Source organism: Amphibalanus amphitrite, unplaced genomic scaffold (genome assembly GCF_019059575.1).
Source record: "Amphibalanus amphitrite isolate SeventyFive unplaced genomic scaffold, NRLGWU_Aamphi_draft 000847F_arrow, whole genome shotgun sequence".
NCBI classification, from domain to species: domain Eukaryota; kingdom Metazoa; phylum Arthropoda; class Thecostraca; order Balanomorpha; family Balanidae; genus Amphibalanus; species Amphibalanus amphitrite.
In genome coordinates, this window is record NW_024882341.1 from 259,947 (window position 1) to 327,784 (window position 67,838).

Genomic DNA, 67,838 nt, shown 5'->3' on the forward strand with positions numbered 1-67,838 from the left:
AGTTCACTCGACGCGTCTCGACGAGAGGAACATGATGCTGGCAAAATTAGTGTCGTGGCACGCTTGAGTCAAAAGTTATTACCGAAAAACCGTTTTCGTTAAAACTGTCATTTTTATAGTTTATGCCCACGGGAGGCTAAATAGTTGACCTGAGATCCAATCTGAGGACAATGACAAGAAAGTTCTGTAAAAGGGCTATCGAATGCGCTTTTCTTCGGCGTTGTAGCTCTATTGGTTCCCGAGTTAGTCGTTGGTTGTTTCGAAAATTGTTAAATCAGACAAAATTTTAACTTTGATGACCTGAGATCTCTGGAAACCTGACCTTTGATCTAACCTTAAATATTATCAAATATTTCCGTCATTATTTTGACGCTCTTTCGATTGCCGCTTACCGCGTGTCGCTACGTGGCCCATAAGCCATGTTAGACGGGGGGAGGCGTGAAAACGCCCTTCCCCCCAGTACGACACATAAGACTCAGGCCACCAGCACGGCGCGGGTTAACCAATCTAGCCAACATTAGAATTTGGGGGTGAATTCGCCAAACTTACCATTGAAAGGATTCCAAAGCTTCTGCCAATCTCGGTGGGCACAGACCGAGTCACTGCAGTAGGGCGACCGGTGTCCCCTCGCTGAGTCGCAGGGCCCGAACTGTGCCGCACGAGCCCACCTGGCCGTAGGAAGCTGTGACAGCCTACCGGAGCCGTGAGTGGACTGACCTGCAGGCCCGGGCGGGCCCCTGAAGGCGTTCCGGCCAGGTCCGTCGGCGGCCGGCGGCCGTGTGGCTGGCGGAGCACCGGCCCAGCTCGGTCGGCGGTGAACCGGTGCGGCCGGGCCACGGATCGGTCAGCATCGCTGCGCAGTCGGTCACGGCACTGCACAGCCGACAGCCAATCGCTGTAATGCGAGTCGGCCATCAAACTGAAACCTTTTTCAGCTCTGCTCACTGAGCTGCAGTAGCCGAGCGAGCTCGCTTATAGTCGTCACTTTGCTTATTAGTGAAAGAGGACATTAGTCAAAACTGAAAACACAATAATCTTATTTTTCTCTTACACCCCAGGGCCCGGCAGTGATTTGAAGTGTTTTCTGTCGTCACACCAACAAGCGCCTACCCTAGGTACTGCTGCCAAAAGGAACGTGGTCGATTACAATCCATTACATTACAGTTTGGGTAGACTGTGCCGCATTACACACTACTGCCGCATAGGCTGTGCCGCAAGGCCTGGCTGTTGCCCACACATCACAGCAGGTTCGCAAGGCCGCAGTCCGCACTGCGTTACCGGAAAACATCGTACTCGAGTCTAATCACGAAGATGATTCCGTACCCTTGTGACTCTTTTCTTACATTGTTCGCACATTTATTTATCCATGTAAGCCGTGTGCCAAATACCTACGGAGCTTTTCGACAACAGAGGGCAGAGCAAAACATTCAAAACGTTCTTCGTTGTTGAAATTGAGCTTTTTTTTATAAATAAGCAGGATGGGAAAAGGGGATTGGGATTGGAAAAGTGATTGGGATTGGGATAGACGTAATCTTACCCAAGGGCCAAGGGGATTAGGATAGGCCGAAGCGTAATGAAGCATCCGCAAAAAGGCCGTCGATACATGTAGTAACGTACCCGTGATCTTACACTTATACAAAGTAGCGAGAGCGGTGGCAGGTAGGTATTGTAGAGTCTGACATGTAAACGTGGTAAAATTGACGACAAGTCAACTTATAACATATTTGTTATGTATACATGATAAAAAAACTGAATCGTGCAGATCACTCGCACTGCCGCCTAGCCAGCAAAGCAACTTTCTGGGCGCGTGAGATTACTTTTGAACACTTTTTCTTCTGAATAAATCTGCTGTCTTGGAAGAAGCCTTCTTGCCGCGGAAAGCCGTGTGATCCGTCGCTGTAGGTCATCAGACCTGCAATGAGCGAAACGAAGGAGAGATCGTTTTAGTTCTGCCTTGTCGTGCGCACAACTTGATTACTTTTCTGCTGCATGATGATAGTTAAAGATGAGGAAAAATAATCAGTCCAAGTAGGAAATGGAAATAATCAGTATGACAAAGACCATTTGGTTTTCTGAGAAGTCTTCAAAGTTCATGAACTTGTCACAGTCCAATCACAGTCTTTACCATCATAGCATAAAGTTTGCGCGTTCATCTGCATTACTATTACATTACGAGCAGCACTACTAGGCCCCAGCCGCAGTCGCCGTGGGTGCTATAGGTATCTATCTATGTCGCAGTGTGTACTGTTATCTGTACCCGTGAGAAGGCACCGGCTCACCGTGGCCCCAGAGGCGTCCTCCGCGCAGCTCGCCCTCGTACCGCATGCCATCCGACCGCCAGAAGATGCCGTGACCGTGGAACCAGCCCTGTGCGAACTCGCCCTCGTACCTGCAGTGTGATCGAGCACACGGTAAAGAACAAGGCTCCAGTCCGTGAGAGCGTCATGCACTGATGATGACCTATCCAGCCGCCTGTCATCTCAGCGGAACGTTATCCTGTGCATAGAAACAATAAAGGGAAGCTGGGCTTGTTCCAACACCCGGTAAATTCACAACCAGCGGGGAAGCGGAAACTGGATCTCGGCGTGCCGTTTGCCAATAGTTCTCTGAGTTGTCGCGATTGAACCTAGCTCACAGTGCACGGAAGCTCATTATATAAGTGAGAGTGTAGGTAAGTACATAATGAGCGCATGACATATATGTCATGCGCTCCACGACATGCGCTGGGGCGTTCCACGACAAATCGACAAGTGCCCTGCACCCTCATTTTTTATTTTTTGCTTAAAATTGGTCTAATGGGTTGTGATGGGCGGGGAAGCCAGCTGTGGCAAGGATTTTTTTCTTCGAACAACGGTTTCCGAGATATAGCCTCGGGCAATTCCTGGATGTCGCGCTGCAGCCCTATGTTTGGCGGCCTATAACTCAAAAACTATTGGTTTTCTACGATAAAAACTTTATATGGTTCAACTCACAATCAACCAACAAACATTTTGGCTATCTCGGATTTTCAATTTTTGAAAATTTTGATCGCGTGACCTTTTGACCTATTTTTCGAAGAGTGACCTTGATATTTTCCCCACTGAAAGTTGCAACTTTGTCTGATGACGAATAAAGCCTTATCAATTGTCATTTATATGCGAAAATAAAAAAGTGGATATCGCCCTGCGTTGACCTTAGGTCAGGTTATTTTTATGACCTGTCCGTTATTACGAGCGGGAGCGACAGCGAGATCTCGAGAATAAAGCAAGATAGCGACAAGCGGTAAACGGTGCAGGGTACAAATGGATAAGGTCTATGATTTTTACTAAGGTCATTTTCAGGTCAGGTCAAAGATGACGTCACAGGAGCAAAAAGGAAGTCAAAATTGCGGCACCACATATATATGAAGTTTTTCTCGAATAACTTTCAAGGTATTCCAGCTAGGAACAAACTAATAGCACCATCGTGATCCTCTCGTCGATCCGCATCGAAACATATGTATGTTGACCTCGAAAGGTCGAAAGGTCAAAAGTTGACCTAAGGTCACGTGACCTAAGGTCAACTTTTGACCTTTCGACCTTTCGAGGTCAACATACATATGTTTCGATGCGGATCGACGAGAGGATCACGATGGTGCTATTAGTTTGTTCCTAGCTGGGATACCTTGAAAGTTATTCGAGAAAAACTTCATATACGTAGTGCCGCAATTTTGACTTCCTTTTTGCTCCTGTGACGTCATCTTTGACCTGACCTGAAAATGACCTCTATAAAAATTATAGACCTTATCCGTGTGTACCCTGCACCGTTTACCGCTTGTCGCTATCTTGCTTTATTCTCGAGATCTCGCTGTCGCTCCCGCTCGTCACGTGACCTAAGGTCAACTTTTGACCTTTCGACCTTCCGAGGTCAACATACATATATTTCGATGCGGATCGACGAGAGGATCACGATGGTGCTATTAGTTTCTTCCTAGATGGGATACCTTGAAAGTTATTCTAGAAAAACTTCATATATATGTAGTGCCGCAATTTTGGCTTCCTTTTTGCTCCTGTGACGTCATGTTTGACCTGACCTGAAAATGACCTTAGTAAAAATTATAGACCTTATCCATTTGTACCCTGCACCGTTTACCGCTTGTAGCTATCTTGCTTTATTCTCGAGATCTCGCTGTCGCTCCCGCTCGTAATAATGGACAGGTCATAAAAATGACCTGACCTGAGGTCAACGCAGGGCGATATCCACTTTTTTTATTTTCGCATATGAATGACAATTGATAAGGCTTTAATCGTCATCAGACAAAATTGCAACTTTCAGTGGGGAAAATATCAAGGTCACTCTTCGAAAAATAGGTCAAAAGGTCACGTGATCAAAATTTTCAAAAATTGAAAATCCGAGATAGCCAAAATGTTTGTTGGCTGATTGTGAGTCGAACCATATAAAGTTTTTATCGTAGAAAACCAAGAGTTTCTGAGTTATAGGCCGCCAAACATAGGGCTGCAGCGCGACCTCCAGGAATTGCCCGAGGCTATATCTCGGAAACCGTTGTTCGAAGAAAAAAATCCTTGCCACAGCTGGCTTCCCCGCCCATCACAACCCCTTACACCAGTTTTCAACGAAAAATAAAATATGAGGGTGCAAATTTAATTTTTTATTTGTCGATTTGTCGTGGAACGCCCCATATGCATTATGCATACCTACATTTTAATTTTTACATAGGTACCCTATACATTATATTAATTATATCAAATTAAGTCCTGGTTATTATTCATGGTCACAAAAGAAATGTTATACCTAATAATGAATGATTTTAAAAGGTACGATTTATGAGCAATGGGTGCAATGCAATCACTATTGTGAGGGAGGCTCAACATTTTACAATGCCGTGCCGAATATGCGGACCAACAATGTGGAGCTGTCGCTCACGGCTTTACTGGTCAGGTCACGGCACAGCGAACATCAACTACTGCGTCAGAAAACAATTCAACAACAATAAGGAACCTGGCAAATGAGCACTCCTGGATGCAGGCCGCCCAGGCCGTCCGTGCGCGAACGGATCCCATTGCGTAGCCTGTCGTGTGGCAATACGAATGCGACGGCCGCCTACTCGCCATCAAATCGCGATTTCATTTCAGAATCGTCATTTTACGAGGCGTTCCAGGCTTTATAGTCGATGGTGTTGGTTCGAGTCGCGTCGTCTGAGCAGTGCTGTGTGCATGTTCCGGCGTACGGTGCGATCGATCAGTGCCAGCAGCGAGCGCCGTCGGACCAGTGCACGGGGGACGGATGGGGACGGCGGCCAGCGCTGGTCGGGGACGGACGGGGACGGCGGTCAGCGCGGGACGGACGGGGACGGCGGTCAGCGCGGGACGGACGGGGACGGCGGCCAGCGCTGGTCGGGGACGGCGGCCAGCGATGGTCGGGGACGGCGGCCAGCGCTGGTCTGGGACGGCGGCAGGGCTTCCATAGGGACAGTCGCCGGCGCTGGTAGGGAAAAGGGACCAGTGCCCTTGACATTAGCCAGCTTCGGTCACTGGTCAGCGGCCGGGGAAAGAGGCAGCCAGACCACTATTGGAACAATGGTCTGGTTCAGGAACGGCGGAGGCCAGCACGGTGACAGCGTTGACCCGGGGACGGAGGCTGCTGTCGGCAGTGGACCGCCGGCCGCTGACCCCTTCCCCCCCCCCCCATCGTCGCGTGCCCCCTTCTGACGATGGCGTCAGGGGCGGGTCGCGGCGGTCGGCACCGGATGATGCACGGCCCCCGACAGAGCGGCCGTCACGTGCCGCAGCCGACTGGCTGGAGCAGTGACGGACGGCCATCCATGGAACGGCTGCCGGCTGAACTCATATCGGCCGGCTCAGCTGGGGATTGACGCGCACCTCAGACGTGCCCTGACAATTTGAGTGCTCATTTGAATGAGTTGATTGTTTTGAATTCGTGCCCGATCATCCAATCACCTCTTGTTTGGTGGCTAGCATGTGGTGTGGACGTGCGGTGTGTGCATGATGTAGTTAAGCCACAAACAATCGACTCGGATATCATAACGCTACAATACACATCTTGTTATTAACTAAAATAGTTTAACGAACTCAATAAGGCTAGCCACAGCTAAACTCCTCACTTTGCGCCGTCGGAGAAGACGATGACGCCGAGCCCGTTGAAGAAGCCGTTGGCGAAGCCGCCCTGATAGACGGCGCCGTCCGCCAACGTCATCTGGCCGTGACCGTGCCGCTGGCCGGCCTCGTTCCAGTCGCCCACGTAGCTGCAGCCGTCCGGGTACGAGAACGAGCCGAACTTGCCTGTCGCCGCCGCCGCAGCTGGCGTGACCGAAACGAACGGGCCGAGAGGAGACTCAGCGGGGACAGCGGACGGACAGACGGGCGGACTGACGGATGGACCGATGGACCAATCGGGTTATCGGGTAGACGTATGCAGCGGTCGTGTGGAAACGGGTGGATGGATTTACTCGTAATGGTCGGAATACAGATCCTTTCCTTCCATTCGTATACGAACGAATGGAAGGAAAGGATCTACAGATGCCTAGACGGGAAGTCGTTAAACGTATAAAAGGCTTGACGGAAAGTCGAGCGGACTGATGACTTGATGAGTATTGAATAGAGTATATCGACGGATGGACAAATGACAGGTGGACGGATGGTTGGATGGAGGGAGGGATTGACGGAAAAATAGACGTATCGGCGCTAACACAGATGAGCTAGACAAGACGGAGGGACGTAAGTACAGGCAGATGTCACTGGCATGAGCTGGGAGACTTGGGATAGCTATTTCGTTTTGCAGCAACGTAAAGTCGAGCATGACAGATAGGCGTTGTAGGCGCCAGTAGCGTGAGGAAGAAAACAGTACATAATTACGTAAGAACTGAAATGATTGGCAGTAAATAAAGCTAAGCAGTGAAAACAGAAATATCTCGGTTTCGTTTCGTTCGACGGCAGGTGGCGGCGGCCGTTTACTCACCCATGGTCGGCTCGCTATCTCCGTGAGCGCGGGTACCGTTCCAACTGACGGTGGGTCAGAGCCGCGCCCCGCCCCCGACCCCCGCCTCCCGCCCGCTCCCAGCCGGCTTCCCCCCGGCCGTTCAGGGGCTTCGCGGCCGCCGCGCCGATCTGAGAGTGATGACGGCGATATATCGGGGCCATATGCCGGCCAGCGCCGCATCCTAACAGCGCCGTAATGGCCCGCGGATCGGCGGCCTCTCCGTCTGAGGCAGCCCGGGTCGGCGAGCGCTGCACCCGGGGGCAGCCCGGGTCGGCGAGCGCTCCACCCGGGGGCAGACCGGCGGGTCGGCTATCTTCCCCAGACGGGAGCGGCTCAGGCGAGAGCGAGGCCTTGACAGAGCTCCTATCGGGGGCGCGTGGGAGCGCGCACATGCTGCCCAAAGACCCTCACACCTCACACGACTGTCCCTCAGACAGTTCACAGCTGCATTCGGCGTCAAGATGCAGGTACGTCTCCTCCCGTCACATACGCACAACTTTTGCCAGCGCTCATCTGCAAAACAAGTTGTTATCGAGCCGGACTCAGGCCATCCCGTCCGTTGAAGCGCCAATTACTTTATGTGGCCCTAAATAATTCAATAGCTTTGTTAGCATTCAAATGCAATTGCTAACATTCAAATGCTCTTGAACTGTGGTTTATTAACAACGCTCAAATTTCACCGACTCATTTAAATTTCGCGTTCACAGTTAGGTATAGAGAGGATGACATAATCTCCATCATATAGGTATTCTTCACTCCAAGCTGCAATTTACCTATATCTCAGACAGCATTCGTTCCATTAAGCTCGTTCCATTCCACAATTTCTAAGCATAATGTTCCTTCCAACTTCATTTGGAATGCGATTCATATCGCACAAAGCAGGGCAACGTAAAAGTTTCCACCAGGCGAGTTTCTCATCGATTTCTACTGGTGTGCTCAGACTGAACAGTGCTCAACCCGAAACGTAGCTCAGCAAGTACCTACCTACGTAGGAGCGCATGACATAATGCAGATCCAGCCCGTCTCGCAGGTAACACTTGGTAATGTGGGCATTATCAACCAGCAACGGCACAACGCCACTGAGCACTGACAATGCCAACAGAGATCCCAGACACCGTTAATTTCGGCTGGTTGTCCGAGGGGCCCGGTTCAGGTAAGCACCAGCTGCTGGCTATATACGGTATCCATATGTATTATACCGTCCTGAGCCGTCCGCTGACCGTGCCGGCCGTGCGCCAGGTCTCCGCCGCTCGCTGGGTGCTGGCGCTGGCCGTGCTGGGGGCCGCGCGGGCGGCCGTGCCCGACCAGCAGCGCCTGGTGCGTCTGCTGCAGCGCGCCCTGGAGCAGCAGCTGGCCGCCGAGCCGCTCCAGTCCACCGCCAACGCCAACGACTACTTCGACCGCACCCTGGCCAACGCCCGCCACCTGGTGCTCGACAACGGCCTGGACCCGCTGCCGCTGCCCGATGAGAAGCTCGCCGTTCTCGGCACGGGCGTGGTGCTGCACGACGGCCACCTGGACGGGCTCTCGAACGTGCACCGCACCGGCGACGCCATCATGTCCTACGACGGCGAGTGGCTCGGCATCTCCGGACACATCGGCTTCAACGGCTTCGGCGCCGGCTACTCGTGCAAGATCGAGGTGATCGGCATCGGCCCCGACGTCACCGCCACGGCCACCATCACCGAGACGAGCGTCTTCTTCAGCGCCAAGATCTCCTCGCAGACGCTGGCCATCGAGCTGGTCGACTTCAAAATCGAGCAGGTCGGCAAGATTGACGTGGACATCACAGGACTGGGCATCTTCGACTGGTTGCTGGAGCCGCTCACCGAGGCCATCGTCAACCTGCTGGACGGCATCGTAGTCGACATCATCAACCTCATCTTGGAGCCGATGCTGCGCAGCTTTATCGAATCCATCGACCTCATGGCCATCATCAAGGACCTGATCTAAGTCAGCCAAAATGAAACTATCCATGTTTATCGGGAAACATTGTCCTGCTAGCAATAAAAACGAAACCAGTTTCGATGCACCTTGGAAAATAAATTGTTGTCGAATGTTCGTTTGAGCGCGAAGCGCACTTTACATAATGAATGCTGTTGGAACAGTACAAGACACCTACTACCGGGTACTGACAATATCATTAAAGGCACACAATGTAGGCCTTGACATGCCCAATGCACAGTCCGACTCATTCGGTGACACTCCCAGCCGTTTGACCTACAGAGGTCAGCAAAGGTCACAGACCAAAATTTGCACAGCAGTTTGTGGATCCAGCACATTGGAGGTAGACGAGCGCTAAAAACGGCACCAAACGACTCCCAGACATCTAATCTTACTTTTCCACTAGCAATTTTCATTGATGGCATGCTTTGATTTGTAATTCGGTCGATCCTTGTACTCGACAATCGCTGTGCGGTGTGTGCCTATTTTCGGCATAACCCGCAAATGACCTTAGGTCATCGCATGACCTTAGGAGGTCAAATTGCTGGTGGGAAAGTGAGATTAGATGCCTGCGAGTTGCTTGTTGCCGTTTTTAGCGCTCTAGCTTCACTGGGTGAGCCACTAACTACTGTTTAAATTTGGGACACGTGACCTTTGTTGGCCTCTGTAGGTCAAACGGCTGGGAGTGCCACCGACTGACTCAGACTGTGGATTGTGCATGTCACGGCCTACATCGTGTGTGCAAGTTTCAGCTCGATCTAAGGTGTTGGGGTTTAGGGGCGCCTCAACTCGGAAGGTTATATGGCGCCGATCTGAGGTGTCCCGAATCTGGGCTGAATCCGGGCTGGATTTGGCTGAATATGGGCTGTCTTGAACATCATGAGGACATCATCTTCACACTTGCTGCGAGATTGACTTTGATGTTACAACAGGCATCGCTGGTGTTTTCATCAGCTACACCACATAAGCAGTGGTTCATAAGATTGCAGTATTTAGAGTTATGGGGCTAAATGTTCGGCCCTTTGAGGTTGAGAAGTTTCCCAAAGGTGGCATTTGACTCTGACAAGTGTTGTTGGCATGCGAACCGATGGCCACATGGCTACTCTCTCCAACCATGGCCTCACTGTCGCGCTGGACAGCCTCACATAGCCACACGAGGGCAGCTGAAGGCCTCCATTGAAGATGTGGTAGGTCATGATGCTGCCGTTGCTGAACGGGCAATCGTCGTACCGTCTCCTACAAGCCAATGCGTCCATTTTCCTAAAGCAACTCTTTAATTTCACTCTAGCGGTCCTACCAACGTTCACAGAGCATTGATCAGCAGGCAAACATGAACTTTGAACACCGGCGCGGTTGATCATGACGCACGTCACTGCTTTTCGAGTTAGTATAATAGGTTCCAATTAACCAATCCTTCATATGTTTTACAAGCGAGAGGGCTTAACCGAACCGAATTCCGTGTCACAATAAGGTAAAAAAAAAAACGCGGGCGAATCAGTTATCCCCACCAAAAAAAAAAAAAAAATTGAATGGCTGATTGATTTGGCAAGCATGTATAACACACTGACAAGTAGCATAACTGCCTAACACTGTAACGTAGGTATGCACATAGGTCAATTGTCAAAGCTGCCAGTTCACAGTTGATACATTGAGGTCAGTGATGCCAAAACTGGATTACAACAGAAATTGACGAATCAATCCCGATAGTTTAACTTAGCTTTCAAACAGGCATTTTTCATGCTGGTAGATAATAAAGGAATGGTTCATATATTCAAATTCATACACGAAAACAACGCTGAAGAGAAAACTATCACAGAACATGACTAGACAACGAAGTAAATAAATAAGCATGGGGCTTTAAATACACCTAATAAGCGATCACCGTGAAAGGAGACCCTTAAGGAATGCGTAAGTTTCCTGTATCACTCCCAAAGTACGCATGTTTCGTCTATCCTGACAAGTCGGTGACATACCACGGTCACGGCACGAGTGCCACGGCCGTGATACGGCCATGACAAGGTTATGGCACTGCAGAAGTCCCGACAGGCAGCCACTTCGCCAGCGATAACGCCCGCCCAGATCGGTCGCCGTACCACGAATACTGACTGCGCCACCTGTCATAGCTCAATCAGCGTGCCACGGTCAGCGATCTTGGCTCACTAAACGACCAGCCGCTGGTTCACGGGTTGTCAGCGGGCCTGATCTGTCAGCTCGACCGGGCCACTGGCCCGTCCTGCAGGACAGGCACGACGGCTCCCGTCACGTCAATCACACACCGGGTAAGGCGGCCGGTCACGTGATCTAGTCGCCGGATTTGGCGGCCGGTGGTCACAGTCAGGTAGCCGACCACGTTCTCCCCTCACCAGGTCAGGCAACCGGTCACGTGATCTGGTCGCCAATGCAGGTGTTAGGTCATGTGGTCTGGTTGACGAGTCACGGGGCCGGTGTTGTCATTTAGTCGCCGGTGCAGGACACCAGTCACGTGGTCCGCTGCCCGGATCAGGCGGCCGGTCACGTGGCCTGGTCGCCGGCCCGCAGCTGGTCCAGCGCCTGTCTGTAGAGCCGCTCCAGTTCTGCGGGCAGCTCGCCGGAGTCCGTATCGCCGGGCGGCGCCGTCTGCGACTCCGAGCGGACCGGACTGCCCACCACCTGGACGGCCGGCTGTGCCGCGGGCCGCCGCGGGCTGCCCTGGCCCGGAGCGGGCGGTGCGCGCGGGCTGCCCGGCTCACTGTCCGCCTGGGACCGCGCCGGGCTGGCGGGCGCGCAGTCCGCCGCCCCGCCGTCCCGCTCCGGACCAGCCGGCGCCGGCCGCCGCAGACAGCGCACGTAGCGGTCCAGCTCCTGGATGGAGAGGATCTCCTCGTCCTCATCGTCCTCGTACTGCGGCCGCCGCTGGGGCCGGCCCGGGGAGCGTGCCGGGGTCGCCGGGCCCGCGGACCGGCCGCCGCTCTGGCCCGGACTCTGGTGCGGCGGCTGGCGGGTCGGCCGGTCGCCGCTCTGGCCCGGACTAGACTGGTGCGGCGGCTGATGGGTCGGCCGGTCCGGCGGACTGTGCCGCTCTGCGCCGTTGGTGGCCGGAGGAGCAGCGGCCGCTCCAGCCCGAGCCGGGGATGGCGGAGCGCTGCCGTCGGCCCGGGGATTGGCGGCGCTGTCCGCGCCGTTGGGAGCGACCTCCGGGTCATCATCGGCCAGCAGCTGTTCACTCTCTCGGTCTATGTGTGTAGCAGAGTATCCTGAAACCGACACCAGTCAACAGCGTCCCCACGAGGAAAACGGACACACATTACACTCCAGCAGCCTCGCCGGGGCGGGGTGAACCGTCGGGCCGTCCCGCTGCGCACTCACCTGCCATGAGATCCGCTGACGGTTGGATGGAGAGCCCGTGTCGGGCTGCCTGCTGCCTCAGCGCCGCACACTGCTCGGCCAGCAGCCTGTCCAACAGCCAAGACGTCAGATAGATAGCTACAGTCCAGCGAGGCATGAAGTGTCCTTAAATGTAGGACACACCACAGACCTCTGTAAGCCTAGACACATTGTACAGAGGTCTGTGGACACACCTAATCTAACACGTATCGCATCGCATAAGTGTGCCAATAATTTAAGTTTCTCATAGTTTTCAATCGCGACCTGCCATTTGGCCTAACTACACGAACAGTCTGTTTGGGAGACTATAACATGCCCCTCTAAGTGGAGTGCTGTGCTCTGACTGACCTGTTGGCCTTCCTCTGGTGGGTGAGCGCCGTGCACTTGTCCTGCAGCTGCTCCAGCAGCGCGGCGCACAGCGAGCGCAGGTCCGACAGCGTGGCCGGCGTGTCCAACAGCTGGCCGTCGCCCTGCGAGCGCAGCATCTCGGCCACTGGCCGGCGGACCGGTCAGATCGGGAGCGTCAAGTCGGGTGACCTGTCGACTCAGGTCACTGGCCGATTCACCGGTCAGATCAGATACAGACAGGGAATCGATCAGCTCAGGTAGCAAGATCACGAACACTGAGTGGGTGAGAATCCAGAGCAAAGAGGAACCCTCAGACCGAAACGTGGCATCATTTAGACTAGAGTTAGCGATTCCTACCGGATCTGTATGAACCGTTAGTGCAGTCCACTGGGCACTGACACCCAATGAGCCACCCTGTTAGCCGTATCGCCATCACCAGTGTGGGACGCACGTGCCTCTCTCCACATACCGGGCGGTCGGTGTCCCATTATCCACATGCTGCATCACACTCAGCTGGTTTGACCCCTGACCCTGACCCTGAGCCCGGTATGTCCCCGCCTCTCCCAGGTCCGGGTATCGGTGAAGCAGACTTTAAGTCCGGGTACATACATACCCTGGCGCTTCGTGACAATGAGAGCCGAGGAGTCGGAGGAGCCGGGACGCAGAATGCCCTTCTTCTTACGAGCCTCGAGCAGCGACTGTTGGTGAGAGCGGTTCGGGAGGGACGGAGGACGGGGAGGGTCAGCGACTGTTGGTGAGAGCGGTTCGGGAGGGGACGGAGGACGGGGAGGGTCAGGAACAGGCCGACCAACCACCACCATTTCCATTAGTGGGCCGGCGCACCGGCTGCCAGCCAGCGGCGCGTTATCAATGGGGGTACGCACAGCAGTGTAGAGACGGGCCAGTTCAGTCTCACTCACATCGTTAGTTAAGCAAACTGACTAAACACCTTCACCACTAGCACTAGCACTACCTGACAACCATCACCACCACCACCAGGGTTCTCCCCCACCAAGCCGCACCAGTCACAGCCGTCACAAGAGCGACGGTAGCACCTACTTAACTGGATACTACGCCCAATGTTCATCCAGTACCCATGGTGGTTTTACATTCACTATTGAGGAGCCGCTCACACAAAACGACCATGACGATACAGATTTTCTGCACCCAGGTCCGACTAACCATACCGACTAGTAGTGGCTAGACTATACTGGAACGCCAGTTCGCACACTGTACTTTTACCATAGACGTGTGGATTTTCCAGCGGATTTTTCTGCTTGACACACCACTCCGTCTGACCATGGCAGGAGACAGCACGTGTTAATGTATTAGCATTTAGCATGCAATGGCACTATCTGTCCTATCTAGTCGCCGTACTAAGGACAATTTACAGGCTACCTGAACCAATGTTAGACGATCCCAAGCTAGGAGTTGTGACAGGACACATGCCTGGAAGTGTCAGACATTACACTTTACAGAGTAATGTTAGCACCCATATTCATCAACGCAGTTAATCACGATTATTATAAAACTGGCGGCACCGAAAGCGCCTGTACACGACAGAGCACTCACCTTGTACTTTGAGCAGACCCTCTGTAGCCGCTCCAGCTCGTCCTGAGACGTCGACAGCTGCTCCCGGAGGTACCTGACCAACAGAGGTCAGACAGAGTCAGCACAAGTCGCCATCGAGTGAACCAACCCAACATCGATAAGTGGAAAGCAATATGACAGACAGCCAACAAAGCAAAAATAAAGTAACAACGAGCGACCATATCATTAGTCGACGCACTGTCGTAGTCGTCAACAAATCGGTAGAAAGCGGAAAATCGGTGCGCAACGGTCTGCTGGCATATTCTGCATTATACATATCTGCATTTCTTGCCAAATAATTGGACACAGTGATTCAACGAGCTCCCAAATACTTTCACGATAAATTCATTAGCGTTACCGCATCGTCCATTTGCCCGTCAGCCACCCGGTTGACTGCCCACCTGTTCTCTGTGACCAGCGAGTCGACGTCGAGGGCGCTGTCGGCCGGCGCGCGCAGCGCCACCTGCAGCTGGTGGTTCAGCCGGTGCGTCTTGCCCTTGTACGCGTCCCGCTGGGTGACCAGCTCCTCCTTTTCGTCCAACGTCAGCTCCAGGTCACGGCGCAGCTGGTCACACTGAAGGGAGGGAGCGAGTCATGTCACATTGACGGGCAGTCAGAGTCACATCCCAGCCGCAGCTGGTCGCGCAGTCAGAGTCAGACTGTCACGCGCTATACACCCACAACTGGTCACACTAACGGGGGTTGGAGTCAGAGTCATATTGCAGCTGCAGCATGTCACAGGCACACGTCACAGCGTCGCAGCCACAGGTCACACTGAGGGTGAGTAAGAGTTAGATTATGTTAAACAGCGAAAGATCATCGTTGCAGTTGGTCGCAATAGCGCGGGGCTGTCAGTTCGTACAGATAGCGCCCGCGGCTGGCTACACAGACTCAAGAGGAATACGGGGCACAGTTCCGTACAACGGTGGAAGCGAGTCGCCCAACAGAGTAAGAATTGGCATTCGCAAGTCAATTAAGTCGGCTGATAAAACCGACCGTAATGACGATTATAATTTTTTTTTGTCTCCGTTTCATTCACATTCTCCGCGGTATCACCAGCCGCAGCCTGACTCGGTGAGGTCAGGGCCGACTGACCTGGTCCTGGAGCTGCTCCATCTTGTGGACCATGTCCTCGGTGCTCTCCGCTGAGGACTCTGCAGAGTCGGCGCGCACCGGACACCGGCGGCGCACCGCGTCACGGCGCAGCACCTGCCGAGAGCGGCCACCAACGGTCAGTCACACTACCACCGGCGGACACAGAGACATAGTGTAACAGACAGCCCACCGGCGGCGTACAGCGTCACGGCGCAGCACCTGCCGAGAGCGGCCACCAACGGTCAGTCACACTACCACCGGCGGACACAGAGACATAGTGTAACAGACAGCCCACCGGCGGCGTACAGCGTCACGGCGCAGCACCTGCCGAGAGCGACAGTCACACCACCGCTGAGAAGACACAGAGACACAGTGTAACAGACGGCCCACCGCCGGACACAGAGACACAGTGTAACAGTCACACCACCGCCGGACACAGAGACACAGTGTAACAGACAGCCCACCGGCGGACACAGAGACACAGTGTAACAGACGGCCCACCGCCGAACACAGAGACACAGTGTAACAGACATCCCACCGGCGGCGCACAGCGTCACGGCGCAGCACCTGCCGAGAGCGACAGTCACACCACCGCCGAGAGGACACAGAGACACAGTGTAACAGACAGCCCACCACCGGCGGACACAGAGACACAGTGTAACAGACAGCCCGCCGGCGGCGTACAGCGTCACGACGCAGAACTCGTCGAGAGCAGCCACCAACGGTCACTGATCTGTCGCATGACCGATGGTCACACACAGTGCAAGAAACATCACACCGCAAACGGGCAGCACAACGTATGAAAAATGCCTGTCAGGACTCAGGGCAGCACAACGTAAACGTGCCTCTTCCGGCAGCCGTAGAACCAGAGACACGCGAGACGCGATACAACACACGCCCAAACCAAATCTACAGCTGCCGTGACCTAAATAACAGAGATACAGCCGCTCATCTGACGTCTAATACAACAAAACGTTATTTTTCGACGAGTTCAGGATCCCACGCCAACACGCTCCTTCTACATTCGAAGGGTCCCTAGTAGCTGTACTAAGCGCACATACCATCATGTCTCCGCAGACCTCCTCCATTTTGACGGTGAGCTCGGTGACGGTGTGCTGCAGCTCGGCGCACTGCTGCCGGGAGAGGGCCAGCTGGTGGCGCAGGCCGGCGTCGGTGGCCACCGCGCTCCAGCTGCTGCCCGCCGCCGCCTGGACACGCCGTCACAGCGAGTAGTGAGAGCACAGCGGCCGGCAGGGCCGAGTGACACACTGCGGTGGCTCCCGTTACTGTAGCGCTGAAGGCAGCCACAAGTTAGCTCTCATATGTAAAGGGGGGAGGAACATCTCACCTTGTGACTGCCACGGAGCTGCTCCAGCAGCGCACGGAACTGGTCTCGGTCCTGTCGGCACTGCTCCAGCTCCTTGGCCATGATAGCCAGAGCCTCCGTCTTACTGCCCAGCTTCCGGGACAGGATGCTGACCTGAAGGTGAAATACACAGATAATAGCCCCAATAAGTCCTATCTTGGTTTTAGCTTTATGAAAAGAAAATATTGAACATTTTATATACCTAGTCTTGCAAAGATGATATACCTATCATCTATCACTATTAGACAGAAACAGTGACACTTCAAGGGTATTATTCATGTAGACAACAAAGATATGATACAACATTTAAAGTAATTTATGACCAGGCTGCAAAGCATACAATTTTCTATGCTTCTTTGTGTTAGCCCAGACTCATTTCGTTTCGTTTCGTTTATTTAGGGCTTGTCCACAAGTGGCTATTACGGCCCAGTCAATACATGATACACACACCCACACAGACACATATACATACATACAATACAACCAGTCTTTGCTGATTTTCTCTGGTGTAGCCTGTAGATCCTACTCCATGGTGCGGTGTGGATTTCACACGTTGGCGTGGCTCCTCCATACGGAACAGCCACGCCAAACAGTGGTAGGTAAGGTGCTAAACTTCAGAGCTGATGCTACACTGTCAAAACTAAAAATTAGTATGCTTTTGTGATTTGATTAGGGCTGTTAGTGCTAAGTGGGAAACAAAAAAAAAAACAAACAAAGGAAAGTTGTTCTACTTTTTGTAGAGTTTGGGCACCAGCCACCAAGTAACTGTTGGAACTGGAAGAGCACTGTGACTGAATAGTCACAACTCACAAATATGTATTTTTATGGAATAAATCAGGGTGCTGTTTGGTCAGTTTTTTTATAAGCATGTTGCTATTTCTTGGCTCCTCATTGGTTGAATTCACGTGGTCAATTCATTTGACCAATGAGAGGCGAAGAAAAGCCAGAAATAACTTCCTTATTAGGGTGTGTCACTAATCGCAATGCAAGGTGCTCCATCGATTTTATTGTGCTCCACTCATGTGGAAAGGGCGTGGCATTGTTAATTTCCCGCAAATTTTAACCCCCAGGCGGCGCCGAGCGAGAGAAGTTTGCCCTATCTCACAACATAGGCGACCCTAGCGCCCCTGGCGGCTGTTTGCGAAACTAACAGGCCGTTGACTGTATGGGCTTATCCCTGCTTTCTGTAAGCGCGTCTAGGGACAAATAATAGTATGGGCAGATTGCAGAGAGTGCAAGCTAATGACGAATACCTATAATGAATACAATATATTGTCACAGGGGCCCAGGAACATTCTTCAAGTTGGGGTGCAAGCACAAAATACCTGACATGACGCATATGAAATAGTAGCGTAGTCAGGGGGTCCCAGGAGGCACGTGCCATCTAGTCCCCCCCCCCCCCTATCGCATTCAGAGGACCCCTCGGGTCGGAGGGGCTCTGTGGCACCAGTTTACCGCTCAGGGTCTATGCTGGCCATATTTCGATTCAGAAAGAATAGGGCTCGTAACAGCACCTCGTGAGTCCAAAGAAGCCTCACTAAATTGTCCATGAGGGTTACACGCCGGCTTCTGAAGGCTACTGGCGGCCTCTGAGGGCCCTTTACCGGCCTCTTATGGCCGCTAGCGTGCCTCTGAGAGTCATTGCCGGCCCAAGAGGGGCCATATCTAGGGCCTTACGCCAACCTGTAATCAGTAATGGCCTCACACCAATGTCTCAGACGGCCCCATTACGACGACTGTGAGACAGGGCCCTCACTGGTGCTTCTGAGAGCCCACCCGGCCATAAAGACCCCTGCGGTACCAACTGACCTCTGAGGGTCCACGCTGACTATATTTCAGCTGAGAAAGACTTCACAGGTCTCGTAAGAGCACCTCATGAGCCCCTAAGTAGCCACACTAAGATCTCCGTCAGGGTCTACGCCGGCTTCTTAGGATCCCATAACGGAGACCGTGAGGGCCCTCAGCAGGGCCTCTGAGGGTTCACAACCAGCACCTCTGAGAGACCCACACCAGTGGTTCTAAGGGCCCATAAGGACACCACTGAGGGTCCCCCAAGCCAGTGCCACACCATTTATGCAACCCTATATTGGTGGCTCTGAGGTACCCACACCTGCGCCTGTGAGGGTTCGGCAAAAGCATATCTGACGGCCACCTACCTGCAACTCTGAGGGCCCTACATCAGAGACTGAGGGCCGCACTGGCGTCTCAGAGTACCTTGTCGGTATCTAAGGACCCCACAGGGCTTCTGAAGATGCCGCCGGCCTCTGTGGGCCCCTTGCCGGTCTGAGGTCCCCCTCCCCGGTCGTTGAGGGCCCCCTGCCGACTTTTAAAGGGTTCGCACCAGCAGCTCTAAGGGCCACACACCCACATGTAACGGACCCACACCAGTGTCTCTGAGGGTCCACAACGGCGTCTGTATTCTGTGAGGACCCTCACCGGTGCTTATGAGGGATTCACACTAGCACCTCTGAGGGGCCACACGGGCGTATGTGAGGACCCCACACCAGAGCCTCTAAAGGCCCCTAATTGGAGGCTCTGAAGGCCCTGCATCGGTGATACTGAGGGTCCTACCAAAGGAACAACACAAGCCATTAGTCTCCTTCTGAGTCCCACACGCCGCCCTCCCACCATAGGCGGCGGAACGGGGAGGGCACCGGGGCACCGTGCCCCCTCTGATTTGGGCATTTTAACATTAGCCCTATGGGCGTTGCATGGAAAGAATGGGACCAAAAGTCGGCAGTGTCCCCCCCCCCCTCCACTTAATTGAAGGTGTTCCGCCGCTACTGCCTCCCACCGGAGCGAGTAAACCTGTATCAATCAACGACTTTACCACCGTTGTACGTCATAATGTTCTCATCACGCCAAATCAAATACCATCCGGAACCAAAATGGTCCAGTATAAAATCTGACCTACCAAAGTTATGATCAAGTTCAGATAAAATCAAAGTGGGATGATAATAGCAGGTGTTCTTAAATCGATGCCGAGTCAGTAGAAACCATTCACTTCACATGCAAGAGAAATGCCTTGTGCTGATGTTTATATAAAACAGACATGTAGGTCCATAAAAGGGAGCAGAGATCCTTCATCGTTGCATCAATGTTGAGGGGGCGGCGCCCACTCGGCTCTCAAGTTGGAGGGGGGGGGGGGGCAAGCGCCCCCACTGCCCCCCCCCCTGTTCCCCGGGGTCTATGCAGTGAACGACGCTACAAAAAAAACATGTGACACCTAATAGCAGGCACTATAAACATGCGCTCGTACGTAGGTATCCCGTCAGACCAGGACGGGGATCGGGGGTAGTACTATGCAATATACATTAACACAGAACTATTTCGTGCTTTAAGATGCATAACATCACATTTTCACCAACATTCTGAGTGCCAGACAAGCCAACAGCAAGGCGTCATTTCGGTAAAATGCATTTAATGATGATCGTAAGCTCACAAAGCATAGCGGGCGTGTTAGTTCAAAACATTGCCGCTAGGGGCGCTGAGGTCGCTAATGCTGAGAGATAGGCCAAAGTGTCGGCGGTCGGCGCCGCATGGGTGTTAATATTTGGGGGAAATAAAAAATTTCACACGGTTTCTACGTGTCTGGGGCACGATAAAATCAGTGGAGCACCATGTTTTGCGAAAAAAGTGCCCAAAATGACACACCCTATTCCTTATATGGGAAAACTGACAGTATGCTGATAAAAGCAGCGACCGAACAGGGCTCCGGGCTCCAGCTTCCATTGTGATGTGGCTAGGTTGGACCATGCTGTTTGAGACTGAACAATTATCATTGAATACCACAACAAATAGCAGTTAAATGACTGGCATGGACATTACAGCTGAGTGCAAACGTCCAGCATTTTCTGTGTAATTTTGAATCCTTCTTGTCACAGGTTTGTGCTGATTTCCAGCCGTGTGCACAGAAGAGTAATAGGTCTGCAGTTGCACCATAACACACAGAACTTGAATGACCCACACCCTCAAATAAAAAACAACAATATTATCGATTTTGTTGAACTTTGCTCTTTGATCTACGCAAAGAGATTTTATCACTGTCATTGTGGCTTTCCAGCCATGCTTTGCAGTCTAAAAACTGCGGGAATGCTGTCTTAAATTTTCATACCACCAAAAAGACAGAAGCATTAGGCAGGTAACACTGAAAATGAAACAAAAGTTAGCATTTGGGTAATCATCTCCTTTCCTTCCCATCAAAGCGAGAATAAATCAGAATGCTGCAACATCCACTCATGATGTGACAGGTAGGTAGTTAGGTAAAAGATATGCCTCATGAAATAAAATATGCAAATGAAGAATACCTACCTCATTTCGAAGCGAGTCCAAAAGAAGGCTGGTGTCATTCAAGACATCGGCTTGTCTGTTTCCTTTAACTTGTGCTCCACGTCTTGAGTTGTTCAGCATTGCTTTCAAAACGACCAACTTATGCAATTAATGAACAATCCCAGGGCAGGCTTTCATAAACAAGCAAACGAGAACATATGGTGAAATAGCACCAAATTACGAAGCAAAATTGATAGACGCCACCAAGGCCGTGTATTAGGGACGTGGGGACGCCACCAGACGCCACGACACACTGACAGTGTATTGCAGGGTATATTGAGTGAAGTGTATTGCAGGGTATATAGGTGTATTGCTCTTACTGCGCTATTTACTAAAATATATTCTAAAATAATATATTCGCTATATATATATATATATATATATATATATATATATATATATATATATATATATATATATATATATATATATATATATATATATATATATATATATATATATATATATATATATATATATATATATATATATATATATATATATATATATATATATATATATATATATATATATATATATATATATATATATATATATATATATATATATATATAAAATATATATACGCTAAAAATATATTCATCATTACAACGCTCATCGGTTTTCACATTAGGAATGATCAACCGTTGTTTTTGATTCGACAACAACCGCTCTTTCTGCATGCGCGAGCAGAAACAAAATACAAAGCACTTAAACTTATATGTTTCTGCTGCGCCATGCACGGCTCGAAATTTTGCCCACCACAAAGAAAATCAACAACCAAAACAACAAATCACGTTGTAATGCACCACTCCGCAGAAATCTCATTTTTTATCATTAAGCCAGAGCGTTTGAATGGTTGGATTGACAGTCGTTTTGCACGTCATTTCACTTACCAGATATTACGGATATATTAGTTTTTAAATAACTACATTCGAAGGATACCACGCATTTAGAAGCTATCCATCCTGGCATCCCTAATGGCCTGTATCGAGCAGATTCGGTACATTTACTTGTCACAGCAGTACTTAACACATTATCAAATCATCAGACTTTGGCATTACCTACCAGATTACCACAGTACTGAAAGTGGCCATCCGCAGGGGTTGGGGGTCGCCCGTGCAATCTGCAATCGTCCCCCGTCGGAAGACGTGAATGGGGATTGGTGAATGGTGATAGACTGCTCCACCAGCAGACGCTTCCGCCGGACGTATCGATTCGAGGTCACGGCTCGCAGAATCTCGCGAGTGGTATCCCTAGCGGCGCTAAACTGCAAGCCTTTTGTCGTCATCAACATAAGCCGCAAGTTTTAGCGAATAAATAAATATACACTTGTACCTACGCGCACAGTAGGTAGGTAGGCACTGTACATCAGTGATCAGACAGTGAAAAAAACGGACCCCAACACGTATTTTATTACCAGACACGATTCTTATGCGTTGACAGCGAAGAATGACAGGTAGACAGGAGAACGACGAGGCGGCCACGGCACTGAGGGCGCTCTGGAAACACGGGAAGCCAGATACTCCAAATTAGAACAACGCTCCCACACAGATCCACTCGATACATTCATATCTCCAAGAAGCTTGACACATTACACAAGTCCGGTAAAAATACAGGCGAACACATATGTGGAGCATGGAAATGTAGTTGCAAATGCAATTAAATAGAACCCAACACACACATCAACGTCCAGCAAAATAATTACATCTATACGATGGAAGTGCACACTGCGGGCTGGGCCGTTCAATCCATAGAACACACGCGCACACAATGTCCCGAACTATTGCCAAACACCAGAAAAGCACCACCCCGTCCCAGGTCTCTCAGCAAACTCGCGCCCCACGCCCGTCCCTCTAGCCCACACGACTCTGCACAAAAATAGTCGGCACTGGGCCGCACAGATCTGTCAGTCTCGGCACACCGTTCGCCCCGGGAGGGGAGCACGGCAGCACAGTCACGCGGGAGCAGTCGCGACCCTGGTCGGCGACATCAGCACTGCAATATTCCCGGTGTTGACGAAGAGAATCAGCAGTTTGACAGCTAAAACCGTAATAGGAGCCATCGAGAACGGTTTTGGATAGCACTACCGACAAGCGAGACAGGGTCGTGCGAATCTGTCGCATGGCTGGCATAAGACTGCGTTTATAAAACGGGTCTGACTCCTTTCCTTCCTACACCTCCATATACACCACAATGAGCCTGGTATAGGCAGTCAGACAGGGCGGTTCAGCAGAACGCTACTCTCACAGTCTTCAACCACTGTCTGAATCCACGCTCCACCGCGGATCTCAGCACGCCATGCTCTGCACTAAGTAGATGGACAATACTTTGATCGTTAGTTCGGCCGTCTATCAGCGGCTTTCAAATCTATAATTCATTTCTGAATTAACATGTCCGACACCTATTGCGCCATTCACAAGAACAGAAAGAGCTGCGCTCTCAACATAAAAAGGTTCATACTTCTCCTAGAAGAACGGGTGACCCTCTCCATTGCACAATGCCTAGCGAGTGAAGGCTGCAGAAACAGTTCGCGGAAGAGAGAGAGCAACACTGAGACACTCCCAAATTGCACGACCCTTCAGCCGATCTAGGCGAGCCAGACTGTCACGGACACGTCATTCACCGGTCCACACGTGTTGTGGGACGCCAGCCGATGGGTGGGACTATATGGTACCCTGTACACCACGGTCGCACGATCCACACTAAACTACATGACGGGAGGTGGACACATAATTTGACTGGGCCAATCGACTCGCTCATCACTGACAGTTGTGCTTCTTATGGCTTCGGTTGTAATCACGGTAAGTCTTCTCGGCAGGTTGAAGGACATATCCTACCTGGTCATCTACTGGGTGTAGAACGTGAGCGGTGACGGTGGGCGACACGGCTTATATGCTTTTCAACTTGTCTAATCTAGGGGAGGAACACACACCGCTGTTTGGCAAACGCGAGAGTCTGCTGGTCCACAAAAAGAGCGACTGCACAAAAGGGACAGCCAAAAAAGGAAACCGAATGTTTGTTGGTACTAGACATATTTGCTTTAACAGGAAACGCAGCATAAAATATCAGAAGCTCCAACGCACAAAAAAAGCAAGAGCTGGCTGGGATAAAATTCCTTGTCATGGACAACCAGCCAGCACGTGGCATTACTTCACTATCGGTTAATTCGTACCTAGTGTGTCCACCGGCTGCCCCGGGGAGGGCGTTGGGGCAGCGGCGAGGCGGCGACGACCACCTACGAGTCGTCAAAGTACATGCGGCCGGGCCCGTGATTCTTCATGTACCGCCGGTACTGCTTGTGCTGGGCGCTGTTGGCCAGTTTGAGTTTGAGCTCCTCCTCCTGCTGCCGCTTCCATTCGGCGAACTCGTCCTTCTTCCACAGCTCCATCTCTAGGTAGTCCTCTTTGGTGTGCTCCTCCATCGCCTGCGGTCGGGTCAGAGGTCATAGGTCAGGTCCGGTCAGAGCAGGACAGACTACCAATATACCCTGGGATGGCCAGACCCGGCACCGCAATACCACGGCACAGACCAAATAACGGCAGCGTATACCAGCATGGACCAAAATATGCTGAATGTTGCAATGTAAATTGATTTTACTTGAAGGCAGCATCTATGGCTTAATTCATAAGACATACAAACACATGGTAAAGATGAAGGACTCATAGGCAGGGGAACCGCGGGGAGGGCACCGGGGCACCGTGCCCCCCTTTGATTTTGGTATTTTAACATTAGCCCTATGGGCGTTGCATGGAAAGAATGGGAGGAAAAGTCGGCAGTGCCCCTCCCCCCTTAATTGAAAGTGTTCCACCGCTACTGGAATGATTAGATATAAAGGAACAATACACAGGAGTCTCACTCGCCCAACCATTTTAGGCGAAGAGCCGAATGGAATCACAGGTGAACCGCTGCGTGCTAACTCACGTCAAACTGTGTGCGCGAGATGCCCATGTTGCGCCGGATCAGGTAGAGTTTCTCCTCCGTGCCGTACTCGTGGCCGAGCAGGGTGAACTTCCAGAACCAGCGGCCGTACCAGTACACCCAGGTGGCCAGCGTGTAGGGCAGCAGCACCAGCTGCACCCACAGCACGTCCGTCCACTCCGGCTTGGCGTAGCCGCCCCTGGCGCACGGCAAAACGGGACGCCGAGTCAGCCCAGTCCGAGCACAGACTGCTAGCGTTTCAGGCTGATCATCTGCAAGACTGTCTGGACCAGGTTCATGTCTACTGATACGCACACAAAAAGAATCACAACATTTTTCCTTTCTGTCAAACGACACAATCCGAATAACATTCGAAGGATAGGTACTTAGATCCATACCATTTGAATGGCATGAATTACACGTGAAATGCATGTTTAATCTCATAATCTCATCACCAGTTTGTCTGATCATTGCGGTGACATCAGTAAGCCCCATCAGCACTTTTCGACCCGTTTCCGGATATCCGCATTTCCACCAGACCGTCGCGTCACGCTCACAGGGCGTCGTGTTTTCCCGCACTGCGGCTCAGCGAACGGTGACCGGCCGTGAGCGACGACCGGCGCCCACCCGTGTCCCGATCACGACCGGATGCATATCTTCGCCTACTTCACGCGCAAAGCCCCTCAGAGAAATAGGCCTGGCTGGTCCGCGTACTGCCGCCGTCTCGGTGACGCCGCCAGTAACCAGTGGCGTCCTCACCCCGGAAACAACGGCCGTCTGACGGACCTGCCGCTGTGCAGCAGGTGACGTCACTGGTGACAGCGGACCGCGACCGGTCCGGGGCCGGTCCGGGAACCACTGCCGCCGGCACACTACACACAGAGCGCACGCGCAGCTGCACTTGGGAGATCCCTGAACACGGTCAGCTAGAGCTCGTGTGTTTCGGCAGGGTTCATTGCCAGAAAAATTGTCACTTGTGCCGTGGAACACTACAGATCTTAAATCGATCGCCCGCCCAAGAGACCGAGGCCCAGATAATTCAGCGGGAGGGAGTTGTCAGGGAAGGTCCCATATAGCGTGTTCGTCGACAAGTGACTAAGCATCGGATGAAGAACTAAGATCCTACATCTCCAGAATGAAGCCTAGCTTGATCATAGAACGATGTTTTCGTCCAAGTATATTCAGTGTGCCATTCTATTTGTTCGGTAGTTAACTAAGAAGCTACTTGAGTTTGTCTCTAGTTCCGGATACATCACAACCCGTGCGTGTCCCTTCCGTCTTGGCTTGAGTGGGAGGCCGGCGCGAGCTGCGACTCACGGGCGTGATCGGCAGTGTGGACGGAGCCACGACGGGGGAAGGGGGGTCTCGGGCCGAGCCGACCCGGCCGAACACCGCCGGCCGCTCTGACAGATGATCGACGTCCGCCCCCGCCCCCGCCCCCCCCCCCCCCCCAGTCCCCCCGGGCGGTCGGTGACGGAGCGCCACGCGGCCGGCCGTAACGGCCACATGGCGTGAGTTGGACAACGGACGGCCGCGTCCGACAGAGTTGGTCGGCGCCGGCCCGGCGTCCGACCGCGCTAACTGACGGTGATTCGGGTCCACAATACTGCAGTAAAAAAACCTGGGCCGAGGGTAACCACGCGACACGGCCCGCGTGCACCGTGCACCACAATATCACTCCTACCGACAGATTATCAAAATACTCCGCTAAGCACGCGTCACTTGAAGTTCCGATAAACATCTAGCGATAATCCATCAGCCCAATAACGGTTTTAACGCAGAGCATATACGGGCGATGATGGATCAGTCGTCACTCGCTAAGTCTGAACAGATCCCCATGCGGACGCCTGCCTGACAGTCCGTCGACCGAGTCGGAGGCCAGAGCGCACCCGATCTACCGTAAATGTCACCTCACATTAGTGTCAGTAGCCAATGAAACTATATTCGTGGCGCGATACGAGGTCCGGATACGGATATAACACGCTCACCGCGTGACCTACAAAATAACTACTGAAGAACGTGTTATTCACATTCTTATTCGACTAGGATCTAAAAAAGCCATTGTACGACAATGCAAGAATTCCATCCGTAACTTGCCTGCCAATCGCCATCATCACAATGCCGTACCGCCAATGCCGTATCGGCCGCCGAAGGCCGGCACTCACCGGATATCCATTCTGTCGCGGACAATCTCTCGGAGGATCTTTTCCTCCTCCTGGCGCGCGTCGTCCTTGCTCATCTTCTTGTTCCTCTTCAAGTGGTCGAGCAGCTTCTCCTCTTTGGCGATCTGCTGCGCGCGTAGCCGGTACTTGGGCACGGTGACCAGATACCGGATGGCAGAGTCGTACCTGCGGGCACGCCCCGTCATTTCACCGGAGGCGTCCTACCGGTCATCATCCTCCGCCACACCGATCGCAGCAGTCATAATGGGATGGACTCTCACGGAAATATAGTAGCCTAGCGATAACATAAAGCAGCTAAAAAAGAGGAAAGGGAAAATGCGATAGTCTGCAAATGGTCTAGACAAAATGAAACAAAACAGAAAACTCGCGGAGGGTAAAGAAGCACACTACGAGTGCTGACGAGGGCGGCGATTCAGAGCCGTGCTGAGCGATTTGGTGGTGCCGTCGTCCACTCACCGGGTCCAGGAGGTGAAGTACTGGATGCCGGATATGATGGAGATGGTGACGGCCAGCACAATACGAATGTCCACCCGCGGGGCCATCCGGCGCCGGTAGTAGCGGTAGTAGTGACTGTAGAACTCGTCCGGATTGTCCAGCATGTAGTCATAGTCGGTGCGGGACTCGTCATCCTTGAGAATCTCGTATCTGAAACGGACAGGGTTGTTCAGGCATAAAAAGCAAGCATGGTAATCAAGCTCCAAAAATAAATACACATTGCACTACGCACATATTTTATTAGCACAAATTGTAAAAGTTCAAGGAAAACACTGATGTTGTCACTTACGCTGTAGCTATCTCTCTGAACTTCTCTGCAGCTTTTTCCTTTTCTTCGTCCGTTTTGAACAAATCTGGATGAGTTTTTCTCGCCAACTGACGATACTTGGACGCTATTTCCCTCTTTGGTGTATCTCTTGTAACACCCAAGACTGAAACACATGGCTATCCATGTCAAAACACTCACCAGTGACTTAAGATCAAACATACAATAGATATCATTTTATGAAAATAGCAAGGCAATTAAAATGGTTGTTTATAGGAGGGAAGAGTCGATATGCTAGTGATCAAAGTTGAATGGCATTTCTGTGTAAATCAAAGTGATCATTCATTCTATAAAAAACTATCAAAAATTAATAATTTAAACAAATGTAAACTAATGGCAGCAAATCGCAATTGCTACAATATCTATCATTCCCACCAACAACTCACCATCATAACAGTTGTTCATGCCACAATAAAGTCCATCAATGAAAGTCCATGCTGGCTGAATAAACAAAGCAAGAAGCAAGCCTAAGGTGATAAGTTTGAAAAACATCATGGTTTTTACTTCGCCCTAGTAAACCTGCAAACAAAGATGATATGTAAGAACAGCAACCAATGATGAAAATCAATGATGTCAGATATTGGCAGCACTAACCAGCCTAACACTCACTTACTGTGGACGTCAAACCGCGTGGGACGCGACTTTTTCGCAATAACTTTTGAATGCGTTGCCTCTCAAGAACGAAACTTCGGCAATGGACGTTTCAGACCCCGGCCTAATTTTTATTACTAAGGTTTTTCAATGTCCGATCAATATTTAGGGCACTTTCCGTTCACTCGTAATGTTAAATTTTGCTCCTGAAACTCTCTCGGTGAGCAGAGGCTACTCCACAAGGGGCGGAGCCATAGTGTGACGTTCGAGCTAAGCTCCGCCTCGGCTGGCCATTGCCTGAGGCGCTACCTGACCCGAGACCGGTCAGTCGCGGTCCGTAGGGGTTGGTACGCGGTGCTTCCTGCCAACACACCCAGCCGCATGGCGTACGTTATTCATGCTTGCCCTAAGGGCTGCAAGAATGTATTTGCAAATATCTATCTACATAGAGTATTCTTTTTAGAATGGACCGAGTGTTGACTGTTCGCACATCTATCAATGAAATATTTTCTTCGACTCGCTAAGAATGTCACCCAGATAGGAAGGCTATACACGTATGTACGCCAAATATTACGATGATTTAAGAATAACCAAAAATAAGTAAATGATTATTTAATAAGTTTGTCAACGTAATTACGTAAATGAGATACATAATAATATAATATATTTACACAGTCAAGTTAATTTTTTTAATTAAAATTTTAACTTTAGGTTCTTGTAGATATCAAACCGCCAGGAACGTTAGTACACTTCGTGTTATCCTGCCAAGCCCAAATATGCCCCAACTTAAATGTTTCCGTAATGCACCGGTACGCATAGCCGGAGGGGAGCCGGATCCGCCGGAGCCGTCATATTTTGCCCTGAGTGGGAGCCAGAGCCGGAGCCGTATTGCCATTTTACTCGGAGCCGGAGCCGGAGCTGGAGCTGACTCAAATGTTCAAGGCTCTGCATCCCTGCGGGCCTGCTGCTAAGTCAATAATTCGTATAGTTTATTTGGTAAAGGGCCATACTGAACAATCTCGGTTTTTTCTCGGATTAAAAAACCTGGTAAAAGACCATACTGAACAATCTCGGTTTCGAGATGTCCGCCCATCTGAGACCCGACGCACACAGCATGCAGAACCGGTTCTGAGTGAGGATCGACCGACAGATGGCAGTCGTGTCTGAACGGTAGATGGCAGGGAATTCGTAGTTAGTAGGCGGGGCTTCGCGAGCAGCCTGACGATAGCCGCCATCCGGGCTGATATTTCACTTAGCATTACGAGTGAACGGGAAGTGCCCTAAATATTGATCGGACATTGAAAAACCTTAGTAATAAAAATTAGGCCGGGGTCTGAAACGTCCATTGCCGAAGTTTCGTTCTTGAGAGGCAACGCATTCAAAAGTTATTGCGAAAAAGTCGCGTCCCACGCGGTTTGACGTCCACAGTAGCTGCCTACGCTACCAGTCCACACCAGTAAGTAAATACCAGTAAGACACCTTTTACGTGACAAAAAATGAGATATAGACTTCTGAGCCCTACCTGAGTGTGAGCATTAGGCAATATGCAAAAGTACAACTGGCCCAATCATCCATTTTTATGCATCTTCTCTCAATTTGAACTATCCTTTTCATGGGTATTTATAATTCAGATGTCATGAATGGTAGGTACATGTTCACCATGGTTAAGGTTGCATAGCCATGGTCTACTCTACATTAACCCGCGCCCCGTAGGGCTATCGGCGGACCCTACCACCCGTCGGGGGGGGGGCGTTTCGCCCCCCCCTTAGATCTCGGAAATTTACCGGCAGATTTTTAAAATTCAAACGGCGTTCGATAGCCCCACCGAAGAACTACATTGTGACCAAATTTCAATGACCTAGGTCAAACCAGTGACGTCACAGGTCAGGTCAAAGGTCGGGTCAAAGGTCAAAGGTTTTCACCGTTCACAGGCATTTCGAGAAATGTGTTGTGAAATCGAGTAAATTGGTAAGTTATTGAAAACCATCGATGGTACATTGTTAGTCAAACACATACTTTGCTATCTGAGGTCACTGATACCAGGTCAGGTCACAGAGGTCAGGTCACTTGGGGTCACAATATGAAAGTGTCATGTGATACATGTTTTATGGTCCATTTTACATGACAAATGCGATTATGTGGGTCAGGCAGCCTTTGGGGCCAGCTTAGGTCACGTTTTGGTGAAGGTCAGGTCAAGGTCAGGACTCAGGTCAAATTAGGTCAAATTTCAAAATTGATATTTTTGCATAAAATGGGTATCCATTCGATGCAGCTTGTCACGGGGAGTCTAATGGTGGTCTTTGTTTTGCCCTACGTGATCTAGAATTGACAAAAATTGAGTTTGAAAATTTTACGTCCTCATTTTTGAAGTTTTTTCACTATAACTTGGCTAAAAAACGAGATATCGATCTGAAATTTGGTAAGTAGAAAGAAGACGGTTGGTACTATCACATATATTCCGTTTTTTGAAACTCGAAAAACTTTTTGGATTTTTTGGCAAATATATCCAAAAAAATGATTTTTTGATTTTGGGGGGTCAAAAATCAAAAATTTCAAAAATCCGAGATAGCAGCTTTGTAGAGGCACTTTTCATTAAACTTAACAATTCTACCTACGGGCTACAAACCACTCACCACTCACCAGTTAATCCTGACCCGTTCATAAAGAAATAAAATAGGCAAAAATAAAATAGGTCATCAATCATCATACGTTTAGATAAATCCATAATGCAGTACCTTGTCCACAGGCCGACTAAAAATTAAATGGCAACAGCCAACAGATTAAGACCTAAACACTTCATTCAAAACCAAGTCCTATTTCTATGACCAATCCAATCCCAAACAGTACACATTACTCAATATGTTAAAAAGCATTATCCAGTATTATAAAAATTAACAGCACTAGTCAGAAAACATAACACAGAAAAAAAAACTTGAGTAGGAACTATGTCAGCACCTGTCACAACGAAACAACAGAGTGTGAGAGTGAGAGAGAAACGCAGACACACAACTAAACACCCGAGACCCCGAGACATTCTCAAGGATGAAGAAAATGTACACGTGGAATTTTGAGCTATTGTGTATGACGTCACCAAAAAGTGGAAGGCAAGTGAACGGTAAGATAAGGAAACAGCATAAAATTTACAACGATCATTTTTTATTTCATTTTGAAGCATATTTGCTGGTAATGTAGGTTTTATCTGATAACCCTCAATTGCGTGGAATTGATCATAGCTGATTGCTGAATCAAAATGGGGAAACATTGCAAATGTTATGAGAATGATGTCATAGGACAAAAATACAACTTGTTCACTTGCGATGAATCTAGCGCAGCCGGCGTTTTTAATTGTATCTGTTGAAATGTGTGGATTTGGTGTATGTCCCTCAAACTCAAGGCGATAGCATAGGTACATACCGTATATACATACTATTGCCTTGGTACCTATATACCAGAGTATATCAATCATTAAAGAGACCCTCCCACCTTCAAAAAAGTGAATGAATTGGCATGAAAGTGATGTCGCTCAGAGAAAGAGCAAACACGAATATCTACCAAATTTCACTGAAAAATATTCACAGGTTTTCAAGATATTACTTTTACTTTTGTTTACTTTTTGGGATCTCTGCTGTTCCTAGCGACTATTCGGATGCAATAGTTTGACAGCTGAATGAAAGAGGGGCATTTTCTCGCGCTCGAAGGTTGGTGTTGTTCGCCCTCTGTTTTTATATCAGTGTGCTGTCAGTTTTCCCCATATTGATATAAGGAAGTAATTGCTGGTGCTTCTTGGCCTCTCATTGGTCTAACAAATAGACCACTTGAATTCAACTAATGAGGAGCCAAGAAGTAGCAGCATGTTCGCAGCCTGCTGATAAATTAACAAGGGCAAACAGAGCTCAGCATAGGCCACCGCATGCTACCAAACATTTTAGTAAAAGATTTGAGATTATTGGATCTGTGCTGACATCACACTTTCAGAGGGGGCATTCAAATGCATTAGCCCCTCTGGATCCAAAGTGCTGCAGCTTTGAAATTAGGTGTTTTCTTTTCAAGGCATTTCTTGATGTTGTGAGTGCTCAAACCAATAAGTGCAAGCCAGGGACCCCATTTTGGCTATCTCAATTCTCAACTCATAACTAATGGTCACTAACAACGCATAACAACGCATGCTAACTAATGGGATGGTCACTTAAACCACATGACTGCATATGTCCAGCACACAATGTAGGTACCTCTAAAAAAATTAACGAAAGCCAATAGGTGCATGGCAGGTCCTATGCTCTCTTGCCTGCTTTTTTTATTTTGCCTGAATATTCAGACAAAAGCCTTGATAGCAGTGCTTGTTGTGAATTATGAAATGATGCTACTAACTGATCATTTCAAGGGGTGTGTACCATATATTCCTTATGGTCCACCTCTCATGAGGCCATGCATTTGTTTTCTCAGATAATATAGAACAAAACATAATCTAACCTGACCTTACCTTACCTGCAACCTACAGCCTATAAAAAAATCTACTGTGTAATATGTATGGCAAATATGAACTGGGGAACATATGATTTATGAATGCCCCCCGCCCCCCCCCCCCATTTCAACCTGTGTGAATTATGTGCACCCGATTCACAGGTGATAATTTGAATGAAAAGGGTAATGCATTGCAGTTAGGTGGTGGCACAGTTCTTCTGGGTCTAGCATGGCCCTCTCTCACCAGTTGCCCGCTAGTTCACTTCAATATACATAGTATAGGAGGTCATACAATGTGGGGCAATATTTTCATGCTTTGCATCCTGGAGTGCAGATCTGGGATCAGTGATATGCATTTTCTCAGTTCTTAATTCTTATTGCTGTCAGATCTGGAAATAGATGTTTTTGTACCTTAGTGTTGCTTACTCCAGTCCAGGTTAGTGCCCATACTGCTATGTCATGGTTTCAAACTGACCTTATCAGCCAGCATCCTTTAATCCCCATGATTATATCCCCAGGATGTTCTTCAGTAAGCATATGCCTTTCTTTTTCAGTGTGAAAGCTGGGAAAATTGGTTCTTAAAAATAATTTCTGTGAGCCTAATACAAATATAATGTCTTCGAAAGATCCAGCAAAGAAGACCAAGAGGCCAGACATGGCCATCTACATGCCACGAGGCCGCCGATCTCAGGAGGAAGCAAAACGGTCGCCGGAAGTTGAGGCTCCACCGCAGCCAGTTGCCAGGAAAGACCCGCCCCCACCACAGCGCCGCGTTCCAGCTCACGGCGAGCGCGGGGACACAAGGCAGCGTGGAGGCTCCACCAGCGAGTCTGACACAGGCAAACAACGAACGTCCGTAGGAACTTCTAAAGGTCGTCGGGAACAAACGGAGACGGAAAGCAGCAAACACCGGCGCTCCAGGGACACGACCGAGAAAGGCCAGGGTTATTCATCTGACGATGCTCAGCATCGATCCACGATGGTTTTCACACGTAGTAAGCCGGGGCACTTTGAAGAGCCTCGTCAGCGTCGGCCGCACAGAGCGGCGGCAGAGAGGAGTCGACGCTTCGCGGAGGGGTCGGACCGCGCCGCGGAGCCACCAAGTAAAGGTGGTGTCAGTGTCACGACATCGTCTGCCAGTATCAACGATCACCGGGCCAACGAGTCGGCCGGAACGGAAATGGCGAAGAGCTTCCCAGAAGCGGCGAGGAGGAAGTCTGAGGAATCTGGCGTGCACGCTATTGGTACACCGACCTCCGAAGAGCATCCGGTAGATCTGACCCCGCAGCCAGTAGATCTCTCATTGAAGCCAACTAAGGAAGGCGTGCACAAGAGCGCCCGGTCGTCAGCAGACGACGCGGCGCGGACTCGTGAGCCATCGCCTGGTACCCGGCGGCGACCGCGCGGCGCCGTGGGCGTGTACGTGCCTCGCGCGGCGCGACGACACTCCGACAGCACTGGGGAGCCGGCGAGGCCGCCGGACGATCCCCCGCAGCCGGGCGCCGCCGGCCGGGACCGTGGAGATGCAGCGGTGGCGCGGCAGAGTGGAGCTGAGTCGGCAGTCAGCTGCGGTCGGTCGGACGGCAGTCGGCATCATGACAGTGACAGGTCGGAGGGCATTCACCGGCGTCATGACAGTGACAGGTCGGAGGGCATTCACCGGCGTCATGACAGTGACAGGTCGGATGGAAGTCGGCGCCATGACAGTGACAGGTCGGAGGGCAGTCATCATCGTCATGTCAGTGGCCGGTCGGAAGGCAGTCACCGGCGTCATGACAGTGGTCGGTCAGAGGGCAGCCGCCGGCATCGGGGTGGCGACGGAGAAAGTAACCGTACCGCCTCGCCACGGGCTGACTTCAACGAGCGGCGGCGCGACCCTTCCAGAGAGGAGCTTCGGTCGGCCACCGAGGCGCCAGTCTCTCGTTCCGGCCGCACGAGTGCGTCCTCCCAACCGGAGGTCTGCGCGAAGGCTGACCCGCCGGCAGCGCCGGTCAGTGGACGGCGGAATGACGAACGGCAGCGGCCCCTGTCGCCGCCAGCCGCCGAGCTGGCTGCCGTGGCTCTGGGGCCCGCGGCGCGGACCGACCGACTGACGGAGCCGGCCGGACCACCACCCCATTCTGGCCTGCTGTACGTGCCGGGCGGTCCACACAGCGACCCGCCCGAGCCGCCGCACTCGTACGCACAGCCGCCCTCCCGCCTCCACCCGCACACACACCCTCACCCGCAGCCACACTCCCGTCCGCAGCCGCCGCAGCCGCGGCACCTGTATGACCCGAACAACCCCGGCCAGGCGCTGGAGGTGACGCCGCGGGCCGTGGACGCTCGCGAGCGCCGCTACCAGGATCCCCCGCGGGAGTACGTGGACCCGCGCGGTGGCGGTGCCGATCCACAGGCGGCCGGCTGCTCGGACTCGTTCAGCCCGTCGTCGAACGCGACCAACGCTAATCGAATCTCGCAGCTGCTGGGCCGCACGGCCGGCGAAATCGAGTACCTGATTGCCAGTGGCCGGCTGCTCGACAGCTGGGTGCACACCCTGCGTTTGAGAAATCACGTGAAGGCGGAGTGTGCTCAGGTGCTGGTCACCGATCTTCGTACGTGGATGACGCTCGGCATCGACCAGACCATCTGGAAGTCATTTTACTACTGCGTCATCGAGAAGCTGCGCGACGTGGAGCCGCCCGGCCAGGAGCTCCACCTCTGCGAGGTCATCGACGACGGTGTCTTGTACTTCACCGCTCTGCTGAACCAGCTGGAGACGACGTACGCCATCCCGGTGTGGCGTCTGGGCTCGCTGCTGCACGATCCGGAGCCGATCCGGCGGCAGCGCTACTTTTCCTCGGTGGCCGCGCTCAGTCAGCGGCTGCTGCTCTGTGTGGGCGACCTGGCCCGCTACCAGTACCACCTGGGCCGGGTGCCCAACCTGGCCGAGCCCTACCGATTCTACCTGCAGGCACAGAAGATCAACCCGAAGAATGGGCGTCCGTTCAACCAGCTGGCGATCGTGACTCTGTTCGCCCACCGCCGACTCGACTGCGTCTACCTGTACGCCCGCGCGCTGATGGCCGCCAACCCGTTCCACACGGCCAAGGAGTCGCTGCTGTCGCTGTTTCACGAGTCGAGCCGCCGGTACGCGGCGAACAGCCCGATGCCGGGCCAGGTGGCGGCACCGGCGGCCGAGCGGCGGCAGGAGCGGCGCGGCGCCGACCTGCGCACCGAGGTCTGGGTGCACCCGAACCGCGGCGACCGGCTGCGGCGCACGCTGCCCACCGCCGCCGACGAGCCACCCGAGCTCGCCGACATACGCATCACGTCCAACGCCGACCTGCTGAAGGCCTTCGTCACCACCTACCTGCACGTCCAAGGCAAGCTGTACACGCGTGTCAGCCTGGAGAGCTACCAGGAGGACGCGTGCGTGATGCTCCGCCAATTCTCCGAGATGCTCTCGCGCGAGCCGATGCCGTTCAAGGCGGATGATATGCTCCACATCCTCGGCATTATCATGTTCAACATCGCCAACACCAAGCTGAAGGACGAGCGACTGGGCTCGGATCTGCGCTCCACCTACCAGGAGCTGGCGCTGGCAGTGGCCATTGAGATGGCCGGCCACGTGATCCAGCGCGCCTGTCAGCTGCTGTCGGGCCGCGCGCCCGACGCCGGCGAGCGGCTGTTCGAGCCGGCCTCGCTCGAGACGTGCATGGTGTTCGTGAAGGTGTGGTGCGACTGGCTGCTGAGCTCTAGCGCCGTCTGGAACCCGCCGCCGTGCACGGCCGACTACCGCGTGTGTGACGTGGCCGACTGCTGGGAATCGCTGGCCGAGCTCACCAACCTGCTGCGGCAGCGCGACGGCGGCGACGACGACGACGCGCTCCGGCCGTCGGCCGTGCTCGGCTCGACGAGCAGCGGCGAGCCTTCCGAGCGGGTGGTCCGCCTGCCGGAGGACATCAGCCTCGAGTCGTTCACGCCGCTGCTGTGCGCTCAGCGACGCGTGGCCTTTGTGGATGTGGCCGCGTGCAGCGTGGATCGGGCGCGCGACCTGCTCCGGCTGCGCTGCGTGCTGTTCGTCACCGAGGAGTTTCTGTGCGGCACCGAGCCGGCGCCGCTGCGGCTGGTGAAGACGGCCGACGGCGCGTGCCGCTACATCAGCCAGGTGTCGTCGCACGCGCCGGCCCCCGAGGACGACGGTCGGCCCGAGTCGCCCGACGTCGAGGTCGAGTGGAGCGCCGGAGAGGAGGAGGAGGGCGCGGGCCGCCGCCTGTCGGCCGACGAGCCGCTGCCGCCGCTGGCCGACCTGGCGAGCCGGCCGCGGCTGGCGCGCCTGCAGCAGCAGAAGCTGGCGCTGGAGCGCCGCGTGCGCCGCCAGGAGGAGCACAGCCGGCGCGTGCAGGCCATCGTGTCGTCGGCGCACGCCAGTGTGACGCTGGAGGTTCGGCCGCGCTACCTGGTGGCCGACACCAACTGTTACGTGGACTACCTGGACCAGCTGCGGCGGCTGGTCACCGAGCACGGCGCCTACACGCTCACCGTGCCCGTCACAGGTGAGCAGGAGGTGGGCGAACACTGAACGAGCCCTCTTGGTTCAGAAGTCACAATGGAAAATGTGATAACGGTGCTGCAGGTCCAGCCGGTCTTTTCGCTATTCTCGACTCAAAAGCTATGTTTCTGTTATACCCAATATTATTTCGATTGGCGCTCAACTGCAAAATGATATTTCATCGTCTTTCCATAAAGTAACATGGACTCGAGGCCAACACGAACTGTAATATCCGCAGTGCTTCCAGTGTTAACCAACGTAGTGTTGACACAGCATGGTCCACCTATCTCCGCAGTGCTGGCCGAACTGGACGGCCTGTCTCGGCCGGGCGGCGGCGGCCGGCCGCGGCCCGGCCAGTCCGAGCAGCACGTGCAGCAGGTGCGGCGCACAGCGCGCGCCGCGCTGGCGTTCGTGCAGCAGCGCGGCGCGCCGCACGTGCGCTGTGTCACCAGTCGCGGACACCTCATCAGCTCGGCTGTGTTCACCGCTGAGGACGACGACGACGAACAGGTGCGTGCCAATGGAGAGAGCATACTAGACAGGCCGGACGAGAGCTGCAGGGATCTGAGCTAGCTGACAGCTGGGAGTGGCCGAGACCTGATTCATCACTTAGATTGATATTTGATGCAGGGTGGCATTGTTTGCTTACGATGGTTGTCGCTTTTGGCCTGCTGTAGGAACCTGCTCTTAGCGTTGGCTTGCGATATCGTAGTTATCATGATGACGCAGACTCGTTTCCACCTTCCTCCTCTTATCACGATTGTGTCTCCCTCCGCAGGCGACCAACGATGACCGTATCCTGAGCTGCTGCCGTAACCTGGAGCGGGGAGTGGCCGAACAGCAGAGCGACGGTGAGTCCGGCAAGGGGCACCCACCGCCGCACCGGTCCCGAGGGTCGAGGCTGATCTTAACTTAATTTTATTGAGTTTGGGAGACGTTGTCTATAGATGCGTGCTTGTTGTGTATTGAGGCTTACTTTTTTAGTTATCGCAGTAAATATTACGGCCGGAAAACCATGTCAAAACTTAGTCAGATGACCCTGCTGACATCTTTGTCGGCAGCCTTTGACCCCGCTGACCTCTGATCAGCACAGATGACCCCTCTAGATCGTGTTTGACGCCCGCTGACCCGTGCCGTCCTCTGTGTCCAGGAGGCCAGCACCTGACCCGCGAGGTGGTCCTGCTCACCGACGACAGAAACCTGCGGCTGAAGGCGCTCTCTATGGACGTGCCGACGCGCACCGTGCCCGACTTTTTGTCCTGGGCCTCATGAGGTGGCCGCAGCGGCGCCCGCGGGGCTCGGGAACGGATCGACAGAGAGGCAGCGGCAGCAGACTGGCTCCGGGGCGCCGTGGCCGGGTGAGTCGACTGTGCGCCGTGTATCAGCGGCGGGTGAACGGTATCAGCGGCGGGTTCATTGCGCTCGGTCCGAGGTCTGGCAGTACCAGCCGTGGTTTATGAAGCCTGATCTGTGGCTGCTCGGAGAAGGAAACAATGCCGGGAGATTTGAGAATGTGCTGTGGCCTGTCCATGATATCGCTTCTCTCGCTCGTTAAGTCGGTCTCGTCCGCCACTGACCTGGTGTTGTGCCTTCTGTCTTCGCAGGCTGCTGGTCGATGAGGCTCCACCGCACCATCCCCGATGGTGGCTCGAGTTCTTCTGTCGCGTTTTGATCTCGGCATTCGTGCCGAAAACAGGACAGACCGCCATGGTAAGGACTGGAGCGGGGTGCTACCAGCCGGTCTGCTGGCTCACACCGGGCAGCGAATCAAACGGCCCAGTGGTGATTCGTTCAGTTATTTAGTCCGGTGATCTCAAATGGCATTGACTAAACATGGGCAACGTCTGGCGCGTTAGTGATATGTGTCGCGGGATGTTTCCCCGTCGCCATATTCAAGTGATGCCACTTTTTTGCCACCGATTCTGAGGGCGCTCGTTAGTGGCTGTGGGCACGGGAATGGTGAGGCTGTGCCCCCGCCGGCGGAAAGTTGAGCTGAGGTAACTCATGACGCTGGGGGGTGGGGAATTTCAGTACCTGGAGATAACTGGGAGGGAGCTGTTGAGGAATGAAATGGATACTTTACTTTGAATGTCGATTTTTGAGTGTTTCTACGCGGTGTTTGTATAGACCTAAGAAACGTGCTCTAGCTATATTCCGATAGAGCGACACTGGATGCAGAAAAATGTTCATATGTAGAACCCCTACATAGGTCACTTTACAACTTCCGTATCTCTAATCGTCCACTCTCTGTTCTTGAAGTTAAGCACTCAATCGTTTGAAGTCAGCCCTCCTACGGCTAGCGTTGTTTCAGGCCCATAGAGGGCGCGGCTCACGTGTGGTCAACTTGCCAGTCGTCGTTTAGTTACCGTGTCCGCCACCAGAGGCTCTGATGGGAAGTCGCCGCACTGGGTGCTGAGGCCCTCGAGTTTCCGATCGGTACCGTTGTGCCATACGTGACTGCTTGCTTGCAGTCGTGCTACTTGTAAGAAACTCACTGTATTCAAGATCTCTGGAACTTGTTTTTTTTTTTTTTTAGAAAATATAAGGCACATAAAGTCGGTAGTGTTTCCCTGACCAATTGACGCGCATCTCAATCCTACACCGGCTCATAACAGTGACACGAGGTCAAATCTTCAGTTAGTCTTCGAATACCCGCCTTTTCTGTGTTTGGATGTTGGGCTGAGTGATTGAAGTGAAAGTTTCATTGACTCAGTACTCTTTCCCTACTCCCTAGGTAGATTTGACTCTAGGGTTACGTGAACTGCGGTCCGCGCTCTGTTTCATGTGAGTAGCGACCCCTGTGGTCCTATAAGTTGACGGGTTTCTTCTCACAGCGCTGTGAAGGAATGAAAAGAGGTGTTTATGATTCCCTTTGTTTCTAAGCATATTTATATGTTGCAAACAATTTACCTATGGGGAGTTGATGCCACTCTTGAATGAAATGCTGTGTGGTACGTTATTCATCCTAAAGGACAGCTGATCATTGGACAAAGGACAGAATGCTCGTTTATTACTTGAAGTTGGGCTGCGTGTTATTACTCCGCTCACAAGAGTGCCTATGTAAATTTGTTCATAAACCTTGCTGGCCTTCTAAACAATCAACAAAACGTTTCTTTATTATTTAACACTTGCATGAACAGAAATATAGTCACATCGATCTTGCCTCCATGCTTTTCCTGTTTGTTTCCTGTCGGGATTGCAGTTCCATGATCTGATAATTTCTGCGTCATCCTCAAACTTGAACCCACGATTGCTGTGATATAGGGGCCACGGGAATGGACCTCTTGTAGCTTAGATAGCGTGTAGAATGACCGAGGGGCAATAAACGTGGAGAATAGGTAACACTTTCTACGACATAGTTCCCTTCTCGTCGGTTTACTAATCCTGACAGATAATGCAACGCAGGTATGTGAGCCTATATTGTTTGGTATTGTCCTGTAAAAAATGCATCACGATGCTTCTTCAAAGGTTTTCATATAGATTTAGGTTCATGGAATATGTTAAGCTGTTTTAGTATTATAAACAACCAGTATAACGCCTTTTGGGGCGACTAACGGAGCGAGCGAGAGGGTGGGCCTTGCACGTGCGAAATTGCGAGGGGGTACCTCCAACTGACTTGTGCACGGCACCCTACTAACTGGTCTCTAGCGATGTGCCAAATTTGGGCACAATCGGCCCAGCCGTTCTCGAGATCTGGAAGCGGCACCCTGCACGTGCGCACGTGCAAAATGGGTCCCAACTGACTTGTGCACGGCACCCTACTAACCGGTCCCTAACCGTGTACCAAATTTGAGCGCAATCGGTCCAGCCGTTCCCGAGATCTGGAAACGACCCCTGCACGTGCGCACGTGCAGCAGCACCCCAACTCTGGCACATGTATATGCAGTGCCTAGTGGGTGCCTACCTACATGCCAACTTTCAGCGCAATCGGCCAAGTAGTTACCGAGATATTGCAACAATTACAAAAGTGACACCTCTTCGTTTTGCACGTGGCACGTGCATAAGGGGTCACCCACATGCATCGGGAATAGTCCAATACTTGGTAGAAGGAATGAAGCTACCCTACAAAAATTACCGCGTGTAAATCGGTCAAGTGGTTGCTGAGATATAAGCCTCGCAAAAGCGTGACCACGGCCGGCCGGCCGGCCGGCCGGCCGGCCGCTCATACTCAGAAATTTCCGTTAATCTAAGGAAAGACTACGCTCGCTTCGCTCGCTCCGTAACCACTGCGAACCAAGTACAGTTGCTATTGCGTGCGGGCTGATGCGGTCGATCCTGAACTGAACACACGCAAATGTAGCTATATACCTAATTAATCGGACACAGAATGCAGACGTGCATGCATCGAATAAAAATTGTTTTCGCCTGTTTACCTATGTCTAGATCGTGTTCGATTGTGTCCGACACATTCGTGCTTATTGAGACGTTAAGCCAGGCTTTTGTGCCTATCAGCATTTGTCTCGGTCGTATGTCGTGTGGCATGCCTTCAGATCGGTTATCCACTTTTGCTTCTTCATGTCCTTGAGGCTGGCGATAAGGAAGCGTTAGTTTCCGGCGGTATTTTTCGCGATGTCATTACTTCTCGGGCGATGGTGGACGCCTTTGTCGGGTGTGACGCTGGAGACCACTCGTCGTCCCTCCGATAGGGGGTCGGTGTGGGAGCCGTCCAGGGCGCCTCAATGCGGGCCCAGGTGACCGGCATTGGCTGGCCGTTCGGTGCGTCGCTGGCCGTTCGGTGCGTCGCTGGCCGTTCGGTGCGTCGCTGGCCGTACGGTGCGTCGCTGGCCGTTCGGTGCGTCGCTGGCCGTTCGGTGCGTCGTTGGCCGTTGGGTGCGTCACTGGCCGTTCGGTGCGTCGTTGGCCGTTGGGTGCGTCACTGGCCGTTCGGTGCGTCGCTGGCCGTTCGGTGCGTCGCTGGCCGTTCGGTGCGTCGCTGGCCGTTCGGTGCGTCGCTGGCCGTTCGGTGCGTCGCTGGCCGTTCGGTGCGTCGCTGGCCGTTCGGTGCGTCGCTGGCCGTTCGGTGCGTCGTTGGCCGTTGGGTGCGTCACTGGCCGTTCGGTGCGTCGTTGGCCGTTGGGTGCGTCACTGGCCGTTCGGTGCGTCGCTGGCCGTTCGGTGCGTCGCTGGCCGTTCGGTGCGTCGCTGGCCGTTCGGTGCGTCACTGGCCGTTCGGTGCGTCGCTGGCCGTTCGGTGCGTCGCTGGCCGTTCGGTGCGTCGCTGGCCGTTCGGTGCGTCGTTGGCCGTTGGGTGCGTCACTGGCCGTTCGGTGCGTCGTTGGCCTTTGGGTGCGTCACTGGCCGTTCGGTGCGTCGCTGGCCGTTCGGTGCGTCGCTGGCCGTTCGGTGCGTCGCTGGCCGTTCGGTGCGTCACTGGCCGTTCGGTGCGTCGCTGGCCGTTCGGTGCGTCGCTGTCCGTTCGGTGCGTCACTGGCCGTTTGGTGCGTCGCTGGCCGTTCGGTGGCCACCAGGCCGGGGGCCATCGGTGGCGTTTCGGGAGCGCACCGTTACGCGGTCCGGCTAGCGATAGCCGCGCGCTGAACACGGGCGCCCTCACCTGCCGCGCTGTATCTGCTGCCCGATCGGCCGGTCCGGCCATCGCCTGACTCTCGGCCCGGCACGCGGCCACGGCCCGCCGCCGGCGTGCAACACAGCGCTAATCGGCACGGCACAGCGCCAGCCGGATAGGATGCGACATGCATATTTGTCGCACCTCAGGTTCTCGTTCCGGCTCATGTTGGCGAGCTTTGGCGAATAGATGCGGCTGCTCCTGTTCTTAGTTTCCATTTATTTCTTCCATTTTTTCTTCCAATGCGTTCCGTTTCCAAATTCCAGTTTCCTGCACGTTTCGCTGCTAATTGTTTCATAACCATGGATGAGAAATACCCAGTGTCCTATCCATCCAATTATCATTCATGATCGTAGGAGCATCATAAAGAAATTGGCTTCTTATACCGAATTCGGATTTCATCAGTGAATAACTTCTTCTAAAACTGGCTTGAGATCCAGCTTTGCCTTGAAGCTGGTTCGTCATGATAATTCTTCACCTGCAGACGGAGAGTTTCGGAACTTTCAGTTGAATCTCTCAGCAAATAGAAACTGTCACGTCGTTGTCTTACAGGCAAAATAAACCCCTATGTCAAACCGACTTTTTCTTAGCCGGGGCCTCTTTCATCCTGATCACCCTTATTTCATACTGGTTGGCTGCTAACAGAATAAGAACCAAATTCTCGCTCGCCATGTTCCTTGTTTGCATGCGGACACCCACACACTAGATGCGCGGTGTTCAGTCGTCGTTAACAGTCCTGTTAGTCAGCAGCCCATGGTGTATCACGTCGCATTCCGCCGACCCGCCCCATGGCCGTGCCTGGCTCTCCCTTTCGTTGGCGATAATCTGTCCCATTTATCAGTCTGCCGTGGGGCGAAGCTGACCAGGAACCGGCGCCGGAGTCAGGGTCGCGGCGATCCTCCGCCGCGGCCAGGGTGAAGGTCACGACCCATCATCGCCTTTGAATCCGCCGCTGGACAGAAGAGAACACAGACATGGATGAGAAATGCATCGTATAACTCTCGTCCATGATACGGGTAGACGCCGGACGTTTGTCTTACGGCGGTGAGCGGTGAAAAAGTGATTAGGGCTGGGTAAAAAATGAGGGGGTTTCGCTGTAGTAACTAGCAACATCCATCTTAAGCTCATTTGCTGGCTTTTTATCTGAAATTCTGCGTAGTAGGGGAGAGCGGGGCAATGGCGGACGGTGGGTAATGCCGGCCACCCATCTCTAGTGAGTACTTTGTCCATCAGTAATCAGCTGATGTTGTTTACATTTCAGTTGAGCGCCATTCTAGCACGTGGTGCAAGTTTGTCACGGTAGCTTCATTATTTTCATTTTTATAGCGTTAAATGTGTTTTTCGCATCTGATTTTTAATTTTTGTTGCATCTATTTGCTGACTGTGAAATGTGTTAACGCATTTTCAGAAGTGCTGCTTTGCAATGACCTTCAATTAAGCTTTTCTTAGGCGACTGCTGGTTGTGACGCGTTTGCGACGCAATGCCTTTGACTGCTGCCTGCTTTCTTAAAATAAAGGTGACCTCGGGGTAATACCGGACACGTGTCCGGAATGACTCCACGCGGTTTTGTTTGCGACTTCTGTCGTTAAAGCTCAACGTTTCGGGTTGCTGTGTTTACGGCTGTGTTAGTTTGCTTGCTGTTTACGGTTGTGTTATAGTTCGTTTTTCTTAAGTTTGCCCCTCACTGTAAACGTCTTTTTGAACACAGCACGAGAATTGCTAGCTGAATTACTGAGAAAACTGGTTGGCGCACATTGATTTCACCAGATTTCACAGACGATCAATTTGATCAAATTTGTTTACTATTTCACAGACTCATAGCTCGTAGTTACCCATACCTACAGCTCCACAGTGATAGACGACTTCTCAGGAATTATGTCTGAACTAATTAATAAATTGCACGGCGTCGGTTTAACATTAACGTTACATCGTCGGTGTTCAAAACTTATTTTGAAAATATTATTCATATCTCCAATACAATGTGCGTCAACCAGTTTTCTCAGTAATTCAGCTAGCAATTCTCGTGCTGTGTTCAAAAAGACGTTTACAGTGAGGGGCAAACTTAAGAAAAACGAACTATAGTTTGCTGCTCTGTTGGCGCCGCGCTGTTGTGTTGCAGCGAGTGCAGTGTTGTGTTGCAGTGCAGTGCACTGTTAACTGCTGAATACAGTTGTCGTTTCTTAATTCTCGCTTAAATTTCCATCGAAAGAACGGTTTAAGGATGAATACCAGTGACGATATTTCGACTTTTTGTGCTATTGCACTTAGTGTCCGGCATTACCCCTCGCTTTTTTGCACCTCCATTTTTCACCACATTTTTGCGTAGGCTCTGAATCTGTCATCAGTGATCCGAGATGCTAAAACTGGGTGTTATCTGAAAGCCTATTCCTTTGGCTATAACCACAGTCAAAATCACCATAAAATAGCTTCAAATAGCTAAGCTATTGAGCAAAATGCTTATGGTGTCGCCATTGCCCCACTCTCCCCTAAGTTTTTCAAGACATTTGAAGGGTTAAATTTCGTATAGGTATGCGCGGCTGGTTTGTTCTCGGCGATTATCCCTCGCGGCTGCGGTCCGCCGTTTGCAGGGGTGCGTTCGGCCGCGTCATCGGTGAGATCATCTGTCGGCCGTCGGCGGCTGGCGCGCGGGGTCGTGACCTGCGCTGACTCAGCAGCGACCCCGGTGTCTGCCGCCAGAGGTGCGCGCCGCCCGCCGCTCCGTCTGACAGGCTCGCCGCCCGTCCCGTCCCAGCCGGTACCACCTGCACTGCGGCGGACTTCGCATTCCGCACCCACCCGCCGCCAAAAACACGCCACCGGGACACACTCCGCACATTCACAGCCATTCCGACTCCCAGCGCGGTGTTCTCGGCCGCGTAATTTGTCATCCGTCTGAGTGCATTGCAAGATAGTGCAGGACTGTCGTTACTCGTTAGGGTTGTGCTCGGTGCTCCTTTACTTCTTCCATGGGACGTCTGGATGTTTCCTTTGCTGACGTTCCTGTCTTTGAGAAGCGCGACCAACTGAACGAAACAGGTAGCGAGTTTAGAGTGAAATGCCGCTCGCTGACATCGCGACGTTTGTAAAGATCGACATTTTCTTAATGCCTTCTTCACTTTTCTCTTCACAGTCGAAATACACACGCAGGAAGTGTTAAAAATATAGGTAGGGGAGCTGAGGCTAGATAGGATAGAGTCACCAGTTAGGTTAGTTTTGGACGGACGTCATGATGGGGGCTGAGGAATGACACCGATGAGAAAGGGAGAAAAACTAGCATTCTAAGCACGAAATGATTTTCTACAAATCAAGCAATGGGGCAAAGTGGAGCTCCAGAGCACTCTTTTCGGCTGGAATTTCCGTGGAATTTCCCATCTACGTAATGCGCTGCCACCTTAACCTATCTGCTACCACCACGCTGCCGCCTTTGACGAACGGAAGGAGGAAAGTCCCAACTCTTCAAACTTTTGCTGCACGGCTGCATTGCCATGCTTTGTCACTCCTCACTCGAGGTTACTGAGGCCCTACCCGCCATCAATCGTGGCGAATGCACTTTTTTTCTGCATTCGGTACTTATCAGGACTAGCGGCCAGCGGGTGCATACTGGCACGCCAGTCAACCAGCCTGGTACCTATAGTTTTTACCGACTGCCCGTCTATAGATGCGTTTTGGTCACTGATCAAGGTATATAGTGGCAGGCTGATGTTTGTGATGTGATATTATTGGAAATAGCCTTAGTATTTTCTCTGACAGGTCAGGTAAAAATAATACGGGCAGCACAGGTCGTGTCAAACGTAAAGCGCACATTCGACGGAGGATTAGTAGGCTGATGACTTTGAGTCAATGATTATCTCCCAACTACAGGAAGCATGAAGAATCAAGGAGTCGATCCCACATGACGTCGCGATTTCGGTGAGCCATACTCGTGATTGTTGTGCGTGACTAAGAAAAAAAAAACGATGCCCAAGGGTAAAAAGTTGTCAGATGTGGACTGATTTTAATCGACGATTCATCAAACACTCCGCTTCACGTTGTGCGAAAAACTGAATGTATTCAATTCAACAAACAGTGACAATCCTCCCACTAGGAAAATGACCCAATGGGCCAGCGACAACACGGCACTTTGCCAATATTTGGCATTCCCGGCGCAAAGCAGCGACACCCGGCGAAAGTGGTCCGCGGGGAGAATGAATGGCCCGGTAAACAGGTCTCCGTCTGACGGCCAAGGTCGCCGCCCGACTCCTGACCCGGCGAGAAGCAGCTCTTACAGCGGGCTGCTGACGGTGTCACGGCGTCCCCGTCCGGCGATAGCGGGCGTCCGCCGCTGGCAACGGGGACCATGTGTGACTGTGCTGCAGCAGGCGTGACATCAGGGAGCTGCCAGTTGGCTTCTCAATCTGCGTCGAATGGAACTTACGTTAGATTGATACGCCTTACGTTAGCGTTGCTAAGATAAGGATTCTTGAACTTGGCTGAATTGACGTTAATTTGTAGGAGGGGTCGACCGCCTTTCAAGCGTCAAGATGGTGGATGCATTGCTTATCAGATGCTGTAGATATCCGTAGGCATATAAACCGCCCGAAGTAAAATTGCATGCCTTTTGCCATGAACTGTGACGCAATCCAACTAGACAGCGCAGCTTTATAGGAAGTCGTTCTATGAAGTACCTACCTTCAATCCTGGGATGGTGAGTCGTTCACGGGGATTCATTCGTGGTAATATATTTTAGCGGACTGTGTTTTAGCAGATAATGACTTTCATTCGCATTTACCCTCTTTTCGTGTGGACACAATGTGCTCTTCAGAAAGGAATTGTGAGAGCGAAAGCAAACATAGTTTTTGTATTGTTATATGTGGATATTCCCACGGTCTGTACCATAATATTATTCAGACTTGCGGGTTTGGTAGTATTCATTGTTCATGAAATGTAAGTCGGGTCGGGTTGGATACGCATACTGATGGTGCTCGTTGTAGTGTAGGCAGAAAACGATTTTCTGGCTTGGTCGAATCGCCTGTTAGAGATTAATTTAGGTATGTTAGGTTGTTCAGGCCTGCCGTCCTTTGTCAAACATCCAAGCGGCGCTAAGTGATCTCATGATGAACGGATGTGTGTGAGGAATGTTGGCTACTATATGCATAGGAGGTATGAGCGAAGTGTTCGGATTTCTGCGGCCAGTGACTATATTGTGACGACACGGTGACGATGGGTGCAGCGTTCCGCGCGGTGCCCGGTCGTCCAATAGAGTGCGCGCTGGCAGCTCATTGACCCCTACCGTCCTGTGTGACCAGTTTTTCCGATACATACCTCAAAGTGAGGATTAGTGAGTAACTCGTTGCTTTTTTAATGAGTAAGTAGTCGGCGCACCAGCTTGCACTCTTTACGCAGCTCTGGTCCGGCTGCATTGCCTATAGTGGGCAGCGTCGTTAGGCCTATAGTCTGCATCCTCTGAGTGTGGATCCCAATTACGACTGGTCGGTCTAGCACACTCCCGCTATTTGCGTTGTGACTTTAACTGACAAGTGATCAGGAAACGGGCTGTTGATATCCATCCACTATAATCTCCGTGATGTGCTGCAAATTCTCCAATCAAAATATATGGATTTCGAGGAGCCAGTACCATACTACTGGCACTTAGTTTCACAAACAAGTGATCCGTGAAAATGGCGTGCGTCCACAAAGCATCCATAAATATATAAAAATCCCATAAAAATTAGTTAAAAACTATGAAAAACTATGAAAACGAGTACCTTAACCCGCGCCCCGCTTGGGGGGGGGGCAGAATCTGCCCCTCCCGTTTTTCGCTAATAGCTTCTAAACGCGTTACGCCAGCGACGTGAAACTTTCAGTACCTTATCATACATCAATTTGACACGATCCCTGAAAATTTGAGCGAAATCTGTCGGAATTTTTTGAGAAATTGACGTTTTAGTGACGTCATGTTCGCCATTTTCGCCTCCAAAACGGCAAAATTTCAAACGCCGCTAAAATCTTCCATTTTAAAGGAATCAAGACGTAACAAAAAGGTTATGCGTGATTCTACTGTGTCTATCAAATGGCTATCTCGGTTTTTTGAAAATTCTGGATTTTGGCCCAAATTGTTTTAAAAAAAAACTGACTTTTTTGGGAAAATAATTATAAAATCCAAAATTTTGAGGGTATCGAAAAAACCGGAATATATGTCAGAGAAGTGGTCTATGTGCACCTACATACCAATTTTTAGAAGAATCGGTTCAAAAATGTGGGAGTTATTCAAAATTTTATGACGTCACGACACACAAAAATTTTGAAAAATGATTCTTTTGGAAGTTCTAGACCTCGTACGGAAACAAAAATAGCACCATTCGATTCGCCGTGAAAAACTGCATCAGATAGACACCTTTTTAGGCCTCAACAACCAACTTCAAAATTTGACCTCACTTGACCTGACCTTGACCTGACCTCGACCTGAAATTCATCCAGAGGTGGTCCATATCACTTATTGAGTGTGCCTATTGAATTATATGAGTAAAATGACCCATAAAACATGTGTCGCACATGCCCTTTTCTATATTTTGTTTTTGGTGACCTGACCTGACCTGACCTGACCTTGACCTTGACCTTTGAATGACATTTTTTGCAACGAATATTGTCTTGGTAGTCTAAGAACACGTTTTGGGCAATCAGTCTCAGTCCATTCTTCGGCAACTACGGTGCAAGTCCGATACTGTAGAAACTTGCATTTTGTACCCTTGACCTGACCTTGACCTGACCTCTGACCTACTTAAGCAAAAAGATTTGGGCTCTTTAGATCCGCATTGTCGAGAGCTTTCGATTGCCGTTTTCCCCGTCTTTCTACGACCATCGGTTCGGAAGTTAGACAGGGGGGCAGAATCTGCCCCCCCCCCCCCAGCAGGGCGCGTATGGCTGAATAGCCCAGCGGGGCGCGGGTTAAGTTGCCATGAAAATTGGTTAAAAATTATGAAACCGAAATGCCCTGGCCATCAAGCATGATAAGTAGCCAGTAGGTATGAACTCGGGTATTCGATGTTATATCGGTCACGTAGTTACAAGAGCTTATACCAGGGCCTCGTCTAAGGAATTTTCACTGGGGGGGCAGAGACTGAAAGAGCCAAACCTAGGGTACCCCCAAATCCTGTTTTCTCACCGGATTTAGGCTTCTTGTTTTTCGTCACAGCCCTGAGACCATGATTTTTTAACAAATTTCTTTTTAAATTTATTTTTCATCCCGCGCCGGGCCGGGGGATTTTGTAAGGGGGTTACCCTGCGGTTTTCGTCAAGTGACCTCACCTCAGAAAAAGTTAGAATCCGCGTCACAGCTGCACCGACCAAACGATCACCTTAAAACTTTCAGCAATTAATGAGAGTTACAGTAGGTATATAAAAAATGGATCTCTCGGAATTTTGATATCGGTGACCTAACGTCAGGTCAATTTTGCGACCTCTCCATTATTAGTTAATAGGATAAAATTGAAGGGCGCCTTTTTGGACGAATGCCATTCCAAACACTCTCAAGCATTGTGTTACAGGTAAACTCGACAAGCTGAACCGAAAAATGGCACCCGTGACCTGTCCTTATGACCCTGAGGTCATATCAGGTCATAAAAGGTCCCATTAGTTTTTTGACAATAACTTTTGATAGAGACATGCTAGAGCGATGAAAACACCGCAGATGTGTTCAGCTTCACGATACGGATCGACTGATATGCAACATGACCTTTTCCAGTCAGGTCATGACCTTGACCTGAGGTCAATTTTTCAAAATGACCTTTCAACGTCAAATTATAGTTAATTCGACGCGTCTCGACAAGAGGAACACGATGCTGGCAAAATAAATGTCACTTCCTTGAGTCAAAAGTTTTTGCAGAAAAGCGTTTTTCTGGAGGCTAAACCGTTGACCTGATGTCAAATCTGAGGACACACCGGCGAAAGAGCGTTAAAAGAGCTTTCGAATGGGCTTTTCAGCGGCGCTGTAACTCTATCGGTTCCAGAGTTAGCCGTTGGCAGTTTCCATTTTTTTTTTTAAATGTACAAATTTTGACTTTTGATGACCTCTGGCGATATGACCTTTGACCTGACCTAAAAAATGACTGAAGTGTTTCCGTCATTATTTTTGACGTTCTTTCGAATGCCGCTTACCGCGTGTCGCTACGTGACCCAGGAGCGGAGTTAGACGGGGGGGGGGGTGTTCAGACACCCCCGGCCCGGCGCGGAAGTAGCGGAGCACCGGCCCGGCGCGGGTTAACATTGTGTTACCCCCTCACCAGACAATGATAAACATACGTATCCGTGTTGGGCGTTTGATTGAGTGTGTGTGTGTGGGGGGGGAGGCACACACGAGTTGGGTCACTGGCCAGCTGCTAATTGACAATTTGCTACTTGGCGCTCTCAGCTCTGAAAATCACAAACCTCTGGCTTTTCCCGTAGCCATGAACAGTTATTGAACAAATTATTTTATATTTCTCGTTAAATCCAAGTAAGACTCCTGGCAAAAACGTATTGCAGATGAGGTACTTTTGTGAGAGTTCACGTGTTGACTGGGGGGGCAAATGTTGGCCACTGGGGGGGCAATCCGCTCGACTGGGGAGACAATTGCCCCCCCAGTTAACATGTTAGACGAGGCCCTGGCTTATACCTATGTATAGTTTTTTGTTGATTCGTGACTAAATTTAGCAACTGCAGCCACCCGTAGTCACAGTCAGCACCGAGATGACATAGCTTCAAACAAAGAATTTGCATCTGCAATTCACCGGTGCTAATAAGCATTATGGGTGTGAAACTAGCAATCGTAAGAACATGTCCTGTTACAGACGCTGACGTGACACTTTGTGAAAATTGGAACTGAAGATAAGTTTGTGGCTCCTTATTCAGCAGAGAACATTTGTTGTTTCACATTTCATTGCTCAGTAACAGGCCTAACGATCAATGTTGCAATTACGCATTCACATCTAGAACAGTGCATGTAACTTGTTCGCCTGTCAGCATGACAACCCATCGTAAGCTGCACGCACACTGCGTGCTTGTGATGTCTGTGCCGAGGCCATTACCTCCAGAAATGTGTAGGATCATTTACAATATATACCTACACTTTGGATAGGAATTAGGATCACCAATTGAAGACGAACGACAGTCATCACACTTAGAAATAAGTAACTAATTAAATAAGTAAGTAAGTTAGGTGGTACGAGTTTGCATAGGTACCTATTATGTCACTGCTACAGCCTACAACATGTTAACCCTAGAACGCCTAGGGGGGGGGGTTGTATCAACCCCCCCCCCTGAAAAGCGCCCGAACCACTATTTTGCTAATTCTTGTCACCTCAATGGGAATATGCAGCAATATTAGCTTCTATAGGGAGCAAATGGACCTCCCAAATCCAAAAATACAATTAGATTTCAAAAATTTAAATTTTGATTTTTCGAATTTCTGCCGCCGACTGTGACCTTGCCGACTTCCGGCGCTCCCAACGCGCCATTTTTAGAGCTAGGGAAACGAAATACATACCAAACGATAGAGAATTGATCAAGGAACACGATAGTGAAGGTTTCAAGTCGATATCTCCCACCGTTTTGCCGCAATCGCCGCCGAAAGTTGAAAAAGTCTATTTTTCCGAAAGTCTATTTTTCCGAGGGTTAACCCTCGCACGACCAGGCCATTTCTCATAACACGAACGACCGGGGGGGGGGTTGTTACGACCCCCCCTGGCGTTTCGAAACGGAAGGTCGTAGAGCTTAGCGGAAAAAACCAACGGATTGCTCTCAACGAGATCTCGCGATTGGTGGTATATTTTTGGTCCTAGGTCAACATTTGACCTACTTATGACCGGTCAAAGGTCAAATTTTCCGAAAAAATCAAACTTTTTCAACTTTGCGCAACGATTGCGGCAAAACGGTGAGAGATATTAACTTCAAACCTTCAACAACGTATTCCCCACTCAATTCTGCATCATATATGGTGTTTTTGGTGTATTTACCCTATAAAAGTAAGAGGCCTATTGCTGATGAGTGATATGGTGTCACATCACCCTCCGGTGTTTGTCCCGATTCGTCGGCTGTTGACCACTGCTCCGCTATAAATACTGTAGGTAACGACTCAGAAAAGATATGTGGATATCCACTGCAATGTGGATAGCATCAGCAGAAAACCTCGGGACTCGGTACACACTTCGTGAAAATCCGGCCGGAGGCTGTACCTCTTATGACGTCATAACTCCGTGACCTGACCTGACCCGGTCAATTTTCTTGCACCACACGATAGCCAATGCTTGCCCCAACATGCATGGGAAGTTTCATCATGATCCATCAAACAATGTGGGTATCACCGGCAGAAAACCTAGGGATTCGGCGCACACGTTTGGTAACTGTCGGCCGGAGGCTGTACCTCTTATGACGTCATAACTCCGTGACCTGACATGACCCGATCATTTTTTCGGCAAAAGATGCGCAAAGGCTGCCCCAGAGGGTATTGAAAATTTCAGCCCGCTACGACAAGCCGTTTAGCGTGCACTTCGAAAAAACCTCAGGGGGGGGGGGGTGATACAACCCCCCCCCCCCCTAGGCGTTCTAGGGTTAATAACACATGTTATTAATCCGTTCGTTTACAAAGGACTTGATAGTTCAAACTTCAAAAATCTAAAAGGTCTAGAGCTATTTGTATAGGATCAGGCATTTATTTCGCATTTCCGGAGTGTCGACAAGCTGAAAAACGGATAAAAGTAAGCCATCATACTACATGGCTTATATGTACTTTGTAGTATTTGATAAATAGTTTGATTTATTTTTGATTAGTAGGGTAAGGTGCCTAATTAGCGACCCCCTAATTTGAACCGTCATTGCTCACGCTCTGTGGGTGCCACTGTATTACTGGCTTGATTTTCGGAGAGATCGTTCATTTTTCTATTAAAATATAGTCATTTTCTGCCCCAATATTCACTAACTTATTTGTAGTGAGCATTTTGGCAAACCATTGCAAAAAACGCTAATAGGGAACTCTTCCCGATTAGCGACCGGGGAGGGTCGCTAATAAGTCTATGGGTTTCCCCATATTAAAAATGGCAAAAAAATGCGACGCCTGAAAAGATGAAATATGATCTGAAAAGGTAACCTATACGCAAAGCACTCAATCACTCGAACATGCACGTTTATCCAACACATTTACGTAAGTAGAAACTGATCACGTGATGCACCGAAGGCGAAAAGAAGGCGGAAAACCAAATTTTGCGGGCTATCTCGTATGATATTCGAGGTCCGCGCTGAATTCGGCACCCCTGCAGTCGGTGACGACATTTGGCATCCCCTGCCACACATTGCAAGCTTCAGCAACACCTCATTTTCATTCTCTCTTTTCCCCTTTCTTTCCCTTCTTGAGCTATTTGCGACCATGTCAGGCGCAAATAGGAAATATGAGTTGCGACACATTTTTAACCGCCATGCTGTGCACAGTTGAGCGATTCACTATGGGAAAACGGCAATCAATAGAAAAAGGAATGTCGATTCAGAATAAAAAAGGTGCATCATCCTAATGTGCCTCGCTTTTCATCAGAGAGGGCCCAAACACACACGTTTTGGATAAGAAACTCGTCATTTTATTTAAAGTCACCTGAAACGTCCCACCAGAAACATCGACGACCGGAAAATAATTCAATTTGATAACCAAAGTATGGCTGACCTTTTGACGATGTTTTTACCCCGTTTTCTCCTGCCAGTTTTTCTGTAGGGAGGTAGGTCGCAAATCGGAAAGGGTCGCTAATTAGGCACTGACACCTTACACAAGTGTATGAATATGTGATGTAAATAAATGTTACCGTTTCTTCATCTGTGTTTTGTTCCGGCTTTTTCGGCACTTCGGCAAAAGTAAGTTCCCCCATTAGATTTGCTCACACACACTAAGGATAGGCTCCCACGTTGCTATTGCTTCCGGGTTCACATAAACCGGCTTAACGTAAAACTTTGTTCTTGGCCAAAATTGCCAGATGTAATGACCCCCGGCTCCAGACTGGCTTTAGGCTGGCGGAGCAAAAAAAAAAACACTGAATCAATTCCAATCATTACAGAATAATATTTTGCATTAAACAGACATTCCAAAGCTCTTCAATGCGGAAAAGATTAATTTTCAAAGCAACAAGGTCTTAGAAATCAGCTATAGTTGGTGGGACAAAGCGCATATTGATGGGACAAAATACCAAGTTGGTGGGGCAGCCGCAGTGGCGCGGGAACCGGGGGGGGGGGCTAGCGGGGGCTGAGCCCCCCCCCCCCAGCTTTTCGGCTGGGGGGGGCTCGTAATGTATTTGAGTCCCCCCAGCTGGAGGAATCGAAATCGGAAATCTACCAACATAATTTCATAGATTCATACATAGGCGTGGGAACCGGGGGAGGGGGCAGTGGGGGAAGCTTGCCCCCACAACTCTGCGGCGGGGGCGGTGCCCCACACCGTTTCATGAGGCCAGGAACCGTTGGGCAGCTTGTCCTCCCCAAATTAGGGGTTGTGGGTCACAAAGGAAGCATGTAAGTGAAAAATCCACCTATTTCACTGGGTCGGCAACTCATTTGGCAGATTAAAACCTTTACTCCAGGTTGCCAAAACGGTAGTTTCTTCACTCAGCGGAGACGGAATACCTCACTTTTTGAAAATATTTTCGTGTGTTTTTTTTTTTGTTGAAAAGGCCAAGGTCTGAAAAATAAGTGGCCTAAAACCGGTGAGAAACTAGATTTGGGGGTACCCTAGGTTGAATTCTATTATGGTTCAGCCCCCCCCCCCCCCCCAGTCTGGAAGAAGTTCCCGCGCCACTGGGCAGCCGCCCTACCAACTGTATAGAAAGCTCCGCCCCTGCCGGTAATAAAAGCATCTTATATATCTGTTAAGATACGATTTATTTATTATTTTATATTTTCGACATGCAAATATTCCAGGTTAGCTGCACGTACAGTGCGCACCTTTCTGCCCTGTGTTACAGCACTTATAGCACGAGCAGTAAAGGACGGGATCGTATGTCTCAGGTCCGCCCGCCAGTTTACCCGTGCGGCGAAGCGGCAGGGGCGTTATAGGTAGGATACGACGCAAATCCGATCCGGTCACAGCCTGCTGCGCCTCCCCCGACGAGCGCGTATTTGTGTTACGGAATTGTGTCAAGAAGACTCAGGACGGAGTAGGTATTTTTCGAGGCAGCCGTTCGCCCGGAACCTGTCCTCACGTCGCGCATGGAGAGGCGGCAGTGGAGGGCAAACGAGCCTGGACCCTGACCCCTCTATACCGGCGGCAGCATTCAGAGCGACTGACGGGAACAGATGGGCGGGCTGGCGGCTGGCAGCGTCGTGAAAGGACGCGTGCATCACTGGGAGTCGGTGCCGCCGTCCGGACCGGTCGACCCGGACCGCCGCGCCGGCCCGACGGCTCACCGCCGGATAATCCGCGCTTGTTTGGTGACCTCTGGAGGTCACACTACTCGCTCCGTACTCCTGTCGTGGTGCCGACCGGTCCTTCGGCACAGTTCAAGGCCGAACCGTTTGCGAGTTTGCGTGCTTTGGCGGCAAAGATATCGGCTGAATATCGTAAATGTTGCGAATGGTTTAATAGGAGTCTACAAGGCGCCGTATTTTAAAGGTAGTGTGCCAGCTTTCTTGGACCGTATGGAGTTAATGGCCCAGATAAGGAGAACCGGATTTTTAGAACTTATCCATACCTTCAAAACTCATGGAAACGTCTTAAATTCTTCAAATTTTGAGTACCCCAGTGCGAAATTCGCCCCGACGGGTTGTCGGTCGTACCCCAACCACATTTCACACCACTATGAACAATAAATGCACACACTGAAATCGCTATTACCGATATGCTCATCCAATCAAGTTTCGATAAACCCGTTCATCATCATCTCCTGCGGTTTCGAACACGCCTGTTAGGTGGCTTCTGATGCTCGTCGAGGTCGGAATTTCCAAATACGCGTGGTGCGTCGGGCCGCGCGCTCTGACTTCGGCCAAGAAAAATGCGTCAGCTGATCATTGTCATTTCTGCCACTTGCGTGTGGTGAAATGGGGTCATAACTTATAAGACGGCTTTTTCATATCAATTATTTTACATAAAATCATATTTCAAACCATAAATAATGTTCGACAGCCAAATAAAAGAACAATACCAATACGGGCTTACAGTTTAAGGCTCGACATTGTGTTGTCTACGATTAGACAGCTGATAACTCATTCCCGTACGTCGTATGGTCGTAACACTATAATGACCTTTGCTTATTGTCACAAGTGCGCCGCATTCGCGATTGTTGCCCGACGCCTGTTTGCAGGTGAGCCCACTACAGTTGTTATACATATCTAAAAACCGAAAAACTTTTAGGCGAAAAAGGCCCTATTCCAGGCCCATTTTTGATTTTTTTTTGCGATATTAGGTAAAAACAGAAGCTTCTTATCCTAGGAAAAATAAAATGGGAAATCTTTCAAAGGTGGCACACTACCTTTAATGAAAGGAATTTTGAGCTGCGAGTTCGTGCTGGATTCGAAGACTAACCAGTCACGATATCAACCTTGTATAAACAACCAATTAATGGCATACTCTAAAGGCGTGCTGGATTTTTTTTGCGCTTATTAATGATCCGAAATCAACTCTAGTTGATTAAAAATAAATTAGTGGAGAGGGTGATTAATACAGAATGACAAAGTTTGCCTCCGCGGGGGCAAATAATATGAATTTTAACATATAAACAGCACACTGTTAGATTGATAATTCTTGGACATTTGACCTACCACAAACGGAAATCAGTTTTGACACTTCGTTTGTCTATAGGAGGTGCTCGAAGTGCCCTCCCCTCTACGTACAACAGAGTTCGGCCAGCTGCGTCATATACAATATCCAGATAAGTCTGTAAAAGGGCTATCGAATGCGCTTTTCCGCGGCACTGTAGCTCTATTGGTTCCCGAGTTAGCCGTTGGGTGTTTCGAAAATTGTTGAAATAGACAAAATTTGACATTTGATGACCGAGCTGTGACCTGACCTTTGACCTGATCTTAAAATACACCGAAATATTTCCGCCATTATTTTTGACGCTCTTTCGATCGCCGCTTACTGCGTGTCGCTACGTGGCCAAGAAGCCGAGTTAGACGGGGGAGTGAAAACGCCCCCACCCCCAGCACCCCGGAAAACTCAGGCCACCAGCACCATAGGCGGCGGAACGGGGAGGGCACCGGGGCACCGTGCCCCCCTTTGATTTTGGCATTTTAACATAAACCCTATGGGCTTTGCATGGAAAGAATGGGACCAAAAGTTGGCGCCCCCCCCCCCCCTTAATTGAAGATGTTTTGCCGCTGCTAACCAGCACGGCGCGGGTTAATTAATGTCAAAACGACCATAGCTCAGACGCATGATGTTCGTTGTTCATTAAGCAATCATTAAGCAATCAAGCATTACCTACGCAAATGTAATGCGTTGTATGCACAGTGTACGCGCTGCCGAATACCGCTCGGCCGCGTGAGTGTGCACAAATTGTTCCACCCCGCGCACGCGCCATCAGACGACAGACATCAGATCAGACTTTCCTAACTGATGTCTGTGTTTTGTGCATACACGGTTAGGTGGCTGTTGCAGGCTGTTGTGAACGAAGCGCCTTCATGACATATATTGCGTGTTTCATGACCGCAAAACCGAAACACCTAATGCAGTGCACACTGCACATCTTTCCTTAATACTTGCATAATGCATATGCTATGCGTGTTAATGCCATTGTGCTGGGTAGGCAGCGTAAGCCTTAGAAGCCGGCTTTGGCTGAAGGATATCGAAAGAAAAATCTCCAAGTTGTAGTAAAAATCTTGGATCTATGCAAAAGTTCCTACCGCTTTACATATATCTCATTATATAGGGGAGAGGCGGGAGAATTGGGACTTAATTCTCAAGCCATATTTACTGAGATAGGTATTATTTGAAAAGTATTGTTGCCAAGCTGCTTCGTGCAGCACCAATAAAATAGGCCATTTCTCTGCAGCATGCCATCATAAAAAACCGAGCGTATGCAGTGGTGTGGTTATGTGTGGAAAAAACAAAAACACTTATTTTGGGGAGAATAGGGACACACGCAGGAGAAAAGGGACAGACACGAGGCTGAATTGGGACACATAAAAATGAGATATTGGGACAACATTTTTATCTCGAATTTTTGATCTGTCTATGCCTAGGCAATCAATTGATACGTTGGAACTTATATTCACACTATCTGCTTCGTTAAGGCCGGGATTGTCATTCACGATCACGATGTTCCCATGAAATGTACATTTTCAGATTTCTTGGTCTTCGCTTTGATGTATTTGTGGATAGGGGGCGCAGATGCAAACCCGTCCAAAACATGAAGGTAAATACACATCTTTTTGCACCATTTTACCATTTTCACCATTTGGTGTCCCAATTCTCCCACACCACCACCATATCAAATCGCGCAATTTTTCGGTCATTTGTCAGTTACAGAGCGTGTTCATGCAATCTGGCAATCGCATAAAGACGGTGTTTAGCTAGCATCGCAACATCTTGAAAGAAAGATAGTTTGGCATATGCAATACACAGACAACTCAGAATAACACTCGAAAAAACAAGTTTTTTGGTGCTCAGACAGCACAGCCCAACCGACGGACACAAAAGGGTTGCTGAGGCTTCCCATTGTTGCACGACACATCGAATCAAAAGGTAAAGGCAAAAATCGTGCAAGGACGCTGCCCATTTTTTAAATATTGGCGTGTCCCTATTCTCCTGCGTCCCAATTCTCCCGCCTCTCCCCTACTGGACAGATTCACTTGCGTTTTTTTTTTTGTAGGATATCTTCATCCCTTTTACTATGCATTGGATACCTCATGCGTATAGGTGACTCCACTGCACATGCCGACTCGGGGTTGTGCTCGACTCATGTGTTGAGTCGGTTTGTTAAGTCGGATTTGTACTTACCACTCGACTCAAATCCGACTCAACAGTTCAGCTATTGTAATCCACTGGACTCAAACTCGACTCGTTTGAGTCAGAGTTGAGTTAAATTTCCGACTCAATTCATGAGTCGGCTCAACTCAACTCATGAGTCGACTCAACTCAACTCATGAGTCGAGCACAACCCGTGGCACGACGGCCACGTGCAAAATGAGGAGGCGTCAGTCTTTTGTGACAATTTACAATGTTTCGGTAATTACTGAACCGATTGCGTTGAAACTCGGCATTTTAGACAGGCACCCGTCGGACAATTCATTTCTATGTGCCACGTAGGTGCTTCTGCGTGTGCGCATGGGTGCAGGGTTTGCTTCCAGATCGCGAAAACGGCTGGGCCGATTGCGCTCAAATTTGGTATAACGTTAGAAACCAGTTAGTAGGGTGTCGGCTGTTGGGCACATGTCAGTTAGGGTACCCACGCGGACTTCCGCACGTGCAGAACCCACCCTCGTGCTGGCTCGTCTGTCGTCCTAAAAGGCGTTTTACTGTTAGACAATAGCCGTTTTCACGACGGGCTATCTGGCGAATGCACCTAATTCTCACCAAACTTGCACCAAATTTCTTTTGACAAATATCTTCATATAATGAATTTATTTCAGTGTTTTAATCGATGATAATAGTGTCTGATGATATGACAAGGCAGGTATATAAGCAACTAGTGCAACCCTATAGCTACTAAGCAATACACTGAACCTAATTTGACCAAATCGTCACCAAATCTGCACCTAATTTACACCAAATGTGTACCAGATATCCGTCGTGAAAACGGCTATTATGTACGGAATGAAGATGCCTCGCTTACTGATTGCACATACGTATTATTTACAGTGTTGCTATATTTGTATACTGGATTCCTTTCCTATAGGCATGCTGTGAGCAGGCAGTCATGTTGTTTCGCACATGTCCTTTATGATGACCATTGACCAGCGACCAGGTCACCCTACGGTCGACAGAAGGAGAGCGGTCACTCGGCCGACCCGCAATGTTGGATATTAACTCACGAGGTCAGTGATAACACCGCTCGGCCCGAGACCAAAGTGAGCCAAGGTCGCGCAACAGCCCGGCATGCACCAGCCGCGACGAAATCGGCTGCCGGTACCGCCATTCCATGGAGAACGCTGTCCGACAGTGTGTTGATCTGCGAAACCCATTACCCAGTAGTCCGTTTGAATGGGATATGCTGGAGTTGCGTGCCAGCCGTCTAGGTGATACGGAATGTGGGCTTTTCAGCTCGAGCTTTTGTGGCGGCATTGTGCGAATTAGCGGAGAAACCCAGAGTGGCTTTGGATACTGAGCGTGTGCCATGAAATAGCACTGGCATACCAGAAACACCGATTATTTCCGTTATTATTACAGCGCTATTTCCTGTTATGTTTATCACCGGATCTCAGTTCTGAAAATGTCACGGGCTCTCTGTGAAAATGGTGTCATCCGCTGAGAATTTGTTGCACGTATGGAATTCCGTGGTCTGATTCACACGTGGCATGTGTCATCATTTGACACAGATGCCTACCTGATCCAGCAGCACCATAAGCACCTTTCCTCATCTGCAAAGGTGAGAAAGTTGCCATGTTTAATTTTGTGAATGCCTGTAGAGTGTAGACGGCCCCTTCTATTCCCGACCGGTCCGTTAAAACTTAAATGCACTCCAACACTGAACACATTCTACATTGTTCATAGGAAAGTGCTAAGGGAAAGGCACATGTCCTCATTCAGAACGAATGACTCGATGACCGGTGCACTACAGGCGTCTTGTTGCTAAATCAGGTAGGTATGATTCAACGATGCCTTTTTCTTTTTTCAAGGGTTGGAATTCGCTCTTTTACCGCGCACCTAACAATTAATGGAATATTCTGGAAATGCTTGGAAGTTCGGACGCACCGTTATCACAATGGACGTGTTTTCTCCCTTCATGATAAAAGCGATAAAATAGGTATTTTGTATCTTTGATTTGCATCGAATGCCAACCGTAATGCAAGATTATCGGTCTTGGCATTTTGAAATGAATTCCTGCGCTCCTATGAGTCTTCGCACGGTTCGTCGAATGAGACCGTGGACTGCCCAGCATGTTTTCCGACCGGCGTCGGTCTGAACCTGGTAGCGTCCGGAGTGGTAGGACGGTTAGCTGAAGTTGCTCAATTCAGGTGACGTCTCTCTGGAACACCCCTGTAATCGACATTCTACATTGAGCTGAGTGGATCTTTTCCTCATCATGCCGACAAACATGCCAGACTGTCGTGATTGTACTTGTTAGGTGTTTTACGCCAGCATCCCGCGGCCGCGGGCACGCCAGCTCGGCTCCGAGTCGCCGACCGAGCGACGGCGACCGGACGCGTGGCGGCCTTTTCCAGACTCCGCTGGCTGCGCCGTGTGGGCAGACACAATGTGGGTTAGCATGCAACCATCGACCGACGCTGGCGGCGCGCGGTGCCGCCGACCCGACCCGCCCCGGCCCGGCGGAGGCGGCGCCGGCAGTGATCGGCGACCGGCCGTCGGTCCCGCCGGGTTATGGTGACCCACCCCGGCCAGCGCGCGGTGCTCTCCCCCCGTCCATGACCGCCGCGAGTCTCCCCACCTGTCCCCGACGAGCCGTGTCGTAACCGACGCGGCGATAGATCGTGCGAACGCCGGCGCCGGAAGCGGTGAGCTCCAGTGGGTCGGGACTGCCTGCGCGTGGTCGGCGCGGCGCGGGCCGACCCAGACGCCAGTGACCCCTGACCTGACGAGCAGCCGGCGGCCCCCCGCGGCGCTGGAGTGGTGCTCGTTTGACGTCAGCGCCGACGAGCTCCGGCGACGGGCACAAGGTCGACCAGCTGTCGGACCGGCCGCCGGCGGCGCCGCGCCAGCACCCGCCCCCGTGCATGGCGCTGGCGTGCCGACGAATCGAACGTGCACTTTTTTGTACGGAAGGACGGCGCCGAGGACATTCTGGACCGTGACGCAGTGAGTCAATCGGTCTATACTGACCGGACTGCATCGGTCATGATCGGTCGCCCAGCGCTGTATCGGTCTACCAAGCGGGAAAATAATCCACGAACAGTCAATGAAATATTCATCCCCACCTGCCCGTGAGACGAGTCCTTGCCTAACGGTGATGATGTAAACCGCTCGCCGCGAACACTGCCTGAGTCACACCCTCCTCCGACCCTATTGTGTTGTGTTGGCTGGCCGGGCTCCCGATGGCCACGTGTGCTGATTTGGGCTCAACTGGAGCGGTTAAACAGCATATCTGTATGCCTGTAGCCGTTATGATACCGTTCACCGGCCCACGTGGTCAGTAACTGGACGGGTGACTGCAGGTGTTTGACTGAGGGGGGCTGACTGGGCGAGTGTCTGAGTGGGGTGAGTGGGCGGCGGACTGAGTGAATGGTGGACGGGTGGGATGACTGGTCGGGGCGACTGGCTGGGTGATTGACTGAGTGGCGTGGCCGCCGGGATGGGTGTCTGGTCGGGGTGACTGGCTGAGTGACTGACTGGGTGACTGAGCCATTGACTGGGTGACTGAGTGGGTGGCTGGGCGGGGCGCGGTGACCGCCGCCGGGCCCGCACCGAGAGGAGAGCGGCGGCAGAGGATTGCGGCCCGCTCGTGACCGGGGGAGGGGAGGCTGATCCGGCGCCGGCCGCGGTGACGGCCGCCCGGCTGGCCGGTGCCAGTGGTCAGTGGGCCGAGCGCCGGAGAGTGGCCAGCACGGGGAGTGTCGCGTGGCGTCAGCAACACGTACCGAGGGCCGGTCCGGACGGCCACTCTCACTGTCACCCGGCGCGCGACCAGACAACGCAGCCAACGAGCCAGACCTATCGGCCTGGGAACCACAGCACAGACGGTACTGGGCAGGACGACCAGTGTGTGAGGACAGTGAGAGACGGTCCACAGTGCTGCGGACTGGCCTCTGTCCGGCTCACTGTCCGACCAGTGTGTGAGGACAGTGAGAGACGGTCCACAGTGCTGCGGACTGGCCTCTGTCCGGCTCACTGTCCGACCAGTGTGTGAGGACAGTGAGAGACGGTCCACAGTGCTGCGGACTGGCCTCTGTCCGGCTCACTGTCCGACCAGTGTGTGAGGACAGTGAGAGACGGTCCACAGTGCTGCGGACTGGCCTCTGTCCGGCTCACTGTCCGACCAGTGTGTGAGGACAGTGAGAGACGGTCCACAGTGCTGCGGACTGGCCTCTGTCCGGCTCACTGTCCGACCAGTGTGTGAGGACAGTGAGAGACAGCCCACAGTGTGTGAGGACTGGCCTCTGTCCGGCTCACTGTCCGACCAGTGTGTGAGGACAGTGAGAGACGGTCCACAGTGCTGCGGACTGGCCTCTATCCGGCTCTGCTCACACCGTCACCAACTGCCGGCCCGAGTCGGGTATACTGATAGGTCTGCCGACTGTTCAGTTCAGGATCAGAGGGACTCCTGGACCCCCGTCTGACCAAGGTAGGTCCAATGACAGCCCCGTTGGCGGAGCGGACCTTCACTCCCCCCGTGTGACTCCCCCCCCGACCACCCCTGGATCGCCGAGGGATCAGCCGGCCCTCGCGGCGCGCCTGCGCCCACCGTTCTCGGCTATAGTACCGTAATACCATGGCGATGCTATGACGCTGTAACGTCACTATACACTGATGCCATGGTGATGTGGCTGACGGCTGGTAGACTGAATGGCTAGGTACCGGAGGTGACGGCGCCGCAGATTGACTGATTATCACCAGTCGACCACCACCTGATGGTGATCTGACGCCGGAGGCCCGTGCCGGCTGCAGAGCGAGCTCCACCGGCCGTGATTCCTCCCCTGTCCTCTCTCTCCCCTCTTCCCTCCCTTTATCTCCTCCCCACCCCGTCCCCACTGAATTCCTATCCCCACTGCACGTCCATTCCCCACCGTCAGCAGACAAAACATAGATCGTGTGGCGACAGTTCAGTGCCTGTTCTGTAAGACGAATCTGACGACAGCTCAGCGTGTGCTGTGTTACACGACTCTTTGACGGCTCCTGTCGCTTTGTCGGCATGCAAATTATAGGTTCAGCTGAGCGAACGTCTTTCAGGGCGGCATACAATTCTCGGCCAAGTGGATACGAGTGCCACTGTTTCATAACGGGGCCGCTTCGTGCTGACAGGAGGCGTGCGTCTGTCGTATACCGATCTCTCAACCAGAAGGTCGGCTGGTGCGCTTGTGAAGCGACTGTCACGGAGCCGCTGAATCGCCCTCCCATGTATCTCTCTGACGATCATCCGGGATGGAGCGGTCGTGACTGTCTCAGAGCTGCTTGGTCCTCTTCCCTCCCCCTTGAACGCATTTATGACGGAGCTACTGGGACTACCCCGCATCCCCCCCCCATCTGACGGCCGGCTAGTGCGCCCGTGCCTCGGCTACCACGAAGCTGCTGGATCGCCCTCCTCTCCTCCTCACGCTGGGCGGCTGGTACACCCGTGACGCGGCTGTCACGGACAAGATTCTTGGTCACGGAGCTGCTTGGCCGCCCTCCCCTGCCTCCCATCCCCGAGTCGTCAGGGTCAGGCGCCAGGGCAGCTCGTGATCCAGACTAAGGTCGGCTTCTACGCTCCGTCGTCAAATAGCTCCCGCTCGCTGATCTGAGTTCGAACAGCTCGCCCCTGGCTCCTCAGACGAGGCACCGTCTAATCGCGCTATTAGCCGTATGCGTAGGTATATCACGCCGCGGTCGTCTCCTTTTTCCGTTACCGTGGTCCGTGCGGTGACGTGCGAGACAGGAGAAACGGCACGATAGCTCCCAGAATCTCTATCGTAATGTCTGTATCCTGGACCGTTTTATCAGTTATTAGGTAATGGCGCAGATAGCATGCTGAACCGGGCTTTCGTAAGGAATAAGGACTGAAACAATTATCGTAAGTAAATTTGATGCATAGCTTTCGTTGAGAGGCATGTCACTGTCAACCTACTTAGTTGTCTTGCTTGGTGTCAACGAAAGTGTTCTTTATCTTTGGAAGCCCCCGTGTAATGTTGTGTGGTTAGTAATGTGTTTGCCCTTATATGGTCACGTATTAAGGAAATGTACAAAAACAAGGCTGGTTTACGAACAACCTGGCATAGCAAAATTTCCATTTAGTCTCTTGGTAATCTGGATTAGTCAGCATGCAACCATTCGTACCAGAACTGTCAGCATTCCTCTAATTTTACATAACAGAAACAAAGTACAAATAACAGAAATAACATCGGTGCTGAAGTTACCGAGGAATTTCTGATGCCACGCGTCACAATTCGCCGGATGTTGCAGCGGGTTCGTGGCGCAACACCGGGGATCAATCGGCCGACTCGACTCCGCGACCTTCACGCTCTCTGGCGGCGTATAATCCGCACCGTCTCGGGACCGAGACCGTGCCGGGACCAAAGGTACCGAGACCGTGCCGGCCGACTGTACCATGATGACGGAGCGGGGTGGCCGGTGGGGGGCTGGCGCCAGGAACGGACTTGGGATGAACTTGGCGACTATAGTCGACGTTGAACTGGGAAAGGATCACACCTAAAGAAAGAAAACAGCTGACTCTGCAGAATGGGACGGGTCGAGCTGATCTGGGAACGGGTCAGACCTGCAGTGGCTGGTGCCGAGGCCGGTATTGGCTCGCTGTCGCTCGCAGCTCGTTCAGCCAAGTAGCGTGACACACCAACAGCCGCCGCTGCGGTGAATAGCTCGGACTCATCCCCAATCACTGGCTGCTGATCTCATCGCCAATCGCAGTGTATTTCACGGCGGATTTCACGGCGGATGGATGTCAATAATGGTGATATATGCATTGATCATCGTTGGATTTCAAATAGGTGTTACTGGATTTGTGTCTGAACCTGCTTTGCGGAATACCCCAACCATATGTGTTTTTGAATGGCATGCATCAAATTTTAAGCATTGAAATATTTGTGAGCCAACTGAACTTTGAAGTTTCCATGATATAGGTAAGTATGACAAAGACTTTATGTTTTGCTGCGTTATTTTCCCGAACGCCCGAGTTATATAACTGGCGTAAGTGCCTCCATACTTCAAAAATACTGTTATGTCCCGTGCCACGTTTAGTTTAGATAATTTTGTCACGAGATCTTGCCGCCACCTCCGAGTCAGCTGATAGGAGCGCTGTCGACGTGGGCCGTCGGGAGTCGGTCACGCAGGTCCGATGGCCGCTTCCTCAGCGGCGGCGGTGCCGTGAGGAGATGTTCGGTCGATTGTCGACCCACGAGCGGGCCCGGCCGTGGGCAGAGGGCAGAGGCGTGAGGAGCTGCTCGTGAGACGGCGCTCCTCCGCCCCGTGCCAGCCTCGGTACCGCGCGGCCGTGACGGCGGCGGCCTCAGACAGAGATCAGCGGCCCACCAGGGGCGGGCGCTGCAACTGCCGTGAACCACTTGGCACTTACATCGGCGGATCTAGAAAGGTCGTTTGGGACGCTGTGTTAGATATTTTTCCCAAAAAGGTTATTCTATTTCCAAAAACTCCTCGGGTCTCACTTCTTTAATGTGTTAGATATGGTGCAGTTTAACGCAAACTTCTTCATCAAAGTTGTTCAGATTTCTTGTAATGCGAGAAAAAAATAAATCTCAACAATTTCGGATAGGTAATGCGCGAGGCCCGAGGGGCAAGTGCCCGAAATGCGTGCGCCCCTTCTTACCCCCGCCAGTAAGTGAAGCTAGTGTAATAAAAGTCCAGTGGGTGGAACACATGGGTATCAATGCGAAATTAACGAGCGATGGACGGAAGCACAACCATGCATATTGCTTCAGGTAGATAAGCACGGCTTACCTACTTTGACTAGAGGAAGCATGGATAGCCATCCTTCGAAAGCTAGAAAAC

At 51.3% G+C, this 67,838-nt stretch overlaps 5 protein-coding genes across 5 annotated transcripts; 2 read left to right on the forward strand and 3 right to left on the reverse strand.

Annotated features, from left to right (window-relative positions):
• Positions 1 to 1,205: 1,205 nt before the first annotated feature.
• On the reverse strand, positions 1,206 to 7,367 carry LOC122367062 (MORN repeat-containing protein 4 homolog). Its single transcript, XM_043339842.1, has 4 exons — positions 7,162 to 7,367; positions 6,101 to 6,364; positions 2,280 to 2,389; positions 1,206 to 1,912 (listed from the first exon to the last, which is right to left on the reverse strand). Exons 1-4 carry the CDS (start codon positions 7,365 to 7,367, stop codon positions 1,764 to 1,766), a joined length of 729 nt encoding a protein of 242 aa, XP_043195777.1. The 3' UTR covers positions 1,206 to 1,763.
• A 31-nt stretch (positions 7,368 to 7,398) lies between these two features.
• Positions 7,399 to 9,037, forward strand: LOC122367056. The gene is made up of 2 exons (XM_043339835.1): positions 7,399 to 7,442; positions 8,215 to 9,037. Exons 1-2 carry the CDS (start codon positions 7,437 to 7,439, stop codon positions 8,926 to 8,928), a joined length of 720 nt encoding a protein of 239 aa, XP_043195770.1. The 5' UTR covers positions 7,399 to 7,436; the 3' UTR covers positions 8,929 to 9,037.
• A 1,419-nt stretch (positions 9,038 to 10,456) lies between these two features.
• LOC122367068 (coiled-coil domain-containing protein 149-like) lies at positions 10,457 to 21,274 on the reverse strand. The gene is made up of 10 exons (XM_043339848.1): positions 20,993 to 21,274; positions 16,664 to 16,795; positions 16,377 to 16,523; positions 15,316 to 15,429; positions 14,622 to 14,794; positions 14,203 to 14,275; positions 13,244 to 13,328; positions 12,631 to 12,775; positions 12,265 to 12,350; positions 10,457 to 12,152 (listed from the first exon to the last, which is right to left on the reverse strand). Exons 1-10 carry the CDS (start codon positions 21,089 to 21,091, stop codon positions 11,431 to 11,433), a joined length of 1,776 nt encoding a protein of 591 aa, XP_043195783.1. The 5' UTR covers positions 21,092 to 21,274; the 3' UTR covers positions 10,457 to 11,430.
• A 1,127-nt stretch (positions 21,275 to 22,401) lies between these two features.
• On the reverse strand, positions 22,402 to 31,501 carry LOC122367065 (dnaJ homolog subfamily C member 25 homolog). Its single transcript, XM_043339845.1, has 7 exons — positions 31,481 to 31,501; positions 28,321 to 28,453; positions 27,899 to 28,040; positions 27,571 to 27,759; positions 27,097 to 27,279; positions 24,935 to 25,130; positions 22,402 to 24,437 (listed from the first exon to the last, which is right to left on the reverse strand). Exons 2-7 carry the CDS (start codon positions 28,427 to 28,429, stop codon positions 24,249 to 24,251), a joined length of 1,008 nt encoding a protein of 335 aa, XP_043195780.1. The 5' UTR covers positions 28,430 to 28,453; positions 31,481 to 31,501; the 3' UTR covers positions 22,402 to 24,248.
• A 1,751-nt stretch (positions 31,502 to 33,252) lies between these two features.
• Positions 33,253 to 40,021, forward strand: LOC122367064 (telomerase-binding protein EST1A-like). Its single transcript, XM_043339844.1, has 5 exons — positions 33,253 to 37,524; positions 37,816 to 38,030; positions 38,299 to 38,371; positions 38,671 to 38,878; positions 39,125 to 40,021. Exons 1-4 carry the CDS (start codon positions 33,600 to 33,602, stop codon positions 38,790 to 38,792), a joined length of 4,335 nt encoding a protein of 1,444 aa, XP_043195779.1. The 5' UTR covers positions 33,253 to 33,599; the 3' UTR covers positions 38,793 to 38,878; positions 39,125 to 40,021.
• Positions 40,022 to 67,838: the final 27,817 nt, after the last annotated feature.

What these genes read in the sequence shown, in the direction of transcription:
- LOC122367062 (XM_043339842.1), bottom strand. Translation starts at nt 7,367, where the DNA reads ATGTGCGCGCTCCCACGCGCCCCCGATAGGAGCTCTGTCAAGGCCTCG. An exon ending in CCGCGGGCCATTACGGCGCT is followed by an intron (nt 6,365 to 7,161) that starts GTTAGGATGCGG and finishes TCCATCCGTCAG; the next exon opens with TCCGCCCGTCTGTCCGTCCG. An exon ending in GTCTTCTCCGACGGCGCAAA is followed by an intron (nt 2,390 to 6,100) that starts GTGAGGAGTTTA and finishes ATCACACTGCAG; the next exon opens with GTACGAGGGCGAGTTCGCAC.
- LOC122367068 (XM_043339848.1), bottom strand. Translation starts at nt 21,091, where the DNA reads ATGCTGAACAACTCAAGACGTGGAGCACAAGTTAAAGGAAACAGACAA. An exon ending in TGGACTCGCTTCGAAATGAG is followed by an intron (nt 16,796 to 20,992) that starts GTAGGTATTCTT and finishes TTTCACCTTCAG; the next exon opens with GTCAGCATCCTGTCCCGGAA. An exon ending in GTCAGCGGATCTCATGGCAG is followed by an intron (nt 12,153 to 12,264) that starts GTGAGTGCGCAG and finishes TGTCGGTTTCAG; the next exon opens with GATACTCTGCTACACACATA.
- LOC122367065 (XM_043339845.1), bottom strand. Translation starts at nt 28,429, where the DNA reads ATGATGTTTTTCAAACTTATCACCTTAGGCTTGCTTCTTGCTTTGTTT. An exon ending in CATGAACAACTGTTATGATG is followed by an intron (nt 28,041 to 28,320) that starts GTGAGTTGTTGG and finishes CATGTGTTTCAG; the next exon opens with TCTTGGGTGTTACAAGAGAT. An exon ending in CGCGACAGAATGGATATCCG is followed by an intron (nt 25,131 to 27,096) that starts GTGAGTGCCGGC and finishes GCCGTGCGCCAG; the next exon opens with GGGCGGCTACGCCAAGCCGG.
- LOC122367064 (XM_043339844.1), top strand. Translation starts at nt 33,600, where the DNA reads ATGTCTTCGAAAGATCCAGCAAAGAAGACCAAGAGGCCAGACATGGCC. An exon ending in AGGACGACGACGACGAACAG is followed by an intron (nt 38,031 to 38,298) that starts GTGCGTGCCAAT and finishes CTCCCTCCGCAG; the next exon opens with GCGACCAACGATGACCGTAT. An exon ending in GGCCGAACAGCAGAGCGACG is followed by an intron (nt 38,372 to 38,670) that starts GTGAGTCCGGCA and finishes CTCTGTGTCCAG; the next exon opens with GAGGCCAGCACCTGACCCGC.